At 43.4% G+C, this 72,089-nt stretch overlaps 2 protein-coding genes across 3 annotated transcripts in view; both read right to left on the reverse strand.

Annotated features, from left to right (window-relative positions):
- Nucleotides 1-34,217: 34,217 nt before the first annotated feature.
- WNT5A (Wnt family member 5A) lies at nt 34,218-49,357 on the reverse strand. 2 transcript variants are annotated; one of them, XM_049826889.1, is made up of 5 exons: nt 49,044-49,357; nt 45,290-45,423; nt 43,858-44,123; nt 38,715-39,007; nt 34,218-37,119 (listed from the first exon to the last, which is right to left on the reverse strand). In XM_049826889.1, exons 1-5 carry the CDS (start codon nt 49,047-49,049, stop codon nt 36,661-36,663), a joined length of 1,158 nt encoding a protein of 385 aa, XP_049682846.1. In that variant the 5' UTR covers nt 49,050-49,357; the 3' UTR covers nt 34,218-36,660. The 2 variants fall into 2 exon arrangements, with proteins under 2 accessions (XP_049682846.1, XP_049682847.1); XM_049826890.1 differs by lacking the exon at nt 49,044-49,357 and adding an exon at nt 45,851-45,965.
- Nucleotides 49,358-66,199: 16,842 nt separating this feature from the next.
- The window catches only part of ERC2 (ELKS/RAB6-interacting/CAST family member 2), a 527,385-nt gene continuing 521,495 nt past the window's right edge, over nt 66,200-72,089 (reverse strand). The window contains exon 18 of the mRNA XM_049826970.1: nt 66,200-67,342. The gene's annotated coding sequence lies outside the window, so the exon portion shown is untranslated. The remainder of the gene's footprint in view (nt 67,343-72,089) is intronic.

A 72,089-nucleotide genomic window follows, 5' to 3' on the forward strand; every position in this document is an offset into this window, starting at 1 on the left:
TAGAATTACACCTCATACACTGTAAAGTGGATATAAATATAGTAGGAGAAGAGCGATATTCTCTCATTTCTTTTATACTATTTCTACATATCATCAGTAGTTATTAATTCTAGCTAATTCTAAGATACATTTTTATTTCCTTTCAATTCTGCATTCTGTAGAGATAACATTATAGAATAAATCTTCAAATCCCAGGCCCCATGTTTACCAGCACTCAAAGTTAATATACATTATGCACAAAAAGGGACAAACAACACATGTTTAAAAGAATAAAGAAATCATTACTTTAAAGCCAATATCTCAATGCTTTGAGGGAGATGGAGGGAAGTGAGAACAGAGAAGAAAAAAAGGACTGAGTCACAGTTTTAATTTTTACAGATATGTTATATGGAGCAGCCTGAAATAAATAGGCTGAAACCAACGTGCTCTTTCAGCAAGAAAGATACCCACATCCAGAGTGGGGTTTTTTTATGTCTGTGCTTAGAGCCAAAGCCGACTATTTTTTTCTGAATCCTATATTTTTTCCAACTTCAAATCAGCAATCTGCAACTTGGTTACGAGCCTGTCAAATATAAACTATTGGACTAAGTAACAGAGCTCCCTCTAATGGTGCTTCTATAGTTATACTGATTTATAGTATGTTATGTCATGTTCTTCCTACTTGTTGCTAATAAAGTTACATCAAGCTCAGGACTGCCTTTGTTGTATGTATTTGTGTTTATTCATTCACATCTGGAACTACAGCTTTTCTTTCTGAGAAAAGAGTAGTTCATTGCAATGGAGTCTGAATATCAAAGGGAGCTCGTGCAACAGAGGATCATGATTATGTATTAAGCAACTCAAAAAGGGATCAAAAGCATTAGCATCTAGACAGTATTTTATAAGGCTTTTTTCCTTGTTTGTAAACAGCATGCATTAAGAAAGATAGTAATACTTTCTTTGCAAGTTTGGATTTTCTTTATTGCTTCCTCATCCTGGCATCCCATCATGGGAGAGGCTGCTGCTGTCTTTGGGATACTGCCAGGCATATAATTGTTGAGGTGGGTTGAAGACAATACAGGATTCAAAGAGAAAATTTGAGGAAAGAAGTGTAAGCACTTGACAAACCTAAAGTAAGATAATATGAAAACTTGCTGATGCAGAACATTAGTTCATTCACTTGCTTTTTGTCTAGAAATTGGCCAAAGCCAGGCTTATTTCATGTAATTCTCCCTGCTCCTCCTCACTTGTCGCAAGTTCAAATGAAACAAGACCCAAAGGCAAACCACTCCTAATTTTGATCCAGACAAAAAAAAAACCCTACAAGGAAGATTCTGTTTGTTTGTTTTACTCCCAAAGCACTCCAATTCTGCCCTGAAGAGCTCTGAATATTCCAGTCTGACCACAAGTAGAAATACTCTGTAGTGCCTCATCTTTCCCTTCATTTGTGCACACCACCAAACTTAGTAAATTAGCAAAATTACGTCTACTTGGTGAAGGAACAAACATAACATGGAAGGGATACTGCCGTTATGAAATAAGAGGTATTGACGTGGTCGTGTAAAGAAGTCAGCACCATTAATTGCCTCTTTGGTCTAAGTATGAAACTCATGCACACATCTTAAACAAATGATAGAATTGCACAGAAGCTTTACTATGTAGCTTTGCAAGAAGAATAAAGCAAGGACAATCTGTCCAACAAAAATTAAAAAATAAAAAATGACAGCAGGAGAGAAGGGAACAGAAGCTATTGGAAAGAAACCTGGCTTCTCAAAACTGTGACTATGCACAGCTATGTTTCTACGTATTTTGTACTTTATAAAAATCATGAGTATACACCACATTGGTTTAAGAAAAAAGAGCAGCAGAAGTACTGAGAGAAATAAAACACACCCTTGGCTAAGTATCTTGGTCTGTCTCCCCAGGGAGAGAAAGCATTTTTGGTGGTCAGGCAAAAAGGAAAGCAGGGATTCATTATTATTACTTTTGTAGAACTATATTCTACATGCAAAAGGCAAGAATATGCAGAGGGCACTTATTTTAACTTTCCCATGTACTTAATAGGTAGCTCAACTTTAAATAACTCATTCTCTTTCTGCATGGTACCTGCCTAGAAAAGGGTTGGCCGGTAATCAGATCCTTTTTTAAGATTGGGGTTTTTTTAAGTTGGTAGTGTTGAAAACCCATCTCCTCGGAAAATCATCTCACGGGTTCAAAAATCTGGAAATCAAGAGTTAACAGAGGCATCGTTCAGCAGCTGGGGCACTGCAGGTGTACTGGTTGCAAGTCCTTTTTAGGTCACAGTAGTGGGTGGTAGTGGGTGGCACTAGCAGTGGCTTTTTTGATCCTAAGCTACCATCTTATTTGAGTTTGAAAAAATGGCTATTTGTGGTTCTTAAATTGTGGAATGAACTTAATTAAGCTGTAAAACTTTAAACAACACTAGGAAAGATGATATTCTTGTGAGAAAAAAAGAATAAATCAAGTGTCTTAGTGACATGGAGAAAATAAATATAAACTGGTTGTAAAAATAAATCAACAGTTTCCAGTCCCACCCACCACCTTTTTAGTGGTGACAGCAAGGTGATTTTGCTTTTTTAGAAAAAAAGTTTCTTCAAGAAAAAGCTGATATATAGATGCAGGTCCTTGAGAAAGATATATCACCTCCTTTCGCTTTTTTTCTCTTCTCCTCCCCCTGCCCAGACATCACTCTGTCATGCTAAGAGCAGCACACTCCAAAGAGTTTAAATGTTTTTCTAAAGCTGAAGAAACATGGTAAAATGTGGAGCATTACAACATTACCACTCTAATTTATCAAAAGTTTGGAATGTTTCTCAATCTGTGTGAGTGGGAAGGCAGCAAGAGGCATTTTTGACATGTAAAATCATGACTGGAGATCTTTATAGAAAATGCAGGCAAAAAAAGGAGAGAAAAGGAAAAAAAAAAAACCAGAAACAAGAAAAGGAGAAAAAATCATGGTGGGGAAAAAAATTCACAAGCATTTCTGACATTAATTTAAAAAAAAAAAACTGTCATGAATTGTAAAGATTTCCTGCATTGTACTTGAAAGAAAAAAAAAATTAAAAATCAGATGAAGTCTTTTCCTTGAGACAAAAAAAAATGTGTTTCTACCAGCTGTCATGAAAATATTGCACAATGACTGGCATAGAAAGCTAAACCTCAGCGGTTTTGGGGTTTTTTCTGGTGGTTTTTGTTTTTTTTTAAATGTACAATCAATGCATCAGAAAAGCTAAACTGGAAAAAGAAGTTACCACATTGTATTTAACTTTCAAACAAGCAAAAGCCTGATTCTTCTCTTACTCTGTGCATTGCAAAACTACTGAAGACAACGTGATACTGAGAGATTACTTCAACAAGGTACTTAACAGTGTGCCCAACTTCAAATCAAAGTGACTGCTCAGTTGGGTCAGTGAAATTCTCCGAGTCAGGGCTGCAGCAAAAATCGGGGACAATTTTAATATCTGCTGTATAAGAAACTGTCAGTAAGAAATTAAAGTCCTTGGTCTTTAGAGGACTCTTGGAACTGAGTAAATCACAGAGATTGACCAGGAATGTGAGGACAAAGACTGTCAAAGAGATAGGCTGGGACTGTGTAACACCTTACAAACAAGGAGAGCAATTTCAAAACCAGTATGGTATTTGACTGGCAGCCAATACATTTTCAAAATAAATCAAATGTGCTCCTGTCGTCTCCTTTTCATAAGAAACCTGGCAGCCACATTCTGTGCTAGTTGGAGTTTATGTAAAGTCCCCGGTTCCCTTAACATAGTGAAAACCCAGCCTACGCTACAAGTATTTTCACTGCTCATCTAAACCATACTTGCATCCTCAAACACCACTCTGTTTTCCTATGATTTTTCATCGTATTGCATTCATGAAGAGTCTTTAAAAGGTTAGACTGCACTGATGGAAAAAATAAAAAAACAATTTACTTGCAGTGCATGATCTCAGGAACATCATAAATAGAAGATTAATTCTGTACATATAACTGAATGCTAAACTAGATCTGATCATTTTCAGAAACAAAATTAACTGATCTCATTAAAATTCAGAATTAATTATTCCTTTCTGAGATTCATTTTGTATTAGTACATGAGTAGGTTTTTTTAGCATGGTAATATTCTTTTCCAAGCACAGTGTATTAATATTGAGAATTAATATTTACTATAACAGCAAAAAATGTTCAGTATCAGTTGAATTTTGAGCAATAACTGAGCATTTTCCAAAGATTAAGCAGAGCAGGAATTGGCAACAAGTGGGCAGGGAGGGCAGGAAAGCTAAGGTATTGCTCATCATTGAAAGGGAGGGAAAAGATGCATGCAAGTATGGTGCAATAAATCTACCTTTAGAAAGCAATGAAACAAACAGCCAAAACAGAAAATTAAGAGCCTTGCCATGATGACACACAATAATCAGCACCAACCAAATCTGTAAGTGGGGACAATCGTTACACTGCTTTGTACAAGCTAACAAAACCAAGTTACATTAGTTCAATTAGATTTTTAAAATCCAATTATATACAAAAGTCCAGATTCTTAATATCATACTCTAAATTGTAATTTGGGGAAGATTCCATTAGAAACTCCCAAGACTGATACAGCAGCAGAATTTTAGGTGAGAAAAAAATGCAATGGATATAGTGGATTGTCATAAATGTCTTTATAAGGGCAATAGCAAGCAATTGATGGATAAATGCTAAAATCAATTTTATTTGACATCTTTATTAATAATCTCTAAGATGCAGCACACAGCACATAAACTAAAAATGTGCAGCACATTAATTAGGAGGTGCTACAAATATCAGAAAGGACCTAGAGATTTTTAAAACCCCAGAGAGGAAAAATCAAATGAAGTACCACCCAGACAAATATATGCTAATATCCTGGAGAAAGAGGCAGTTAAATTCTGCATTGAACTTGGAGATCTAGTGGCTCTTGCAACATATGCTGAAAGCAAATTAACTGTGCAATACTTGTTTCACATAATGCTACACAGGGCAAAACCATCTAGAATATTTTGTGTGCCTCCTTTTAGACAGGGAAAGATATTCTAGCTCTCGCTGTGGCAAGGCTAGCTCTTCACAGTGATGCGTCAAGGTAAGAATGCCACATTTGGCTAGGATTTATCTAGATAACCAGATGAATTATTATGCTTTTTTCTTCTCTAATTCCTATAGCTTCCAAGTTCCCTTCTTTTTTAACAAGAAGAATCCTCCCCCTGATCACAAATATGAATTCTAATTAAAAAAGAGAGTGCAATGCAGCCTGATTACTATGTTTTACAAGTTATTTGTCTAAATTATGTGGCTTCTGTATGAATAATTACTCTTTATCAGTCAGTTAGCTCTCTATAAAGATAGCTGAAAGCTAATTAGAAATTGTTCAGTGGTTAGCCAATGCTGTCTTTGATCATTCCTTGCTTTTAAAGTTTGTGCCTGTGCCTGTGTCCATACTGCATTCCCAGGATGTTTTCATTTACCATTAGGAAAGCAGGTAGAATTAGATCATGTCACGGAAGAGAAGTGCTAAGAGAATGAGTAAAATCAATGTCAAAAAAAAAGGCAGTTACAGTTTATCTCACAAGTTTTCAAAAAACCACCACAATTGGGGTATTTTAGGATTTTTTAGTACAGAAAGGAAATTGGTACAGTCCTTCCACCATGCTTATGATCAAAACCACAACGTGGCAGCCAAATATCCAGTGCTCATTGCTCATTGCTTCAATAGCTCCTTGTTAATTCACTTAACTCAAATATTGAAGTTATGTTTGGGAAGCCCCACTCAAAATTTACATGGCCAACTGACTCAGAAATGTCCCCCTGCTTCCATTAACTCTTTTTTATATCTTCCTTTCAAAGCCTCATCAGTCATGGAAAATAAGCCACTTGTGGCAGGGTCTGATTTTGATGGGAACGCCACGGGAAAGGCGATTCACACACAGGCAGGGTGAGCAAGGGACTGTTCATGTAGCACTTTCCAAAGCTCTTGTGGATACTCCTGTATTCAATACCACAGTAAACAAGAAGTTATCAGGACGGACTCCACACCACTGGCCATTTGATACCTGATTATGCAGCAGGCTTGCCAGCAAGCTTGCTGAATAGGCTTTAAAATATCTTATAAGGCTCAGTGGTCTCATAATCCCCATTATACGAGACCTGGAACATCTCTTTCGGAATCCACCTCTGCTTTGCTCGGTGTACGTCTAACTGTCTTCAGCCTAAGTAGAACATATTGATCCCATTTGATTCTACAATACATCTGCTTCAAAGAAGTTTTGCCATTGCAGCTTTTATTGGGAGGAAGCTTCACTATAAAGGGCAGCCTGCTGCCTGCCCAGCATTTATCAATACCTACCTTCAGGGAAAGCTCATTAGCAACGTGCTATGCGGAAGGTCTGGAAACAGGGAAACTGCATAACAAATTACAACTCATAAATTAGAAAGTAAACCATGCTATAGCAGTGATGGACAAATTTGACATCACAGCAATGTCCTTGCCCACGCCTAGTGAGTAAATGAGGTCTGCACTGCGTTTGAAGTTTATTCTAGACAGTAAACAGTAAGTGCTTCTCTTGCATTTGTCTTGCAGAATTAGCAGTGTGGCTAGAAATTGCTCTTCTGGGAAAAGCTTTACATTTTATGTTCCACATCTTCTTGGGAATTGTTGGCACCTCTGTCTAAATCTTATCAGTACGTTTTACCAGCTCTCTCCTTCCTCACTGCAATTAGCAGAGAGAGAAAAGAGCATTTATCTTTGTCTTCTTCAGGGGCTGAACAAGGTGATAGGAGTGGCAGATAATACTGGATGCATTACGGGAATTTTTAGACCCATAATTACATGCACTATGCCCTGCAGCACAGGATTTGAGTTCCTGGTGCTCTCCAGCCTCTGAGGTCTTCTACAACAGATAGCCAGGAGGATGGTAAACAGGGATGTGTATCTCAAACAGTGTGAGTCGCCTCTCTAATTTTTTTAACAGAAACTTGCTTACCTCCTTCAGAAGACAAGACCCAAGCTTTTCATATAAGAGTGTCAGTACTGGATCGGATCAAAGATTCATCCAGCTCTTTGACAGCAGCCCCTAGCAGACAAGGAGAGGACAGTAGGGATCATCTGAAGATACACTTATAGATGAGTGCGCAGTGGTACTCCCTCCGACAGCTGCCCTCCTAACTTCCAATCTTAAGGTAGCATAAGGACATCCAGAGCTGGGGGCTGCACCTGGACCATAGATTTTAACAGCCCCTGAAGGACTCAGCCTCCATTAATGTATCTAGTTCATTTTTTAACCTATTATACTTTCAAAACGACAGGCCCAAGGTTCACTTCTTCCTCCCAATCAGCTCTCAGGGAAGGGAGAGACAGTCAGAGCATGCAGTCACTGCTCTCTGGCTGCTTTGCTGTGAGTCTTTTGGAAATTTCTTATGATTGCTGAGGTGACACTTGAGAACAGGGTAAGCAGGACTTCTGTTTTCATCGTGTCTAAAAACAAACTTCCAACACCACCCAAGCAGTGTAGCAGCCTCCAGTAAAGGGAATTGTATCCACTCTTGCAAGTCCTGTGTGGGAGATGATTGGTATATTAGATGTGAAACAAGTAGTGCTGCAGAGCAGGATTTGATACATGAAAGACTAGACTCCTCACAGATTGTTTCTGCTATTGAAAATAAAGCGGAGTCTTTTTCTAAGAGATTAGAAGGTGCTGAAAACAAGTTTGCTGGTCTGCAAATTAGCTGTGCTGGATATGTTGGCATGCTTAATACGTTGCTCAAAGAAAATAAAGTGCTACAATACAAGATAGACAAAGTAGATAATGAGGCCAGAAACAGGAATTCTAAGAATAGTTCTACATGTCTGAGAAAACTGAAACAGGGGAAGGGGATGTTTTCTCTGCACAGTGGCCGGAGGATCTATAGTACTGGGGGAGGACTGGGTGCTGATTGCTTTGATCTCTGCCAGAGGAGTACCACGGAAAAAGCAATCTATTTTGCAGGAGTCTGTTACCCAGCACCAATAGGAAGCTCCTAGAGTTTGGACTATCTCAAAGGTGGCTCAAGGCTGGGGAATTAACTCCCCCATCAGCTCACCACTTCTGCTCCCAGGCTAAAATACAGCTTTTCAACCTTGTCTTCTCTAGCAATTGCACATAAATTGCCACAAAGCTGCCGTGGTGCAGCCTCTTACCTTTGGGATGGGACGAGACTCTCCAGTGGCTGCTGTGATTCATGCATGGGTGAAAAGCACCCACAAAGTGACAGGTGATCCCCATAGCCTCATTTACTTGCTCTGGTGTCTTATTAAAAACTGACTCGCCTTCCTGCTAAACACAGCACCTAGTTGTTCATTTCACACATGAATGTCTTACGCCAGTCACATCAAAAATTCACCTTAAACTAGCTCAGAGGTCCTGTTCTCAAAATGTTTCTCTCTCAGACAAACATTATATCAAACAGATGATAATAACCAACGTAAGCAGAAATTCTCAAAATCTGTTTTCTTTTACACTCAACTCAATAGCCTGTTACTCTAACATCAGCCTGCCCATTTTTGCCAAGTGCAATATCTATTGAGTACAGTAATTTCAAATTTGAGGTAATTATTCTGACATGAGGGGAACTCTCTTGGTTTGCATGTGAAAGTAAGTATGCACAAATTTCTATCCTGAAATCCTTTTTTTTTCCTTCCAGTTTTCTGCTTCTTCCTCTCTCTTCCCCCTGACAGTATGATCAGGACCTAGTTCAGAAAGCATCTTCAGCATCTCCTGCTCAAGAACACCAGTGAAGCAGCTATTTAAAATGCCCGCATGGTTTCTGACTAGAGGCCAGACAAAATGCATGTTTAAGTCTTTCTAAATCAGGGTGTTACACTTAACACAGGCCACTGTGCAAAGCCTTAGCTAGTCAGCTTGTTGGAATAGGAACCACTCACCTTTTGTCCAGTGCTAAAAACGTCGCGTTTCTAATCCTGATTTGTTCTAAAGTTGCATAAACAGAGACCTTTCGGTGCCTGCTGAACACGAACTGTTTTGGTGCATACAGCAACTGCTCTACATTTACAGCTCCAATTCAGCTTGTTTAGACACCCACAAGTTGCATGTGAATAGGTTTGTTCCTGTTACCCTGCCGCATTCTTGTCCTTTCCCTCACTGAATGCTGTTGCAGTGGATGACAAACAACTCCCCACATAAAAGGCAAGCTAAAGGTCATACTGCTTCTCCACTCCTAAAGCACAGCTACTCCATTTCATTTGCTACGAGAGAAAACAGAGTCCTCTTCACGAGAACTCTTTGCTAAATCTGCTAAATAATAATTTAGGCCACAGGTACATCATCTTGCAAACACCCCCCCGCACAGGTAACCGGACCCCGCAGGCTGGCTGGAGCTCGACTGGCCTGTTGCCGCGCAGAGTGGCTCACACGCGCCAGTGCCAGGCTTGGGGATCGCAGAGACGTTGTGTAAATGTTCGGAATTACTTCAGGAGAAGGGTACGGAGGGGGTATTCAAAATTCAGAAACGTCTACTTTGATGTTGCATGCTTTTCCCCTGTCATTCAAGCACATGTTTTTTTGTTTAAGGATGATTAATATATTTTTAATGTTTTTCCTAACTGAAGGGAAGCCTGTGCTATATATTAAAAGAGGCTAGAAAAACACCCCGAAAGCTGAGCTGGCATAAGTGGGTAGCCTGTATGTGATGTTTATTATGGTTTTTCCTTAAGATCCTCGTCTCCTCATTTTTCACTGTTTCTTTTTGCATTTGTCACTGCCTCGTTTGAGGCATCGTGTCTTCACTCCCGTATTAGTCCCAGTCCCAAAAAGAATTCAACCCAAAACACCCTTTGAGAAAGCTTGAACAAGTACAGACCCGAGCCAAGCTCCGCACGGAGCTTCGCAATACTTACAGAGAGCTAACTTCACTGCCACCGCAGTTCACCTTACCGAAAGTCTGGGTTCGATATAGTGCAGGTGTCAGGGTGTTTGTGAGGTGCCGGGCTTAGGGTACAACCTGGGCCATTCAAGCCCGGCCGTGGGAGACCCAGAGCTGCTGCTCTGGCAGGGCAAGAGGGAGATGAGCCAGCAGTCAGAGGCCAGGGCTCCACGCTTGCCCCGCGCGGCAAGTCCTACCGAAGGCAGGGGGGCTCTTCTCTCCCTCTCGATGGTATTTGTCAGCCTTAACGGGGGTGACGGCAGGTGATGGCTGCGCTTGACACAAGGGAAGAAGAAAAGTTTGTCGGCAAACATTCAAATGCGAACGGTTCCTGGAACTGGATTCACGGCGCTTGTTAAACACTGGAACTGGGGGAGGCACCAGGCTTAGCAGCAACGGCTACGCCTGAGCTCAGGCTCGCGGGTCAGACGAAACAGCTGCTTAAATGTCCATGAAAAATGACTGCTCCGCTGGCATGTGGCACAAACTGTAACATTTATCAAATAAATAAACAGTAGTCCATGAAGTCCTCAAATTCATTCATTTCTATCCCTATCATTTTCACCTTGCAAGTAAGATGAAAAACCTCATTATATTTTACTTTCCTAAGTTTTATGACTCTGACATATACTCAGAAAGATTGCCTTTGCCGCTGTTAACTACCTGCCGGCACTCTCATTAAGGTTCATTTAGGAATAATCTATTACCGAAAAGGAAAGGTCCAAGTTCCAAGGATGGATTATTTAAATCGCAGCATGCCATTCTGGAGCAACAGGAAAATGGCCAATTCCCCCCACCAGCACCTTTCAGAGCTGCACAGTGGGGAAGAGGCAGCCCATGGGAGGGTGTATTGAATTTCCAGATGGGAAAGTAATGGCAGAAAGCTCAGGGCACCACAACTCTGGACAAGTGCAAAAGAGCACATATTGCTGCATATAAAGAATATACATTCTGCATCTATCCAGATGGATGATAAGAATATTTAAGAAGGCATGTACCATGTAATATTATTTGCATATATAATATTCTCCTTACTTGCATTTATAAACGAGAGATACAGAAAAGATTAATATATTCTGGGAAAAGATAAAAACATAGGCAGAATACAAAGCATAAGGTTATTCTAAACTACAGGTAATAATGCATATACCCATTTTTCTTTTCTTTAATTTTAAAAACTTCTCTAGAAACTTAAATGCATGCTTGTATCAAAATTTAACAAATGTTATAGTTTATATTACTATCCAAGTACCTTTGGTGGTTCACTTTAAAACATATCATCTCATCTGGTTTACTTTTTAAAATGCATTCAAGTAAAAATATTTCAGGAAAAAGCGAAAAAACTGCTAATGGATTAAGAGGGAAAAAAAATCAAGTAATGTTGACTGAAACATAAAAAGTAGCCTTTGTTAATGTTATATTCATTACCTTAGAAAACATTTTACAGGAAGTGTAGTAAATCCACCACAGATGTGATAAAGATTAAAACCTCTTTTAAAGCAAATCTGTCGATTTAAAATAACCCAAAAGGTACGTGCAACATTTCTCAGCAATTCTCCAGATAAATAGCTGATGAAACAAACTCAATATTAAACTGAAGCATTTCATAAATTCTACGCAAATACAGTCACGTTTATCAAGATGAAAATCACAAAAATCCCCATCTTTCCCTTCATCTCCAAGAGATATTAAAAAGCACTTAGCAGCTAATTTGAAATGGCAGTCCATTGGCTCTAGCACTGTGCTACCTACCACAACGACACACAAAACCACTTGCAGTGCAACACGCAGGAGAAAATAAGCACTGCATTTCCCTTAGAGCACTACTTAATTTTTTTATAAAAGACCCAACATTTTGAAATACAAGTATCTAAATTAAGAGTACATTATCTGATACATTTAAGGGAGGAAATGTTACAATTTTATCCACCATGTTTCGTTTTGGTTTTAATTGACCATCTTTAGATGAACCAGGATTAAATATTTGCATTAAGCATACCTATAAATGCCATCGAACAGCTGGGTCCTATCAACCCAAACATCACAAATGGCTTGCAAGATTCTGGTTACTACATGCATATTAAATCAGCATTAACATTTTTTCCTAAAGAATATATGACAGTTAAATGAGAGATTAAAAATAAAGAATTAAACCAGCCACTTCATCACGATAACATGTTGTATTTCATTCTTCTCCAATGAGAAGAATGCCCTGTCCTGCAATTTTCATTTAGGATTTCTACCATTCTCCCATATAATTAATCAATGCTTTAAAGCAGTTGAATTGAAAGGAATATTTAAATCAACCATAGACACCCAGAAGAAAAATAATCACTTCTTCTATGTATGAAAATATTTTTCTATTGCTTTGTAAGACATGGTATAACCTGATCATTACATACTACTTCCACACATGAGGGCTATAAGAGAATACAAAAAAGTTGAAATGGTGCAGCTGAAGAGGAAAAACAGCCTTGGGACCCAAACCTGCAAACATTTTTTCCCATGATTAACTACTCTGCCACGAAGAATCTCATTTGAATCATTAAGAGTACTCAAAGTACAAAAGCTAAATACATACATAAGTATTTACAGGCTTGGACGTTGATATGACCCAAGGAAGTAGCAGACAAACTCTGTCCCTATTTTTCTCTGTCCTCAATTGAGCTAATTCCCATCATTATCAGGAAGGATTTCTTCAGGAAAAAGGCCAGTCATTGGATGGCAGCTTCCCCTCAGTACACAGAATTTTAATTCAGATTTTTAATTTGAAGAAAAAGTTATCTCTCTCCCAACAAAAGCAGTATAAAGAGAACATGTGTGCAGATAGCAGCCCATAAAACAACTATATATAACATTAAATATTTGCATATCTTCTTATGTTAGCTTGGCAAGAATTAAATTTGCTACTCATGAGTATTGCTGACATTCCAAGTTCATGCCAAGAAATGTATTTACTACCACACACTGCCATCTTTTATATAACATAACATATGTGTGTGTTTATATGCATATACACAGTCAAAAAGAGCTGTGCCATAAATAATAATAATAAATCAAGTGAATATAATATTTACCCCCCCACACCAAACTCACTAATAAACACAAGCAATGTATAGACAAAACCTATGCTTGACTTTCATCATGACGTAATTGCTATTTCAGATCAAACTGAGAAAATTAACATGCTAGCCAAACTAACATGAAGTAGGCTAATTTGGCCAAAACACTCAATTTCTCACTTTCTTTCTGCAATAAAAATATTACTGAAAAATTCCAATTATGTAAATAAGGTAGGAATAAATAAAGTGTTAAAAACATAATTCAGTTCCAATGGCAGAGGAACATACAAGGGTATGAACCCTGTTTCTTAATCAGGCTAATTCTCTGCTGAAAAAAAGAGTGCGCAGATAGGAATACGCCAAAAAGAACACAAGTAACCCAAATACAGCACCGTGTGTTACAAGGAAAATGTAAATCTTTTTCCTTAAGAGAAATGCAGTAAGTATGTAGACTTCAATGCTTAAGAAATTTTCCCCATGGATGGCATACATAATTTGATATATTATATGTATTTCCTTGTACATTTCCTCCAAATTCCTATACTCAAATTAAGTCAGTTGTAATACTCTATTTCTCAACAGGAGCTTTAACAGACATCAGATCTTTCACTCATCTGTGACTATGCTATTTTCTCACAGAAATAACCAAGAACAAACTTGTTTCAAATTAATTCCTTGATGTCCCATGTCTACAGAAGAACGAGGCACCAGCCTAAGTGGAGCCCACAGCGCAATAGCCATGGTACAGACTTGGACAAAGCACGATCCCTGTGCTCATGGGGTTTTTGCAATATATTTGCATTCTCTGCTGCTCAGAAAGCGGGATGTGTTCCATGCTGAGCAAAAGAGCCACGATTTAGCTTTTATGTCTTCATCAGGGCTTAAGAGGACTGTATGTCCAGATGCCGGGTGGTGGTCTCTGTTGGTACCAGATGTCCTGATACAACACAGCTGGGCCACTGCACTTGTTTGGTTCCAAGAAAAAAGGCATCTCCCTGCATAAAGGGGTTCCCACCTGCTGAAACACTCCCCGGAGTCCCTAGGGCCACTTGGCACAGTTTAGAGCAGGTAAAACAACCAGTCCAGACCCCCCAAGCAGTTATGAGCAGAGACACTCATGTCTACACCATTTGTGCACCCGTATTGACTTGGTTCTTCCAAGTCAAGCGCAGGTCGCCTGTAACTGAGCCTGCAGCCCTGCAAGAGCCACAGTGACTCATGTGGGTCACGTCATGGCAGCTAGCAGAAAGATGAGTGTGCTCCCCACTTCTCAAATTTCTCTGGACAGTCGAAGACCCCATCAATTATACAAATTAATATAAAGTTCACCAAAAAAAAAAGAAAATCAAAACATTTGGGTCAATACACAAAATTCTGCAGAGAGCACCCTCAAGATCACTACTAGTGAGATAGAGCAAAATGCCCATAAAATGTAGACAGCTGGTAATAACATCATGGCAAGGAAGCCTCTACATATTGCTTAGAAGCTCAAGTACGTTTCAATTTGAAAATGCTTAAGCAAACTACATAAACCCAGTGCAAATCATGTTTCAGAAATTTACCTTCTCAATAACAGAAACGACTTAAAGGGAGACTAAAATACAGAGGTTTAGAATTTGTTTGCATAAGAAAGACACATCCTAATTTTTGTAATGTAGACTGATAATAGCATATATTTAAATGAGGCTCTATAATTCATCCTCCTCCTACTTTAAGTGTTTCTCTAATCAGCAAAAACAGAGGCCTTGATGTCAGCAGTTCTGAGAGAACACAGCTCCCTTTACCTTCTGCGAGAGCTGTGCAAAGCTCAGCATTCTCCAGGAGAAGGTCTCCATGGGACAGGGCTGCCTCTCACCCTGCTGAGAGGTGGTGGCTCTTGCTCTGGCACAGCTGCCAGCACCGCACTCCGCACTCTCTTCCTCGTGTGAAGGCCTCAGAATTTGACCTAATTTTAGTTAAAGTTGGAAAATCACAACCACTATTTTAATAATATGCTAAAGCCAGTGCTAGGCCAGGGAACTATTGGTTCCTGTCTGCCTTTCCAGATACAAGCCAGCTACAGTCTCAGGAACAAAACGGACACTACCCAAAAAACTCTCGTGATGTTACTAAATGTAAGAGCAGTAAGTGGAGCAAGCAGTAACTCCTACAATAGGAATTCCAAAAATCAGCATTCCAGCAAAGAGTTCACCTATCTATCTAATCACAAAAATCCATTGTGGATTTTTTTAACTTCAAAGACATGTATCAGCTCCTGAGAGGTATTAGGATTGTGTTTTGTGATGCTCCTCTGGCATAAAGTTACCCAGGAGGTAGTTTAAGCAGTCGGTGGAGAAGCTTCATCCAATGCTCCGGGGTCCTTGGGATCCCTGGAGACACCAAAGCATCACTCGCTCAAGCCCCACTGATCTTTGCAGCAGGATAAATAGCAAAGGGAAAGGGATGTGTCCCCTCCCTGATGTCCCGAGCGTCCCCTGAGCACAGCCAGGGCTGGCCGCCAGCGTGGGCAGGGGGCCCGAAGAGCAGCGACCCTGCAGGGGGGCACAGCGGAGGCAGCAGGAGCCGGTCACCTCCTTCCCCTGCTCCAGGCGCACATCCTTCCGCGAGCTCTCCACCTTTCACAAGCCACAGGAATTCAAACCAAGACGTGTATTACAGTGGTTTGGGGAACAGAGGAATCCCTACCCATCCAGAGGTGACTTCTTCCCTGCACTGTGTCGGCCGGTAACAGGTACCGGTGCAGCAGGAGGAGATGCGTAAGAGCCGTAGCGAGCAGCTATGGAGCAATCTCCTTGTAAGAACAAATTCTTCCAAACCCTTAGTCTAGGATCTGAACATCTGTACTTACACGTGTTGCGAGTTTTTAAGCACATTTGGCTATATTTTAATACATGTAATAATTTAATTGTAATAGCTGTCTATGAGATGTGCTTTCTGTATAAATAAGTTTCAGACAAGGCCCAGTCATTTCAGGGATTTAATTAACAACTACCTGGAAATTCTTACTTGAAAACTGACGAAGATAATGAGCGTGCAGGTGACTGTCACCAGCGGGGTTGCTAGAGAGTCACCAAAATCATTTATGAAACTTGAAAAGAAGGAGAAGAAACTGCCCCCCCTCCCCCCCCCCCAATTTCAAGTTGATGAATGACACATGAGTGTGCCCTTAAACAAATAAACAAAACAAAAAACAACAACTACAAAAAAAGTTTTCCTGATTAAATAATGGGCTATTGCCTGGAACAGCAAAAACACATAAACAAATACAGTGACTGTGAGAGCTGAAATGAGGAGAGAAAAACAGTTTCAGTAAAGACCAAGAGCCTCTCCAGAGTGCGAGCTGTGAGCAGTAAGCCGAGCCCACGTCACCAGTAGGGTTGGCACCAGTTACCTGTTACTGAGGCCAATAGTTACCAAAATGTGCTCAATTGTTTTAGTGCTGATCCCAGCTGCTTCCATCTCCTAAAGTGCATTTATCTTGTTCTTGTTGTTGTTGTTGTTGTTGTGGGTTTGTTTTGGGTTTTTTGAAGCAGCAACGCAAAGTAACGAGGTGGAACACGTTGATATGGTGATGGCATTAGGTTGTGATCTCTTGCTTCAAACAAAAGATGTACACACAGCTATTAAAATAAAGTGAACATTGTTTAATGCTACTTGCCTGACTTTCCCTCGCCTTTTACCTTGTGTAGTCACACAGATCTGAGCCAACAGGATGTAAAATGTTACCCGACCAGAACTATCCACAATGCAGATATTTGATACCCATTCTGCCTCTTCTTGTTTCTGAACTCCTTTTATAAACGTTCTTTTTACCTTAGTCCGCTTCATAATATTTAAGTCATTTTCAAAAGAATAACAAACTCCCGTCTAACGCACAGTGTCAGAAAGCGAAAGTCATTTCTCCAGGGCAGCTTCCCTTTCTGTCAAAGAACCGAGGCTACAGTGGGTCCTAAAGCAGGTGACTGATTTGCAGAAGTGTTATGTACGACTAGGAAACCCTTCTCTATTGAGCAAGAGTAACTGCAGCTGCTACAAAGGTAGCAGCAGCAGCATTATACGCAGCATTCTTTTAAATGGCGTAGTTATAATACTGATGTACGATTAGGAGCTTCCACACAGTCTGTTAGTTTGATATTGTCCAACCAGAAATATGTCAATGTGTATGTTATTCATAAGGATTCCAAACTTTTAGATATCTCTAGCTAGGAAAACAAACAACACCCCCTGCCCCGCTCCCTCCAAGCCTCCCATTTCCTATTCCTGCAATGCAATAAAAATGCTTGCAAAAGTTTTTGGACAGTCTCCTATCTTTTCTCCTGTTTGAGGAGAAAAATAACTGTTCCTCAGATTCCTTATAACAGAGGGAGGTTTAAAATAGTTTCTAAAAGAGTTTATAGCATCTTAAAATTTTCTCTTTTATCTTTTATATTTTTCTTACTGTGTCTGTAGATTATGGGCTGAGTTTAAAAAACCCTTGGGTGCTACTTTTGGAGTTGAGAGTATGCATATGGTGCACACATTTCCAACTAAGTGATGACTTCCATGAGACGTAGTACTATATGTGGGTGGGATGCTGGCAAGTAACAGATTTTAATGTACAATTCAAATAAGGGCATGAAAATCCAAGTTTTGCAATAAAAGAAACATGTCGAAATTCAATGGGAGAAATTTAAAGTTATTTATTCTCTGCCTTCAAAAGAGCTGGGATTTTTGGTTGTGTCCTGAGGCTGTACAAAATGGCTACATGGAAAATCTGTCTCCAACCAAATCTGCCCGGGACTGCAGGCATTAGGCTGGGTTTGTGATGTCATCTAGAGTATTGTTTCACAGAAAATATGGAATTGATTGCATTTTGCTAAGTGGAGTGGAAACAAAAAGATTTCTCATGCTCCGTTGTAATCACTTCAAAATTAGGGCTAATACATCTTTCTGCCCTCAACAGAAACCTCTTTACCTCTAAGTGACTTCAGCAGCCTCGAACGAGATGAGCTGATACCTTGATGCCGCCTAAGAAGCAGGCTCTTGATGTTAGCTGGGCAATAGCCATGGCTGCATTAGGATGCGGATAGTGTGGTCTTTTAAGCTGGAGTAGCAACACTATAAAAATTCTCTGCCCAAGGCACTAGCATAATTGGGGATGGCTCTGATCATTAGTGCTGGAGAAGCAGTTATATTGTTTTGCAATTTATCCAGTACCAGCAACATTCTCAGCTCTGTATAGTACATAGTTCACATTTATTTCCTTCCCCAAGGAAAGTATAGATTGACCACACTACAAAATGCACTGTGACTGGGACATTGTGTCCCAAATATATCATAACATGCTCTGCTCTTTGTTGGGTAGACACTGTTACTGAATTGTGCTATAGCCCTGCATTAATAAAATATTTTTAGGTCTTTAAGTGTGCTGACAGCATAGTACATAACAGATAATCACCAGATTCTTGAAAGTCTAGGATCAGATATGTACAGATCCAAGGGATTTACCAACAGAAGTCTTGAAGGAAGGATTTATTATAAAGGCAGTTCCTGAAGAAAGAAAAAGTAAGTGTCTGTTTACTACAAAAATGGGAAGATGTTCTTACAAACAGAGGGGGTGGGTGGTGACAGCGCAAGGCATAGGGACGTAAGTGGGAGAAGGATGAAAAGTTTGGGGGATGCGGTATCAGGAAAGAGCAAGAGGTTATGTAAAACTAATGAGACATGCAGAGCCCTAAAACCACATGCTATTACCCAGGGATCAAATCCCACAAACATCCCATGCAATTTAAGAAAATCATTTTTTCTCATCAGATCTAAGACATAGAGTATAGTAGGAAAATAGCGTCTCCTTGTTTTTTTAGCTTGGCACATCATCAAAGTCTCCTGTGAAGTCAAAGAAAAGCACCTCCACCCTAAACTGAGGCTTCTACACGGGGAAAGAAAACACGTTCCCTTCACTGGCTATTTCTACCAATGAAAGCAGAAAGTAGGTGGGAGACACACAGAGCCGTCAGCTCTTCCCACTCCACCTTAATTAAGCTGGAATTCAGCCAGGACACTACTTTTACAGAAACGCCATCGAACCCCGTAGTGATCCAGTCCGCTCCTTCACGAAGACGGCGCCCTTGGAAGCCCACCACTACCTTAAGCCCCAACCTAGCCCTGACTCAGAAGGGCTTTGCCTCCCGGCAACCCACCCTCTCCCCGACGCGCCCGGGCTTTGGTGACTTTCCAGACAACTGCCGAGGGCTCGCCCTCGCCGGCGAGCTGACGGCTCCCACACCAATGGGGAATGGCTGCGGACTTGAAAGACACGCTGCTTAAAAGGCTCTCTCATGTTTCAGCTGACCATGTGTTTTCTCTTAGTACCCTGCAAGTTCAAATACCTCTGTATAACAGAAGTCAGACTGAAAAGGCATTGTGCATGAAATAATTCTTATCCGCATTGGTACGAGCCTTTGTGCTTTGTAAAAGCATAGACGAGTAGGCAGAGTACCGTTCACGCTACTTGGTGCATAGATTGCAGCTTGTTCAAATTCAGCGATGAAAAAACAAAAAGGTTTGAAAGGGTTTTCTTTTAAACCTGATCTGTAGCAGCACAGAAATATTTAACAACATCCACATCGTTCATAGGTAACTATCTTTTGAGAAAGACCAGATTTCTCTCTCTTCACATGTAACACTGCTAACTCGAGCGCATGTGCCAGCCGCAGGATCAAGGTCACGATGACGACACGGTTTACAACAGCATCCTACTAAAGCCTAAAGCCAATCCCAAATCACGCAGCTGTTTTCTAAAAACAAAATGAAAAAATAAAATTGTAGTAGTAGTTCTTTGTATTGAAGGACGCAAGTCCACCAGTGGTAAAAAATCAGAAATGCACTAACAAGGTGTTTGGTGAACACACCCCAGTTCAGAAAAATTGCTTGTTTTCTCTGATTTTTATGACTTATTTAAGAATACTGGGTTTATATTTTATTCGATGCACTTAGAGTGCCACTAAATGTATCATCACCAAAGTAAAACTTCCACATAGAATGAGTAGTCACTGTCGCAAAATAAGGTGGTATTGATTCAACTCAAAAACCAGGACTACTTGAGGACAACAGGTTAAGAAAGAATTTTGATTCAATTGAGAGGCTCATATTTTACTATACTTTGCTTTCTACCAATTTATTCATTGTCCGTGAGCAAACATTTCAGCAGCACTCCTCTAAGTCTTTGGATTTATACTGCAAACTCTGGCACTTGCTCATAAACATCATTTAAGACGATGCGATGGACTCTGCATATTTGATCTCACCATCTACTTACCAATCTAAGCCCATTGCTCACTCCTAGGCACGGGAGTTAGGAAGCAGCTGAGAGGTGTCTTGATTGATGATTTTAGGTACTAACACATGGAAAAGAATAATCTGTTGGTGATGACTTTCCAGCCTTGCAGATACATCGTCTAAAATGAAATGTAGACAGACAGACAGACAGACACACACACACACACACACAGACTCTAACTTTTCCACTCGGCACCCTCAGCCCGGGGCAGCGTTGCAGGTTTGCTTTCCAGACTCAGGAGAGCCCTTCGGTGCAGGGCCCCGCTGTACGGCACTGTCTTCACATCCTCCCCCCTGCAGCTCCAGCATGCCTTTACCGCTCCCGTTTACTCTCTTTTTTTCTAATAATAACATTACATAATAAGAACAGGATTGCCCGTACTGCCCACAGACTCCTCCAAACTCCTGCAGACCCACACTTGGATCACTGTCAGGCATTAGGGATTTAGCCAGACATCCACACAGGTCAGAAATAACTCTTCTCCTCTCCTGCTTCCCTACCCCTGCTTAACAGCCAAAACCCCAAAACCAGAGAGGTCAGGGATGCGTTTGAGGCAGTACAAAGAATCCTCTCTTAGGTGACCAGGAATCCTTTCCCCAAACCAGGTTAGTAGGGCTGGGGGAGCTTCATCTTCTTCTGCACCACGGGGCACTTTGCTGCTACATCCATCTGAGCAAACCCTATTGCAGCAGCTCACAGCTACCAACAAAGTCTTGCAAGGAGCAGCATTAGGGGTTTCCTATTCTTTACCTGCAGTTTAATTTCTTGATTTTTTCCCTAGTCAGCCTGTGTGGAGCACCTCAGCACTACAGCTATAATATTCTGAGTACTTAACTCATTCCCTGAGTTGTGCTGGGCAGACTACTCTTAACAGTCTGGGAAACACAGACTGCGTGATCTGATGCTCTCCTATGGATTTTAGGAAACTCAGAATGCTTGTAAAACCCATGTTAACAGACTGCATCCCATTGTCATGAAAATTTTTATCATTACAGAAAAATTCCAGTGTCAGGAGAGCATTTATGATAATCACTTCTATGTCAGAACAGTGTTTTACAAAAACCATCTTCATCTGATAAAAATCAACCTACTTTGTTAAGTAAAATGTTCCCAAGTAAAGGCAAGTCTAATTCAAGAACAACAAATAGGACTAGAGCTTGTATTGCTTGTATTTGAGCCAGAAATGATTAGTTATAAGATGCTTATTAATGTATACCTTTACTATTATGTTGACTCAGCCTTCCGTGCGTTTCTTTCCCTTAAACCCCACTTTATACCGTCCATCCTCTGCGTTCATGCAGAAACCTGAGACTGGCAGCCTTTAAGAAGCGTGTTATCTGGAAGAGCTAGAGGTATAGTCCAGATTTCATGTATTAAATTCCCTCAGCCTGCTGACCTCTCCTCTTCTCGGAGAAAACACAGGCTGCATCACTGGGCAGGACTTCAAAACGATTAGGGACAGGCATTAGACACTACTGGACTAGTCAGGGTGAAGAATTTCTTTCCTTAAGAAAATCTACAGGACTCCTGATTCAGTTTTCATTTGCAGTTTTTCTGGAGCACGCCATGTTCTGAGTTGCTATGGGTTATGAACATGTGTTAGGGAAATTAAATAAGTACCTAATCCAAGCACCACTCAGTTAATGAATACTGTGCTGTTAACGGGGTTATAACTGCATGCATTTCATGAGAATTAACAAGATTTTTTTTTGCATTAACATGGTCTTACATCTCCCAGGTGACAGCAGGGCCCATGCAATGGGGATTTAGGCTCTGCTCTGGCTGCTGTCACCAGTGCCCAGAGGGGCTGGGCAGGGACCCCGGCGCTGGTGCATGGGAGGCTCAGCGCCCGCTGAGCAGGGGCACAGCTCGCTCCGCGTTGTTGAAGCCGACTGTACTTTGCATGGGGAAATTACTGATGGCTTGGCGCCGGGAGAGGGGAGATGACCCTCTGGCCTACTGATTAAATGGACTAGAACTGAACTTGCAACAAAAATAAACACAGCAAGTACACAAATCAGCAACACTTGCGTGACTTTATGAAGACAAAAATCAAATTACTTCAAGATGATCTTTACAATTACATTAGCAAGTTCAATAGAGCATCAAAGTTGACAGCTGTAGCTTTCTGCAGCCAGGAGCCCGCAGAAGGCGAGGACAGAGCTTCTCTGGGCTTCGGCAGAGCAGGGCTGAGCCCCTCTTCCCTCTGGCTCCTCAGCCATTACTCGCACCAGTACCATGCCGATTTTCATTAAACAGCACTGGGAAGAAAGTTAGGATAGGAACGGTAGTCCTGCTTTGTGTTTGGCACTGGTTAGGTGAGACTTTTACGATTTTCAGGTCATGGTTTCCTCTATTTGCTACTCTTCAGTCGTCTGTCTCACCAACTTTGCAAGTTGCAAGAGGAGATGCACCTGCGCTGCTGCCCGCACTCTGCCGACAGCCATGCCCGGAGCCTTAGCGACGGGCCAGGGTGCTGACAGTAAAACTGGGGACATAAGCGTGCTAGAAGAGATGGGTTTTGCTGTCTGTCTGTCCATCTACACAGCTAGTCATTATTAAAGCAACTGATCTTGCTCGCTCTTATAAATTTAAACTGTAACAATATTCCGCATTAAATCATTTGCCTCCAAACACTGGATTTGCCTCCAATACAAAGAGTTAAATTTATCCATTTTCAGGAGCAAGTAGGGCAGTAAGACCCACAGCAATTTATAGATGAACACCACCCCAAATTTAAGGTCTATACCCTTGAAAGGTCAGTACTATGCATTTGATGTGGACTGCACAAAGTTTAGCCAAATGATACAGGCCACATTACGGGGCAAATTTCTGTAGATCTAAGATGAGGTCCACATATTCTGCTAGTTTGCTCATTTGCAAACATCTGTAGCAGTACATACTGATCTTCCACTAAAAAAACCACATAAATGGAGTCAGTTCCATTTGTTTTCCATATATGGGAAGAACTGTCTCTAAACAAATTTAATTCGTGACTCCAAGTGGGATTGAAGATGCTTTTCAGATAAGAAGTGGTAAAATAAAATCGCAGGAGATCACAGAAAATGATGTTGTTATTCCCTTCCTGCAGCATTCATCTAATTTTATGTTTCGCATTGGGGCAGTTTGGCCTTCTCATAAGACCAGAAAGACAGCAGACAAACAGCAGTTGAGCGGTGGTTAGACTGCACTCATGTAACCCAGCAATCATAATTCAAGGAGAAAATGATTTCCTGTCAGAAATATAGACTGAAACTGCCAAGAAAATCTCTCCAAAGCTGCAAACTTATCACCATTCACCCATTAGACTTGTGATGAGGAGAAAAATCAAAATTGCACCACTTAGTAAACCATGGATGCAATATCACGCCGAGAGGAAGAAAAGAAAACGTAGCCATGAAGTCAGCTTGAGTTCTACTAAAGGCTTTGTTTTGAAATCACTTTTCTAAAAAATCAGAGAAGTAGGTAAAAATACAGTTGCATTTACAGCCTACCCACTGTGACATTTTTTCCAGACAACTGGCAAGATTTTGTATTAGCTACAAAGTCATGTCTTAACAATCTTGCGGATTCACTCATCTCCCCATCCTTGGTGGCAGAACTATTGTGTGTGATGAACAGCGGGTTGGCTTTAGGACACCGTGCGTATGATGTGCAACTGAGGGGGACACCGACCTGGGAGAGAGTGCCTGGGTAACTATTCACACCTCCCTACCTGCAGTCCAGCTTTCATAAGGTTTATACCAGGATTACAGTCTTTTCAAGTTAAAATAACCAAGAAAGGAAAGTTCAAGAGGTGATGCTCCTTGAGCTTTTCAAAAGTATTTGCCCAATGATAGTGGAATTCTCTCCCCAATATAGGATGTTCCGCTCCTTTGGCACCAACAGGAGGAAAAGGGAAAAGAACCTGCACAGTGTGATTTCCCGATTACGCTAACTGTAACCTGTAACCTTCTTGGTCTATTTTAATCCGGTTTGTTCTGTTCCTTTTTTTTTTTTTTTTTTTTTTACAGTTTTAACTGCTGAGCCCAAAGGAGATCCATGTTAGAAACGGATGGCTGGTTCATAGCAACATTATCTCATGCAGCATCAGAGATTTAAAGATGTGAAACCCTTGTCCAGTTTTTTCACACCGGTGGCTATAGCAGATAAAGCATCATCACTAATGCATTATCCAATGTATTATTTCAGCCTCCCAAAGGAAAACAGACTATCTGTTATAATTATCTATTGCCACAAGTCACTTTTTGTTACACCGTGAAAACAAAACCCAAAGCAGCTTAAGTTTTTTTACATAAAGCTCCAGAACACAAAACTTACCAAGAAATGAGAAACACAGTAAGAGTTGAATCTAACTATAAGTTCTGACATATCTCCACTAATAATGATTAATGACTAAGAAAAAGAAAAGGGAAGCTGCATGCACAAATGCCAACCTGAACTGACATTAAGACATATAGCTATTTTAAATATTTTCCCTTCTAATTACATATTTCTTACTACTGTAAAATATTTAACATACAAAACCAGATTGGCTCTATTGCCCGTCTCAAAAGCAGCAGGCAGTCAAATAAGCTCTGAAAAGGTAATTCAAATGCCACAAGTAAAACAACACTGCTGTTTCTTCCATTGAAAATCCAAATAAAGCTCATTTACTTCTCTTGTGAGTATAAGGCAAAGGTATTAACACCACAGCAGACCTGTTCTACAATAATACACGAACAAGGAGACTGAATGCCCAAACCTGCAGTCCCTACTACAGCCTCCAATATTTTTACTTCCACTTCAGTGGGAGCACGACTCATTTGGCTCGTGGAGAGGGCTGTGGCTACCCTAACTCAGCTTCTTCATCATTACAAGAGTGATCTCCAAAAGAGAGAGCTCAAGAGTGCACTAGTAAATAGTATTGAGGTTATGCCACTTTGTTCACTACTTTCCAAGGACCGAAATTACTTTTCCTGGGCAGAATGGCTCTTTTTAAGGCAGCTTTACAACTAACGCATGGCCCTTTACATTCTGCGTGACCTGAGTTTTACCGTTCAAGCGCAAAAAAAGTAAGTTTTAGTATTTCCCAGTTTCATTGACAGGTGTAAATGAGAGTGTTTGCGTGCCAGAGAGCATATTTGGACAGAGCTATGCAGGCAGCAGCAAAGGCTGCTTGTTGGAACTCCGTGGGTCCACATAGCAGTGGATGTTATATCAGCGCCATGACATCAGCAGGAGGCTAAATGCTTGTGGTAGAAAACATACCAATGTTATTAGCATGACACCGGCATGATGCCCCACTCTGCACCCCACCGCTCGACCCTCCCTGATGGTGTGTTGCTTTACCTTCGCCCCCCCAGCCCGGCTCCCAGGGCAGGACGATGCTCTGCGGCAGCGCGGGAGGGCGGCGTGGCTGGCGGGGGGCTGTGGATCTCCCCCTCCTCTCCGGGAAAAGCGCCTGTGCAAACCAAAGCTGCCGAGCACACGAATTTGGGGGCTGGTTAGGGGGTTGGGAGGTGGCTGCGTGAGAGCTTGGGCCATGCCAGGGGTCCGGGCCAGGGCTGGTTTCAGCAAGGCCACGGCTGGCGAAAAGCGGTTGAGTAGCAACAGAAAACAAACCCCATCCCTTAATGCCGCCGCCGGCCTCTCATACAAAAAGCTTAATAGCATGTTGATGCTTGAGGATATCAAGGTGCCCTCCTTGCTGTCAGTTATCATGCAAGATGGAAATAGCATCATTTGTCACTGGTTCGATGCCATGTAACACATCTGGAAGCAGGGTGTTGGCGGTATTTGTGTTATGCTCTCAGCGGGAGACGATCTGCTGGTAGAGATCATGACAGCACTGCTGGAGATGAAAACACCCAAAAAAGTGTCCATGACTGGCAACTTTTATTTTGCAACATATGTCAAACTCTTGTCTGTGATGTGGCACAACTAGCTATCGTATGATGTAAGTGCAAGGGCGCATATTTTAACATACAATGCAATTGTCTGGGAGAAGTTAATGTGACTCCCCGCTGCGAGACGCACTACGTGACAACCAAGTCCTGAAAAGCGCTCTAGTCCACTTAAAACAGCGCTGTGAGCTGAAAGGGATTCTCACTAGGCAGGGTGCAGTGGCAGAAATTTCCAGAAGTGAACTGTGAATGGAAAAGCTTTAAACAAACACAAATATTAACCAAACTGGATGCAGAATTACTAGTTTGAGTCGGGCCTCCTCGAAGTAATGAAGCAATTCCCTTAGAAATGCCAATATATGTTCAGAGCCTGCACTTAAGGCGGATTAGCCATGTTGTCATCTTATGCGAATACCAGTCTTTGCTTGGGAAAATGAATTAAGACCACACCAAAATTACTCCAGCAAAGAGTTCTCAACAGCGCTCGTAACCTCAGGGATGCCGTTATAACAGCAAAAGGAACCAGCAAAATACAGACTGGTTTACCAATGCTGTTTTACTGCAGAGCAAAAACACGGTTTATGAAAGTGAAACACACCAAGGAAATACTTTGCTCAGACCCCAGCGTGGTGGTGCAGCTCCTCAAGAAAAGAAAGTCCTTCTTCATCCCTTCCAACACAGAGCTTAGGAAAAAATCACATCCGACATGAGTCATCTTCTCATTCAGACATGAATTCAGTTTATCCTTGCTGGAAGGATGATCTAACCCCTACCTTCTCCAGACTTTCTCAACAGGGGATCCAAGCACAGGGGTAGAGAGAAGCCCAGTGACAGAGGTGAAAAGAGGAAGGAAAAACATACACAAACACACAGAAAAGCGATAATTCTGGAGCCTTCCTCCAGGAAACCATGTGCCACTGCACGGCAACAAAAATAACCCAGGGGTTCCCTCTCTGCTCAGGCTCCCTGTGAGGAACCACTTTAAAGCTTTTAGAACATTTGCAGAGTTGGAGAGAAATGGTTTTTGTTTAACTTCAGCTACTTCAGAAATGCCTGGGGCCTGAAGAAACATATTTTTGGATTGCTCTTAAAGAACAGGCTGAACTTTGAAGTTTGGGGAATTTTTTTCGGATCAAATGTTAAATTAATAAACACCAACATGACAAATCGGTCTGAGTACTGGGGAAAAAATTAACAATCACTAAAAAATCTTCTTGGATTAATTAATTGCGGCATATTGTTACTTATTCTAATACGTTGATGGGTCTGCCACTTCAAGTCCTATAAGCCATGCTGCATAACGTGATTTTGTGTCCAGACTAAGCACGTTTGATATTATTGCCCATTTGCCCCTACGAAGTAAGGGGTGTATCATCACCATTGAATAAATTTCAGTTTGGGTGAAAATGAGATCATGAATAACTAGTTTACTTATGGATCATTTAAGTTTAAGAAATTCAAAGCACCTGGAATCTAAATTACTTCTTTGTACACTGCTTCTTTATAACAGAAGTTTCATCAATGCCACTGGATTTACCCTGCACTTTCTTGTTAATTGAGGTGCTCGACTAAAGTGTCCCACGTGACTCATTTATTCGTCACTCTATTGCAAGAAATGGCTGGAGAAGGAAACCTTGACTCCATGGGAAGTCATGGGTCAGTCGGCTGCACGCCACACACAGACTATTAATTACAGCTACGTGGTTGCAGAATCATCTGCTAACACTGTACAAACAGGAACAGTATCATGCCAGTATTGCCACATCCACATTTTTGTATTCTCGCCTCAATTTTCCTCACCCTATTTTCGGAAGAAAAAACATGATTCATTCTTAATAGGTGCCCTATTAAGCACTTAAAAAGCAATAATGTAAAACAACCTTCCTCCATAAATACTGGTAAACAACAGTTCACTCACCACTGTAGTTCCTCACCATCCCAGTGAAGTATAGAGGGGGAACTATTTAATATACCTTCCTATAGATTTCAGGGACATTTTGTCAGGAATCTAAGGATTGTAACGCTTTGGCAGCCCAGAATTGTACCTACCAAGGACCACTGGAACCAGTTTCCTTCTCACAAGTTAGCTGATTTGTAAAAAAAAAGAAGAAAAAAAAAATACACACACACCCCCCCCTCCCCCTCCAGATTCTAGTCTATTCTCATTAACGCAAGCCAAGTTAATTGTACTAGGACATTCCTACTGTTGGATGGAGCTGAGATGGGATAGTTCCTACTGATTTTACCCCAGGGGAATCCTACACCAGAATCACCTCCCTGAAAAATATGGTCCCTGCAGAGGGCCAGATCCTCAGTGGGCACTGACGGACAGGGTGCTTTGATTAACACCGCAAGCTCCTGACCCAGAACAGCAGCGCCCTGAGGAGGATTCCAGCAAACATCTGTTACCATTAAAGATTGCTGGTTGAGATCTACACCCAGAGAGGGCCAGGGCTCAGGGATTGCATAGTTCCTCTCTGAGGCTTAAACAGCACACAGATTTGAATGTTAGCGGAGCAACATTTAAGGAAATCAGCTTCAGAATCGGGAACGAGGAACGTGAAGCTACTCATTTAGTGGTTTCTCTAATGCTTCTCCATTTAATATTTGAAAATGTAATATTTACATATGCAAGCCTTACAAAAATTATGTTACGAGGAACAGCTTCCGTACTTCTCATAATAAACAAACAACCAAAAATACACGGTATGTATAGAAGGGATTTACAGCTGGGATCCTGTATTACTTCTCAGAGCCACTTATCTAAGATCTAGTATCTATAAAAAGCCCCTCTGTTTGCTATTTACACAGGTGTCCTGGAGCATTTTATAATCATGTAGCAGATCAACACAGCCTTAGGATCTCAAAGTATAATAAAAGTACATTAGGATCATGACATAGAGGGAAAGAGTTGGCTACTATTTGATACTGGTCTTTTATTCCTTCCAGAAGTTCACCTAGACATGGAGGATAGATGTCTTCAGTTGTTCGTGAGAATAAGGTGAAGAAAACACATCTTTTCATAATCTTGCACACCTAGAGTTTTGAAATGTAGAGTCAAGCTGGCTCCTCACATAAATGTTTAAATTTTGCCACTCTCGTTTATGCTAAGGAGTTCTACTAAACTTGGCAATAGATCCCCTACAGTAAGATCCACAAGCCAGGGTTCTTATAAGATCTCTACTTTCAAGAGTCAGGCTTTAAAATAGTAAAGCTATAGTAACTTAAAGTATTCAAAATACACACCACCAAGGAGGACAATAAGACATGAGAGATGACAGAGTCTACACAAGGCATAGATGTTTCCACATATTCTCTAACCACAGAGAGGATCAGAAACTACATTAAAAATTAAAGCAGATTCTATGATAAAAATGCCCTCCAGAAAAGGCATATATCATCCCTTTCTAAAAAAAAAAAAAAAAAAAAAAGTGATGTATTAACCATAAAATCCTCCACAATGACTAATCTATCATTTCAGTCAGCCAAATCCTGAAGACACATTTTGAATCTTAACAAGGTAACAACAAAATCCAGTAGAATGTAAGAACAAGGGACATATTCAGTTCCTATTACATCTGGCTTCATTAGAACTTATTCTGCTTTTAATCTGCTATAATAAAGACCTTACGTTTGAGTAAAGATCTTAGAATTTGACATGTTCATATGGAAATATATATTGCATGCAAATGACATGGCAAAGGCAACACTAGTACATCAGACCTTGTACTTACTATGAATGAATTATGTCCTCCGTTCATGAAGTCCGCCTGTCATTCTTTTCCAAAGCATCTGTTACGCAGGATCTATACATACTGCCTTCTTCCAGGAGACATGGGGATGAAGAAACTTCCACCTCACATTCCCTAAGCTGTGTACCGCTGCTGCTTATGCCAAGGCGTTGCACCCTCTCCCATAATTTTTATCAGCTATTCAGACTCCCACATACATTAGAAGGCTGTAGCAAAAAAAATAAATTCTTACATATATACAATGCAATGCAAATCATAATACTTTTACAAATTTTAAAAGAAAGTCTTATCACCTATTTTCAGGTACAAGCATGTCATCATGCATGCTGGGGATTGCCAGAGGTCATAACAAGCATTCCATATAATGTATATAACCACCAAGGAACTGCTCCCAGACTACTGTCATTGGCATTTGCATAGTTGTACGTATATAAATCAAATGGCACTGTGGCTTACAATGGACATACTGTCTTTGATAGAAGTAACCATTTGCCTGCTTGAGAACTATAGCAACACTCACTCTTAAAAAAACCTATGTTTGTCACATCTTGCACTGTTTTCTTTATAGTGGGGGGTTTTTTGAGCTGTTTCTCTGGTTATGGTTTTACTTCTAGTTCATTGAGTCCTCAAACTTGATTTACTTACACAAATGTACTGTATGTAAGACGAAAGTATCATCAAGGGAATGCTTTTGTCCAGAAAGCATAAACGCAGAAAAACACAGATCTTTGATTTTATATGAATGTCAGTCAACACCAATGAAGACGGCTAACACAGTCAATGCACTTGCCCACCATAACTTGGTCTTTTCCTCATTTTCTTCAGATATTTAGTAGTTCGCGTCTTGCTGAGTAACAACTTTCTTTTTCATGCTGTGAATCCTATCACCCAAAGGAAAGCCCAAAACTACAGCTGAACAGTATTTTACAGCATTAATGACCTCAGTCTCCCTGCCCCAAGTAACGGCCAGGTCACTTTTGCTCAGGGATTACCCTTTACTCCTCCAAGGCTGCCGATTTACAAAGCAGAGCTACTTGAGAAGGTCTAAAACTATTTGCCTACCAAGCATTAGCTCTTCTGAAATCGGTAGTCGTGGAAAGCAAAGCCCAACCCACGCTTGAGAAAAGCTGTGTAAAGACGCAGTTCTCTTTATGAAAAACAGGAGGACAGCCTGGGCGGTGGGGGGTCGGAAAGCGGTCCTCCCCATGAAACCTGGCACTGGGGACCTGGGAGTCACCGGAGGAACTGCCCAGAGATTATCACCTCGTATCGCGGGGACCGTTTCCTTTGCTCAGGGTGTGCCTCCCAGAGAAGGACTTTCCCCCAAAAAATTGCTTTTAAAAAATGGCATTTTGGAATGGGCTGCTTTATAAAAACAAAACCAAACCAAAAAGAACTGTGAGCCACGCTATGAACTCTACGCTACAGTTTGCATTTTTTAAATTCCTCGCAATGGATCTGGAATAAATCAGCAATGGGGCAAACCGGTTCAGAAAGTGTTTGAATAACTGCCCATGGAGTGTCCAGGGGTTCTCCGTCAGCTAAGTATTTCGACTGCTGCTGTTCAATTACCATTTGAGAAAGCAGGACTGCTGGGAAAGACAACACAACATAAACCAACATTGGCTCTAAAAGCATACAGTGTGCCGATATTCACACCGCACAGCCCAGGTTTCAGAGATGATACCAGAAGCGACTTCACGTAACACCGCTCAATGACGCTCCTAGCCAGCAATGTTCACCGCAGCCAAAGGAAAGAGGTCTTCAAGAAATCATGAGAGTCCCAAATACCTAATTTTATCTCTATAATAGAAACAGTAATTGACAAATCATTATTTTACATTTATAAAATATATGATGAGGAACATACCACATGCATTCTAGACTTTCTGTCTGCACTGGAAATCAACTGGGAAATTAGAAGGTATGGCGTAGAAACATCACTACGAATATACTGTATTACTGCTTTTGCAGCTGCAGTCCCAGAATTTGTTTCACAATAATCCAGTTACCCATGTTTAAATAACCAGCCAGCAGAAGAAAGGCTGATATATTTCATATGCATTCTCTTTGAGCAGGGGGGCCTTCACGTCTGGTCGAAAAATGTCAGGCTCATATGACACCACCAAAGTCAGGAGAGATGCCTAACCATAACTAAAAGCAGAATTTGGCCAACACAATTGGAAAATACCAGCAGAGTATATACAAATGCACACACGCAACCTCATATAAGAGCAGAGCATGAGACAGATTGGATTTTTTTAATCACACCTTTTAAAAAAACAAAAATGCGTGTACAAACCCCTCAACCGTGCTTCTGCGTGGTTCATTTACCCCACTGCAACATAAACAGACATACCAGAGCCTGTAGTGGGGGAGAGAGGTCTTTTTTTTTTCTTTTTTTCCCATTGAGGATTTTAAACAGTTTGAAGAACGAAAGAACAGATCTGACCTGCCTTCCAAACTGACTTCAATAATAGATAAGCAATTTTAAGACTACCACAGCCAGCAAGTACGTATGTAAACTATACATGAATATATTTACCTGTTTTTTTTAAGAGCTTTATTTTTCCCCTTTGTTTTCATAGTTTCCTCTAGCATATAGTCCAGAAGAAAACACTAGATGTCTTTACTGATTCAGCAAAACCACCCTTTTACAATTAATATCCTAACAGTTTAGATATCATTTCTCAAGATTCCTTACCCAAAGGAAAGCAGTCTTTCTGTCAGCTTCCGTAGCAATTTCTAAAGCTTTGTATCATCATCTTCGTAGGATGCTTCTATCAAACACATCCTTCAGAAAGGACAGATTTTAGCTCGCTTTCTGCATGCAGTGCCTGACTCCAAGCTGCCATTCACTTCTTCAAGTTTCTTGCCTGTTCCTCGTACACTTCCTGCTAACACCTGGGGCTTCAATGTTTTGCAAAAACAGGGTGAACATTGCTATTGGCAAAGCCATAACCAAACACAAAGATTTGAAGAGATTACTAAAAATACAAGATTCTGAACCAAGGGATAACAGCATTTTTAAGAAAATTGAACAGATAAACTTTGCTGCAAATTAAAAACAATTCTCTTGTATCTGAGCCCATAATGACTATTTTGAATACAGATATTTACTGCTGCCAATAAAGAAATTTTTTGGTAACTTTTCTGTTATTGGGAAGAGCTTGAATACAATCCAGTCCAAAAAAATGCTGACTTTCCTAAATAGGGGCTGTGTTTTTGCAATAAAGAATACTGGTCAATATACAAGTGAAGGAAAACTGAACCAGATGTCAGTAATAGGACCACAGAACGTTGCATTTGCCCAGAATCGCTATTTTAAACACACGATGTTGGTCTACTGGTTTGTGGGATAATACATTCTTGGCAGCCAGAAGGAGTTTCGATATGTTAGAAGGTTATCCTTGAGAAAAAAAAAAAAAAAAAAAAAAAAGGGAAGAAAAGCAGCAGAAGAGAGGTAGAGAAAGGCCACTAATTCATCAAGCTCCCTATAGCAGAAAAAAATTAGTACTTACTCAGGAAATCAGTTCAAAGAAAAGCCAGTCTCAAAACAGAAGGCTTGGTTTTTACATTAATTTTCATTTTCTGCTTCACTTCCTTACTACTAATACTTCATTGTGCGTTGCTTTTTTTTTTTTTTTTTTTTTTTTTTTTAAGGATTTTTAAAGGATTCTACCCTCCATACATGCTCAATTTCTGGGCAAGAAGTCTAAGGAAAAACTGGTGAGCTTTCACCTTGCAGCTCAAGTGCAGTCAGACTGATGGGGGGCAGAACCACCCCCCGGCGACCGCACACACAACCCCAACCGCACAAAACCAGTCCCGAAAACTTTTCGCATTGGAAACCTTTGCTCACACGAGGATCCTGCTGCCATCACTGGGATTACCGGAGGAAGCTGTTCACAGGATTGGGCCCCACTGTCCCAGAATCACTACAAGCAGCCCTGGAAGCCACACGCACACAAATAACATTAACCCAGGTCCCTATCCGTTGCCAATTAAATACTCACCCATCTCTAAAATGCTTTCCAGTTCAGAGTCATAGGGATTTGGGACTGGGTTTAGGGTGGGTTTTTTCCCCCTTCTATTTAAGAAGTAGTTACATCTGTATGCCTTCTTAATATAGAAATAAAACTTCAAGACGTACTTTGTACGTTTGGCGAACAATCGCTTCCCTGTTTTACCACGTAGTAAATTTAAAGATCAACTCTGTTCATTGTTTTAACAAACCCTCCCCTGAAAGATAATTAAAACCACTTCCCAATATACAACCAAAGTTTTATTTTTATAGTCTATCTTCCATTATGGCATAATCCTTTCTTTTTTTTTTTTAAACCAGAGAAATATACAAATCACGCAAGACAGAAATATGTACATTAAATGTACAGAACAGAGGAAAGGACATAGGAGATTTACATATCTGAATGACAAGTAAAATATTTTACATTAAATAGTGTTTTAATAGCTAGGATCATGAGATTCAGTTCTGCTCAGACAAAAGTCACTAAAAAGGAGCATGAGGTGATTCAGCAAATGAAAAAAAAAATGATCATGGTTTTTGTACAATAAAAACCAAAGTGACATATTCAATGAATTAGTGCTTTATTTATTTATCTTAAAGATATTCTTTGCAAACATCTGAAGATGAGGGGTAAATATGTCCTTGTACAATAAATTAAGAGCAATAAAGCGCCATTTAAGAAGCTGATAAATGATCAAGATGAACTTAGTGATACAGCTTAAAGGCTCGTGAAAAGTTAAGGCTTTAGTACAACTAGGCTAAAGTGAAAGATTTTCCTCACTTGGTATTTGCAAAACCATTTTCTTTAACTTGTTGGATGGGACTGAGTTGGAAAGAGGCATCTGAACCAATGATGAAGTCCTGTGCAACTACACAGCACTGGGGGGGAACGCATGTTGTTCAACAAATAACAATTTCCATTTCAAAAACTGAAAAGCAAGGGCCAAATGCAGCACATTTTAGAGTTGGAAGGTGTCTCCTTTAGCAATAATCAATAATGCCCTTAACATGAGAGTGGAATAGAAGTGATCTCCAGACCGGTATCAATTCAAATGCAGGGTGCTGCCTCTACCAACTGCCCAATAAAGTCCTAAAGCTGGGAAGAGGCTTACTTCTTTGTGATTATCCTTAAAACTTTTGAATGATAAAAGCTTTTAAAAAATAACAAAAAAAACCCAAACAAAAAAAAAAAAACAAAAAAAACAAAAAAAAACCCACCAAAATGTTAGAATCCATCTAAAAACCTGAAGAAATCTGAAAAAGAAAAAGGGGGATGAACTGCCCCTGTAATTTAGATGTTTTATTATTTCTTAAATCATTAAAATATATATGTACAAAAAGCTTTGAAATACCAGACACCAGCAGACCACAGTTCTCCCATATATATGTAACTGCTCAAGTATAGTCTGAACAGTTGTAGTGTATATCTGCAATATATTATCTAAAGCATGTGTATTAAAGACATAGGATGATAAATTTGGTATTGCTGCAACATTTCATTGAACTATAATAGTCAGTTAATGTTATTAAAATATGAAACCATTGTCTCCTTGAGTGAAAGCATTCCCAAAATCTGCGAAAAAAATAAAAATCAATCATTCCAAGAGTGGATATCTAATGATTTATTTTCTCACATAAAATTAGAGGAGTTATTTGTCAAGCTGTGTTTTGAAAGACAGCCAGCTATTACACCATTTTTAAGGCATTTTCAAATTTGGGGAATTCTATTTTCTACGGGCTTTCCAGGCTGGGAGACCAAAACTGTTTGCAAGCATTGCAGCTCCCCTCCGCCCGGCTACAGTGCTCCACGCAGTCTGCACCTCGGCTGCTCTCCACGCTCGGTAGTAGTGGAGTCCTGCTCTGTTAGATGAGACACTCGACCATCACAATTAGCTAATCAGGCCAAATTCTGCCTTGGAGAGTATCTTTGTTATTCGTCAAGGCAGATTTTTTTCTTTTGGGTTTTTTTGGTCTTGTGAGGTTCTGGAACCAGACACGGTGACTCAGGACTAGCGCAGTTGAAGCCTTCATGATCCTTTGCTCTTTACCCTCCGGTGACATGGTGTACTGAAGCGGGCACATTCAGATACGCAACCGACACCACACTTTGCGATGAATATACCCCGTATTTACAGAGCCCGAAATGTACCGAACAGCTCTACATAACCTATTCTGATTAACTTCTAGTGTCTGAAACTAAAAGTCGTGGACAGGTCTGTGTGTTCCTCACACCCATAAAGATTGTTCTAACATCCCAAGCACATTACATGGTTGCTCCGCCTACTGCACATGTATTACGTCCCATGGGACTAAATTAGGATATGTTGGATTTTTTCCCCTCAAACTACTCTATTGTTTTTAAGAAAAGTCAATTTTTTCTTTTTACTTTGTAAAATAAATATTCTCAGGTTCTTCCCCATTATTGCCAAAAATATAAGCCACACACAGTTCTGGGATGGACGCAGAGAGGGTTTCCAGGCACTTCTCTTTGCAACCTTTATATTTTTCTTTCTTTTTTTTTTTTTTTTTCCTCCTTCCCCCCGCCATTTTTTTTTTTTTTTTTTTTTTTAAAGAAGACGACAACTCATTGGACTCTATAAATAAAGTGGAGATAGTCCTGTGGAAAGGGAGAGGGGCCTGCACCCCTTGCTGGCAGGCGGCTGCAGTTCCTCCCACCTTGTCCGTCCCCTATTTGCACACAAATTGGTCCACGATCTCTGTGCACAACTTGCATTTCACGTAGCAGCACCAGTGGAACTTGCAGTGGCAGCGCTCTCGCTGCACCGTCTTGAACTGGTCGTACCCCCGGCCGCAGCACATGAGTTCGCAGCCGTCCATGCCCTCCGAGGTCTTATTGCAAAGGCGGCCCTGGGTGCCCAGGGACCCGGTGCTCTCGTTGCGCACGCAGTAGTCGGGGCTGGGATCGATGTAGACCAGGTCGTGGATGGTGGGCGCGTTGAAGCGGCTGTTGACTTGCACCAGCTTGCCCCGGCTGTTGAGTTTCATGGCGGCAGCGCTATCGTATTTCTCCTTCAGGGCATCGCCTACCTTGCGGAAATCGGCAAGCTGCAGCCAACAGGTCTTCAGGCTACAGGAACCAGAGACGCCGTGGCACTTGCAGGCCACGTCGGCCAGGTTGTACACAGTCTGGAGGAGCCGGGGAGAGAAAGCAAAAAGGATGATGAAAGATTAGCAGGGCCGTGGAAGCCTTTCCTCCCCTCGTTTCCTGCCCTCTGGCACATCCCCACTCGCCCGTCCGCAAGATTGGCCGTAGCGTCCCCTTCCCTCCCGCAACGCGCCGGGAAGGAAGAGCGAGCGAGCCCAGCGTGCACCCCCAGCACCCCGTTAGCCGGGAGGAGGAGGAGGGGAGCGCTCTCGCCAGCACCTCCCCACCGCAGAGCCAGCCGCGACAGCACACACACAGCCCAGACGGCAGCATCAGTCAGGCTGCAGTCAAATTTGAGGAATTTGCTCTCCCGCCAGCAAAGGATTTTGCTGTTTCATTGAGAAATGTAAAACATCCCTTTATTTTCTATCTGAGTTACTCTCTCTATTGATCTCTGCTTGAAGCTGCAATTAGGGAAAGAGTTAAGACTCCTCTTGCTCCTGGCTCAGCTGCAGCTGATTGTCTACTCTTGGCTCGGCTTCCTCCTCCTATCCCAAATACTGCTCTGAAGAGAGACTTCATCCAAGAAGAAACCCCCAAACACCTATGGGTGGGAGACAGAGCTACATAGCAATATCCTCTTTACAAAGCTTTGGCAGGGAAATATCAGTCACTTGCCCTGTACAAATAGAAATAAGAGTCAGTGTTGACACTGCCCCAAAAATCCTGGGGTCTGACACATTAGATGATACTGTAGACAACTTCCACCCAGCAGTTACAGAGAGTCTCAACGCTGCCAAATGGCACTGCAAAGATGAGGCTGAGGAAGGAAAAAACTGCTCGAGTCTCCATAAGCAACTGTGAAAGTGTCATTTTTCTTCTTGCTAATAGTAAATTGGCCTGTCCATTGCTTTCAGACACCCTCCTCTCACATTTAAATACTATTAATTTTCAATTATCTTTCATCCTTCTTCACCTTAGAACACAAGTGTAAAGTCTCCAGCCGACTATTCCTGGCACTTCAAGCTCTAGGAAAATAATGATTTTGGCTCTTCATATTCAGACTATTAAAAAAAAGAAAAGTTTACACCCATTCATTTAAGGCATTTTCAAGATTAAAGAAACCATAAAGACATGTTTAACCACAGAAGACCATGTTTTCTAATAATATGGAGGAGCTTTTCACATCCTCTTAAAGCAGGGAAAGAAAAAAGTCAGAACGATCCTGCGGCACGATTCCAGCCTGGGAAGCCCAGCGCGTCCCTCTTCCCTCCAACGCACACTGTCCTGGTTGGAAATACAAACTAGTAAAACTCTGCTCTACAGAGAATCCACAGCGAGCAGGGCACTTTGAATCAAACAATACGGATGGAAACACAACACACTTCGGTCCCAATCTTCCCCCGCGCCGAAGGCAATAGGGCTGTCGGACAACCAGGAGCAACACAAATTCATGTACTCCCCACCCAGCTACACCCTCTATTTGCTGTTTCCGTGTTTCGTGCATCGAAACGGAGCCAAGCCTTGGGGGCTGGTCACCGCCCAGCGCGGCTCCGTGCCCCGCCGAGGCACGTCTTTCCCCAAAAGGAGGGGCGCAGACGGCGGCAGAGGGACGTGCTCTTTCACAGCCACTTACTCTTCTCCCGGCCTCGTTGTTGTGCAGGTTCATCATGATGCGGGCGCTTTCGTAGGAGCCTCTCTGGTAAACTCTCTCGCGCTCCCGGGCGTCGACGAACTCCTTGGCGAAGCGGTAGCCGTATTCGATGTTATCCCCGCAGCCGCCCCAAAGCCAGTCCCGGGGCAAGTCCTTGGGCCGTGCCGCTCGGCTGCAGCCGCACGAGGAGAGCTCACCCTCCCGGCAGGCACGGCTCATGGCGTTGACCACCCCGGCCGCGCTCACGGCGTAGGTGAACGCCGTCTCCCGGCTGCCTGCGCGGAAAGAGAAGCGGTGTTAGGGGAGAGCCCGCCGCCGGCACCGCTCCCTGCCCGCCCGTGAGCCGGGAGGGCGAAGGCTCTCCAGGAGCCACCAAAAGTCATCGCCTACTCAAAGGTCGCGCAACCCTGAACCACGCTCCTCAAAATGTCTGCGTTCTGAAAAAACCCAAGCGAAACCAATCCATTAGAGCGCACGAGGTGTTTGTGAAGAGCGGGAGTCGCCTCTCGTTCGTATTGGTGAAAGTTGGACGAGGGAGCGGGCAGGAGGTGAACTGGGGCCGGAGCCGTGATGCCAGCGGGGCCGAAGCAAGCGTGCCTGCGTGTGAGGGGCGGAAAGGGAAAGAGAATCCCCGTCTTTCAGAAAAAGGAGACGTTAAATACAACTTTTAAAAGTCTGGCTCTTAAATTACTACTTCTCAAACATGATTTACGCACTTCACCCACTTGTTCCAATTTATTTAAAGTTATAGTGTTTTACAAAGCCTCCTGGTATCAAAAGAAATGCGCAGCAGAATAACACACAACTTTTCACTCGACACATAAGCCGGGCACTTCTGTAGGAGGCTATTTAAAACTAACAACAACCTGTGCTGTTTAGTATCCACCACTCCAGCTCATGTGAGTAAGGCAAGTGAGTCCATGGACAATCTTCTTTACAAATTACAGGGAAGAAGAAACCCTTGGCACAAGGCGGCCTTGAAGGTTTTCTACCGCATCTAGTGCCCTTAAAGGGAAACTGAAAACCTCGAGTTTCAAACTTTCGGAAGAGCAACTTACCCACAATGCAAGATATGGCCACGTACCATGCTCTTGACAGTATCTAATCCCACCTCTATTTAGAGCCTGACTTCCCATACTGCTTTTCTAAGGGTGCCACAAGTTCTGACTACAACTAGAAAAGTTGTAGTTTCAAACAAACAAACAAACAAAGAAAAACATAAACCTTGCACCAGAGAGCCCACTTGAAGTTTGTTTTTCATCTTAAGAGACAGCATCCCACTGGGTCTTTTCCCAGAAAGATTCCCAGAATGACTGAGAATAGACTAAATATTTTTTCTTTTTTCTATTTATATGAGTGAAGTTTCATTCCTAATCTTTAGTCCAATCAATAGATCAAGCTACTTTTTAATCTTGGTTTTACAAGATTTTTCTTAGGGAACAGCATGGGCCTTTGCAAACTTAGGGCTTTTAAGAGGTTGCGTTTTGGACATGTCGTAGGTATTTAGGCAGCAGCATTTTGAGGCAGAAACTCTTTGTACAAGACCTACCAGAACAGGTCAAACCTAATAGGCGCTTTCAAGCACTTCTGGAACATAAATAATTTGCAGTCTGGTCCATATTTAACATCAAGATGACACCGTGCTCAGAGCAGCTTTGTTAATATAACAGCTGTCATCCACTGGATTAATTTTAGTAATAGATGCTGGTTTTAAATGGGAAAAAGCAGAAGTCTTAGGTTGGGAAAGGTCAGATTTAAGGAAGATGAGAAGCACTTTTCTCCCTTACTTACAACGGTCTATTCCCACAGACACCTGCTTATGGAAGAATTTACATGAATTATGGGTATAAAGGGTTACAGGAGTAGCCTTCTCAGTTAAAAAAGATTTGGCTTTATGCGGCAACTTATGCCTTGCATTTACTGCAAACTATAGCAGGGGGAACCTCATACGGATTTTAATGTTCCCGTTTGTTCTGTAACACACATTTTTGGATTAATTCCTTAAGCAAAATTTCCACTAGATTGAGAGGAAAGAAACGTGGTCTGCTTCGGACCACAGGACTCGCCTCTTCCGTTCCATTTTATTCTTTTTCATGTTTAGTTAGCTCACGCTTTCACATGGTTAACTATGCCGTTTACTGCAGGATTTAAACTCATAAAGCTGACTTTTTTTGACTAGTTCTCATTATTAGCCTGGAGAATATTTTTAAGGAACTTGCTCTTAGTGGGAAGGAGAAGGAAAGGCTGAGGTACAGAAAGGCAAGCTGCCCCCCAAGTTCCCTGCTTGAACATTTAGGCAAATTATAAAACAGCATCAGCTCCTGAAGTAGATTTCAAGCCCCCGCAGGTTGCAAGCCAACACTGCCTCAAGTCATCGACCCCAGGAACACATTAAGAGTGATGGTTCCACATGGATGAGTTACTCTGCTTTTTTTTTTTTTTTTGCTTTTTTTTTTTTTAAGTCTTCAGGCGCAACTGTGCTTTCCCTCACTGTCAAACGTATCTGTCTTTTCCCACAGTCCAGCATTTCTCTCTATTGTAGCCATGGCAAGGAAACACACATTCCAAACACATTCGAGTCCCCTCTCTCCCATATATAAAAAACATAGAAATGGAACTGTTCAATATACACACACTGTAGGAAGCCACCCACAGAGCAAGGAGCTGAGCTTTACACTTGATACGAATAAGTCTGCAAAAGCAGAACAACTTTTTTATACCTGAACGTAAGATACAAAATGTTCTTTGTCTTGTATTTTAAAAGCACTCAACGTCAGGCAGCAGGCATGAATAAACCGGACCCCAACTACACCGAGCTGTTGGGGGAGGATCCAGTTATTTTATTTCACGTTAGCGCTTCGTGGCGGTTTGCAAAGCCCAAGCAGGCGCAGCCCGCCCGGGGCCGGCCGCGAAGCCAGGAGATGGCGCAAGGCGGCGAAGGCGGCGCGGCCCACGGCCTGACCTGGGAACCAGCAGCGAAGGAGAGCGGAGGGAACAAAAGCCCTCAAATTTTGCAGTTCAATAAGCCACAGAGCAAGTTTCCAAACCCAGTGCTGGGTTTATTTGTACAGCTTTAGCTAACTTTGCAGGATAAATCCTGGAAGAAAGACTGTCCATTTATACAGTGGGGTAATTACCGGGCTGTCAGTCAGTGCTGTGCCTCGGCGCTCTCCTGTGCGCAGCCAGCCCAGCGCGTCATTAGCTCAGATGACAAAATCCTCCCAAACTATGTGCACTCAGCTCCTGGCTACCATCTTCTCCCGTCGGTGCGAGTGGGGCGTACCTGACAGTCCCCAACAGGCCAGGGTACGGCGGGCTGCGGGAAAATTGAACCAGGCTCTAAAAGTACCCGGTTTGCCTTCCACCCAGAGGAACAGCAACTGGCTATTACCGAAGGTCAGCGGGAAATAACGCAACTGTTACCCACAGCACCTCTCTCGGTCTCGGGGAATAGACTCTTTAGGTTCTTTAACTCTTGAATATGGCTATTAACCTTGCTTCCATCTGCAATTAGAATAAGTGGCTTAATTACATGATGAATTGCTGTGTAGACATCAGCTAATACAGTCATATTCAGCAGAAGGGTGCGGCAAAGTTATTTAACTTGAAAGAAACCACCTTTAAATAGATCTGTCATACTTGGGGAGGGCAGAAACGTCTGTTCTGGAGACAGACACCACAAATCATGGGTCCAATCCTGTACGTTTCTTCACACCAATAGTCCCCTTGAGCTAATTTTCACTTGCTTGGATAATAAATAAGGGCTGAAGGATGAAGGCCTAAATTTTAAACAGATTATTTTTCTGACATTCGTTAGATTATTAGAACAGAAAGGTGTACAGAAAAAGTTTTCTTTCATGTGCTTTTAGACTTTTGCTCGGGTAGGGTAAAAAAACAAGCTCTATGGGGGTGTTAATACTGTGCTTGCGAAAAGCCCAGGCAAGGTTGTTTACCTAAAATCAGCTGTTCCAATTAGGTACTTTCAAGCAATAGATTTTTTTTTTTTTTTTTCTATTTGTCTGACAATCTCCAAATGAAAACTTCTTTTAACAAAAATTGAGACCAAATGTGAATTGATGTATTCCTTCAGCCTTAACTGGAGTTAGCCCGTTTACAGAAAAACCTAGCTTGAGTCTGATTTTAAAACATGTTTTTAAAGCAGGACAGGAAAACACTGACATAAAAGCTTTACTTTCTATCTCCAGCTAAAAAGCACTGCTGAGTTTGTCAGGGTACTGCTCACTACATAAAAGATAACAACTGTCACCCAGAAAAGCAGGCATTTTTCAGTTGCTTACACAGAACCAACAACCGGGCTTGGGAAAGTCAGAGGAAGGTTTCACCATGAACCCAGTTCCACAGCACTGGTTAAAATTTTGCCAAGGACTTTAAAATACGATGAGGTCCTTAAACGACAGGAAAGGCAGGCAGCACGTGAGCACTGGAGAAGCACATTTCAAGGAGGATCTGATAGGGAAAGGGTTGAGCACCCAGCAAATTGTGAAAAGATGTGAAACAGGAATTTGTCTCTCTTACCAGTGATGTGATTACATTAAATGCGAGTTACAAAGGACAATCACACATTTTGTCCTGACCGAACTGATTTCATAAAAATTACCCTGGTACGTTATTTTTAACATAAATCTACCTATCTCAAAACAAGTTACCGTATCTGGAAATAAGCAAGAAGGAATTGCCTATAAACACTAATAGAGCAGCAATTCTCCGTTAACCTCCAGACCAAGAGCAATTTATTATGCAGCCGCTAACTTTGGAACTAGATATGGACATCTTTAATTTTACAAGACACTGCTGTTTTTAATTCTCTTAGGTTGCCTTCATTTTGTCTCAGGTTTTCTAAAAGGAGATTCCAGGGCCGCATTTTCCTTTCTCCTCTATTCCCATATGCAAATATATATTCCTCCTTCGTTTTCCAAGACACATGGCTGGATAGCGGTGGGAAATCACCTCCAGCTAAAAATAATTCAACTCCTTTCCCAACTTTTAAAAACACCTGATTGTATACAGTACTCAGTAAGAACCTGGCAAGAGTTTCAAGTGCAGAACAGTCCGTGCCATACATATCCTTGGAGAAGAGTTTAATCGTAAAGATGTTGCTTCCTACCTATCTGCATGACTCTGCCAAAAACAGAGTTGTTGTCCACAGTGCTGCAATTCCATCTTCTATGTCTGAACTGATACTGGCACTCCTTAATGCCCGTCTTCGCACCCTCTCCAATGAACTGCATATGGTCCTGATACAATTGGCAGAGTTTCTTCTGTCCTTGGGAAAGCCCTGCTAGCTGGCTACATAGTGGCTGGGCTCCTATTATATATACCTCTGACATCTGAACAGGGTTCATGGGGTTCATAGGGTTCATCCCTAAAGACCTGCATAAAGAAAGATTTGGAGAAAGATTTGGATTAATAAAGAGAAGACTCAAAAAAAAAAAAAAAAAAAAAAAGTCTATAAATCCCAAACAGAACTGTACCTTATACATGACTATACAGCTCCTGGTTTTGCTAACAGGTGAGAAAAAAACCCCACTTAAATATGAAACTTTTGTTTTAAAGACAGCACAGAAGTTACTAGTTTCCATCTCCATGGGGTTATCACCATACATTAGGGACTGAAGTAAGACGCAGGCTTGGAAGACTTGCATCTAGGCAGTCCTTTACCAGCTTAAATGGACGTAGTAAAAATAACAGAAGCTCCAAACAACTGCAAGGCCAGAAAAATAAATAAAGCAAAAACAAAAAGAGCTCCCCCAAATCCCGATTTATTTTAACACACATTTTAGATTTCAGTCTGGATTTTTCAAACTGTTTTACCATAAACGAACAGGAAAACCTTTAACAAGCCAGAAGTTAGAAACTTGCTACAGACTACTAGCTGCTTCTGAACGACACACAAAAACACAGAGGCAAGTATATTCATCGTAAACAAAATCAACTTTGTTTTCTTAATTCTTAAAGTGCTCTTCACATGATACATTTCAATCAAAAGCGGCTGCTAATCCGAAAAGGATCACTTAAAGCAGCAGAGAAACACCTATTTCAAGAAGTCCCAACATCGTACGCTATACAGAAGCAGATAATTTGCTAAAGCAGAAATTTAAATGTACTTCTTTGTAACAAAATACATTTATAAGCATTGAAGTTACAGAAAAGTTCAAACTGAAACTTTAATAAAAGTGTTTACTGGTAAATCAGCATTCTTTCTTATATATGCAAAAATCCTAATCTAAGGGGGTTGAAACGACTCTTTTAAAAGAGAGGCAATTCTAGTAATTTAAGGGTGATCAAATCCATAGAGAATCTACTGTACAGCATTCTAAAACCTGAATTTTACCCCACGAGATGTTGCACATTTACACTTACTCGAGAGACCCGTTCGTTTTACTACACAACGTATTACAACTACAACATTACGCCCCTGCTCTCTCGTTCATGCGGTACTACTCCCTCAGAAACAAAGCACACAAGAAGCAAACAGACATTTAACCAAGCAAATCTTGACACCCCCTCTTAAAATCAAGTCGATACAAGATGCTTACCACCAAGAGCTGGCTTCTATTACAACCTGGGTAAAAGAGGAGAAAACGGCCAGAGCCACTACGAGGTACTGAGAAGCCATTGCACTGCCAACTGTCCCCAAAGCACCTCCTTGGATTAAAACTGCGGTGGATTTCTAGAGGGGGGAGAAAAAGGATCAGATTGTTTATTGCTGCTCAGACCATTTTCGAGCATTCCAGTTGAAACAACGGAAGCATCCGGGCCCCCTTCCACTTGACTCTGACTCGCCTGCCCTTCTCCCCGCCGAGGCTTTTTTGGTGCCAGACGCAGGCACGTCGCGGCTCCCGCTCCACCGGGCAAAACCCACCCACGCACCCCCACACCCCCCCCCGCGGACACCGCCTTCCCGGGGCGGCCGCACCACCGACCCGGGCCCGCCTGTCCCTCTGCCCCGGCCCCGCCGCTCCCCGCACCCCGCCCGCGGAGGGACGGGACCGGGACCGGGACCGGGACCGCACCGCTGCTCCGGACGCGGGGGACCGACCCCATCCCCGCACACCCACCCCCGTGTCCCCCCCCCCCCCCCCCGGGCCGGGCATTACCCCATCGCTCCGCGCTCCGGAGCCAGCATCGCGGACACGGAGCGCTCCCGGCTGGCTAAAGGCGGCTTCAGGTTTGCAAAGCGAGCCCGAGCGGGAAGAGGGGGGGAGGCCGGTGCCACGAGAGGGTCGGGGGGGTGGGGGGCGGGACACGGGGCCCGGCGGCTCCCACTCGGGGACGATGCGGCCGGTCCTCGCCCTTCCCCGCCGCCCCCTAAACCATCCCGCCGCAGCCCCCGGTGCTGCGCGGCCGCCCGCTCTCCGCGATCGCCGAGGCGAGCCCCGAGCTCCGCGCTGACTGCCCCGACGGCAGCCCCCGGGCCCCGACGGGCTCGGCACCGGCCCGGGGAGGTACCAGGAGCGACACGGAGCGGCTCCGCGTCCCGACCCGGCCCCCGCAACAACCGGGCCGCCGTCTTGGAAGTCAAACGCTTCCCCCCCGACAGGTCCCGCGATCGCCGTCTGCGTCCTCACACGGGACTCTTTAACTCGCTAACCAGTGCCATTCACGGTTTTTTATTTCCCCTCCCCTCGGAAGGGGAGAGAGAAAAAAAAAAAAAAAAAAAAAAAAAAAAAAAAGACATTTCGACACTTGGGGGCTCCCTATTCATTCTCGAAAAGCTCTTAATGCTGAATTGAAGGTGCTCTTAATTCTAATTGATTTCTGTTTGCGAAGGGTCGGGAGGAGAGGACCGATCGCAGCGCCGCGGCGGGAAGCCGGGCGGACCCCACACCCGCCCGGACAGACGCGGGGAAGCTGCGGGGGGGGACCCCGCACCCCTCTGCCCGCGGAGCGCAGCACCGCGCCGCTCAGCGCCACCGCGCCGGGGCTGCAGCCCCCGGGGAGAAGCCTCTCGGCCCTGGCCCCCTCCTGCGGGTTAAATAAATACCCCCTGCCCGAGGGAAGCTCCCCCCCCCCCTCCCCCCCCCCCCAGTTGCTCCCTGCTGGGGGTGGGTGAATGGGGGCCGGTCTCCCGCAGCAGAAAGAAAGAGCCCGTCCGCTTTGGATGGGACCAGTCCCGGGAAAGATGCGAAAGCCCGGGACACGGTAAGCAAGGGCCGAGGCGGAGCAAGGCGAGCTCGCTGCGATACTCAAAAGCCAACGTGTTGGGTTTTGGTTTGGTTTGGGGTTTTTTTTTTTTTTTCCTTTCATCTGCTAGTGCTTAAAATAACAACAACAATAATAATAATAAAGTGGTGTCATGGAACTGCCCGAGCCCTGAGGAAGCTGGAGACGCCGGTGCCCGAGCGGGACCCCAACAGCCGTGCAGCTGCCCGGCCCAGCAGCCGGCCCGCTTCACGCCGACCTACCCCGGCGGGGCGGGCGACCGGGGCCCGCCGGGCGCGGAGGGAGCCGGTGGCCGCGGCTGCCCGGCTGCGAGACCCGGACGGCGGGGCCGAAGCCCCTCTACCCCGTTCAAAGGGCCCGGGTGCCCCACCACCACCACCACCACCACCACCACCCCCCCGTCCCCGCGCCTGGCCGTCGCCAGCCCTTCACCGGGACGGAGCCCCCGGAGCCCCCGAGCGGGCGGCCCCCGGGGAGCTGTGCCGTCCCGCTCCCAACAGGGGGCGGCCTCGGCCGCCGCAGCGCCGGGAGGCGCCGGGGACGGGCGGCCGCTGCCCCTCCGACGGCACCTCCCGCTCCTCCTCCTCCTCCTCCTCCTCATCCTCGCTGTTATCGCCCTCCTCGTCTGCCTGACACGGCGCTGCGTGGCGAGGCGGGAGGAGGCACCTGCGCCCGGGGGCGCGGGCGGGGGCCCAGCCCCTCCAGCCCGGCCCTTCTGCACGCAGCAGCTGACAAGCTGCCATCAAAAACAAAACACACACACACACAGACAAAAAAAAAGCCAACCAAACAAAAAAAAAAAAAAAAAAAAGAAAAAAAAAAAAAAAAGAAAGACTCGCCGGCAGCATGGCAGCATTGGCCATCAGGAGCGTGAGGCACCATTTTCAACTTTGTAGGGCCGCGGAGATTGGTTTTTGGTTTTTAATGCACCCCATGCGGAGCCCGCGCTCTTTGCCGAGATGAAAAGGGAGGCTTTTACAGATCCTGCAGCCGCGGGATCGCCTGTGATCCTGTTTTACACGGGGTGTCTGGAAAGCCTGCGAAGGCATCTGGTTTTCTGGGAGCACTACCTGCGGGAAGGCGGCAGCCAGAGCCCCGGCTCCGGGGGGCTGTAAACCGCGGCGGCCTCCGCGGGAGGCGCAGCGGCTCCGCGGGGAACCCCCCCCCCCCCCCCCCCCGGCCGCCCCCAGCTCCCCGCTGCGGCTTTCGGTCCGTTTGGGAGGGGCGAGACCGGGTCGCGGGTTTGCGGAGCAAGGCACTCGCTGCGTCCCCAGCCCAGCTCTCTCCCACCGCGGGGGCGGAGGTGGGGGGGGGGGGGCCCGGGGGGGGTTTATAGGCGCACCTCCGTCCTTCCCTCCGCGCCGGCTCCGGCCGGGGAAAAGCCGCGTTTCTCGGCCCAACTGAACTCTCCGTGACCCTCCGAGCGCAACCGATTTAGCATACAATTGACAATTAAAAACAAACAAACAAGCAAAAGCCAGCAGCCTAGCCAACATGGAGTCCTCGCAGCGCCGAGGGGACCCCGAGGAGCCGCGCTCCTCCGCTCTGACCCGGGCGGGACCCTCTGCAGATGCAGAGTGATAATCTCCAGAAACTTAGAATAAAATTAAAAAGGAGGGGAAGGGGGGGCTGACTCCGGGTCCTCCGCTGGCCCCCAGCCAGCTCTCCTTAAAGGTACAGGCCACCATTAGCGCCGACGTTGAGCTCCTCCATAGCGATCCTCCTCGGCAAAGTTTGGGAAGTTTGGAAAGATGTCTTTAAACTCGCGGTAGGAGCCTCTGCCAGAACGATGCACCGGGACGCGGCGGGCAGAGCGAGCCCAGCAAGTGTCCCTGCGGCGGGCAGCCTCTCTTCGCGCCGGGGTGGGTGGGGGGGGGGGGGGGGGGGGGGGGGCAATTTAAAAAGAGAAGGGGAAAAAAAGAAGAAAATAAAGGAGCTCCTTCCAAGCGGTGGGTGCGAGCGGAGAGGTGCGAGCGCCCGGCGGCAGCCCGCGGAGGAGAGGGCCGCCCCGCGGCCGGGGACCCGCGCCCGCGCAGGGCCGCGCCCCGCCGAGGCGCTGCCCACGCCGCGCGCCCGCGGCGGCAGCCCCCCGCGGCGCGGAGGGACCCGCGCCCCGCGCGGACTCACCTCCATTGCCGCGGGATCACCGAGCGAGAGCAGCCGAGTAATCCAAGCAGAGCAGGAGGGGGAAAGGGCGAGGCGAAAGTAAAATCCTGGATCGCGGGAGCCGGGCGGTATCCTCCTCCCAAGCAGCGGACGACGGCGGCGGCGGCTGCCGGGGGAGCGCGGGGGCCCGCGGAGCTGGCGGGGGGCGGCGGGCGAGCGCTCGCTCTGTCCGGCGCAGGCTGAGCGTGTCCGACTGCGGAGCGGGGCACCAGTGCAGCCTTCTTTCCAAGGTCCATCAGCAATCGCAGTAATTAGGGCTTTCCACCACCAGAAGAAGAAGGAGGCAAAAAAAAAAAAAAAAAAAAAAAAAGCCAGGGGAAAAAAAAAAAAGCCAAAAAAAAAAAAAAAAAAGCCAACCCAACACACGCACACAGCGCCCGTGGGCGTGATTGTGCGGAAGCAAATAAAAATCTTCACAAGCGGCAGCGAAAGCGCCGCGGGCGACGATCCGTCCCACCAGCCCAGGTGGTGCCGCCGCGGGGCTCCCCGCGCTCCCACCCGGCCCCCGGCAGCGCTCGGGCCGCCGGCGCGCCCCCTCCGCGGCTCGGCTCGGCGCGGAGCGGCCAAGGGGGGGGACGAGTGGAGCCGAGCGGGTCGCAGGGCTGCCCCCCCCGCCCGCCCCCCTTCACTTGCTTAAAGGCTGGGCGGTGCGGAGCCGGGCGTCCGCGGCTGCAGAGCCATCCTGGGGCCGGCTCCCTCCATTTTAACACAGAGACGAAAAAGCCCAACAGAAAAAGAAGTTTCTGCACAACCGCGGAAGGGGGAGGAGGGGAGGGGGGGGGGGGCTTGTGCACGCGTGTGTCTGTCTTACGGGGCGACTGATCCTGCAAGGCGAGTAAGGGCAGGGGGAGGGGAGAAGTCCGGGGCTTCAGGAGCTGCGGTTCCCCCAATCCATCGCTGGCAACGGCACCCAGCGCCGGGGAGCAAGTTACGCGCGGGAGAGCGACCCGGAGCAGGCGGCGTCGCGCCGCAGCCGACCCTTCCTCCGCGGGGCTCTGCCCCCCGCCCGCTGTAGCCGGCCCGGCTCCCCCCGCGTCTCTCCCTCGCTCCTCTTCACCCCGCTGCTTAAAACAGGTTTTTTTTTTTTTTTTAAAAAAAAAAAAAAAAAAAAAAAAAAGGAAGAAAGGAAAAAAAAAATAAGTTGGAGAGCCAACGGCAGCTGAAAAACTTTCTCGGCAGCGCATGCGCCCGGCGCCGACCTATTGCAGACGGGGCTGGATTTTAAAGCTGTACGGCAGCGAGCGGAGCCGCGGGGCGGGCGGGGGGCGCCCGGGCTCCGCGGACGCTGCGTGTCCCTAGGAGTCCCGCATCCCGCCCCGCTCCTTCCCGACGGCCGCAGCCCGGCGGGAGACCCCGGTGAACACAAACTCTTCCCACAAAGCGGTGCCCCCCACCACGTCCGAAGGCTGTGCGTGCGGGGGAGGGGGGGGGGGGGAAGCACCAGCACCGCCGGCTCGTTCTCCTGGGCCGGGGGGACACACGGACACACGGACACGCACAAAGCTGCCGGGCCGGCCCCGCGGAGGCTCCCCCTCGCCTACATGTGCGTGCAATGTGCAGCGCACATGGCCGAGCCGGGGGGGGGGGGGGGGGCTGCCCCAGCATTCCTGACGGGTGGCTCATTTGACAAGTCTCGTTTCTCGCATGCTCCGGGACACGGGAGGCGGCCGCGTGTGCCGCTTGCCAAGCGCTGGGGGCCGAAGCGGGCTCGACGGTTTGGGTTCCTCCTTCTTCAGGGTCTTTTTTTTTTTTTTTTTTTTTTTTTCCCCGCTGTAAATTTGGCAAAGCTGTTGACAAAACCGTTTGGGTTAAATCGTGTAGGACCCAACGAGAGCTCCAGGCGAGGAGGGCTTCGCCGACCCTTTGTACTTCAGAGCGCTTTCGCCGCTCGGCAGCCCTCGGCCAAAGGGGGGGGGGGGGGGGGGGGGGGGGGTTATTGCACCTCTCGCGTCTCGCAGGCACCCAAGTGCAGGAACCGGGAGCGTTCCCCCGGCCGTGCCGTAACTCCGCAGCATTTCCCTCGTCTTCGCCTGCGACTGCGGGTCCGCGGGGGGGGGGGGGGGGGACGACGCGGGGAGGGGAGGGGGCGCCGGGAAAGCCAAACCGGCTGCGAGAGCAGCTCCGCGCTCACCAAACGCCTTCGCTCCTTCCAAGCCGTCCCAGCGCAAATACAAATCCCTTCAGGAGCCCAACGCGGGGGGGGGGAAAGCCACATCCCGGCCCGCCTGAGCCCCGCTGCGGACGCGCCCCCCCCCCCCGGGGCCGGGGGCTGGCCCGCCCCGCCGGGGCGCTGCCCGCCAGGTAAGCGCAGCCTTCCTCCGGCATCACCCGCGGCTCCACGCTCTCGCCCCGAGCGCCCACCAGGCGAGCTCCCCTCCTCCAGGCCCCTAACCCTACGAGCCAGCCCCCCCCCCCCCCCCCCCCGCCCTTTCCACGCTCCGGGGCGCCGCTCCCCGCCGAGCCCGGCGGCGCCCGCCGCCTCCCGGGGAAGGGGGACGCGCTGGAGGGGCCGCCGAGGAGGGGGCGGCCCCGGGAGGGGAGCGGGACGGCGTGGGAAGGGGAGCGCTGCCTAACGGAGCGGGGCAAGGCGGCAAGGCAGCGCGGAGCTCGCCCCCGGGGCCGGGCGGGTCAGCCCCGGGACCCTGCGTGTGCGACCCCCCGGGCACCTGCCTGCCCGGAGCGGGCCCGAGGCCGCGGCATCGGTGCCGGCGGATTTCTTTGCTCCCTGGTATCCGAGGAGGCTTCCCATTAGGCATCCTCCCAGCCCGGGCTGCGGTTCATTCCTCGGGCCGGCTGGTGAGGAATTTATAAATTAGGTGCAGCACCAGGGCTGGGGACGGGGGACGGGGGACGGGGGACGGGGGGGGGGCAGGAATAAAGGGGTTGTTCGTTCCTTTTAGGAAGACCAACCTTAGTTTTATGCCTAGTAAATAATATTTTATTGCCTTTGGTTTACTGTGGCATTTCAATTATCCCCTTTAGGAGTCTGCAAACTGCGTGGGTTAAAGGTCATTTCTCAAATCACTAGAATTAGTAAAGAATAGCAGAAAACTGTAAAAAGGGGAGGAGCCGTGCAGTAAAACAAGAAAGATCGCCTGAAATAAACTAATAAAGAGCCCCGAGCTGTTTACCTCTCGCATTTGTATTCCCGAATGATGTTTAGCATCATGTAATTGCATAATGTCATCGGGCGCAGGAGAACGCCTAGCCCGGGACAATCCATACAGGCAGGCAAGCAGGCAGGGCTGTTAGCAGCAGCTTGGCAATAGGCAAAGCCAACACCAGATCATTTTTGTTGCCGGGATTCCTAGTCATTGCTTTTAAAAAGAAAACTGAACAGGGAATTTATAAATCACGGGCAAATTTTCAAGCTATGGCGCATAGAAGTGGAAATAAAGGGCAGAAATCCAAACATCCTGCAAGGCTTTAAGAATTTTAATTTCTCCTCGCTATTTAAAACAGCTGGGTGAAGCTAGAGAGGGCAGGAGGGAGAAGCATTGACGCTGTTACAGGCATTCGTGCCGCCCAAGCTTTTGTTTTCCGGGTTTGTTGGCGATGGAGCTCTTAAGTTAACCGGACAGTTGATCCGGTGTGCTTTACTGCCTACGTCGAAGTGTTTTCTGGAGGAAAAAAAAAAAAAAAAAGCTCAGAGTAATGTAATAGGAAGGGCAAAGATATTGTTGAATGTCCAAACAGCCAAACCCCAAACAGCAACACTGCGAGATTTTAGAGATGAAGGTCTGCTATAGCTCTGCAATGCTCTGGAAGACAGATTATTCTGGTCTTTTAGTTGTGTTTCTGCCATTTTCCTGCAGGGTAATGCATTTTAACAAAGGAGTGGCCACATCGAAATACTGCACGCATGTGTTCACTTTAATGTGTAGCGCCGTGTGATTTATATCTTTACACCTTGGCGAATGGCAGTCAGAGGCCGATAGGCACGGTTGTCCACCATGAAGAACCCATTTGGGAAGCAGAACTTTCAAGGGAAGAAGGTATTTTCCTCTCTTTTTTGTTCATCGTGGCATTTGAATATACATAATATAGGGACTGTTAGACATATTGCCCTGAACCTTTATGAAGGCATAGCCCATCTGCAGCTGCTTTGGTATTTCTATGCCTCGTGTACCTGCATATATGCTTTTTTAGATGAGGGCCATACAAAGTACCATAATGACCAACAGACAGAGCAAATATGGCATGTTATTTTGAACATGTAACCTGCCCTCTGCCCACCAAGACATCTATACTAGGGATGACTTTTTATTTCAAGCTCCCGGGGGCTTGGATGTAACTGCCTTGAAATCATACAAGCACTTTCCCTAAGGCCGTTTGCTTTCCTAAAATGTGCTGTTGCTTTCTTCTACAGACCACCCTGGCATCCAAAAGATGGCTAAACTACAAAAGAAATGCCAAAGATGGTGATTTTATGCCAAATCTTGCAATAATTGTTACTTTCCTATATCCTTAGCCACTAGAGGCAAGAAAGGCTGGGAAACTCTGTTTAAATAATCATTTTATATTTCTATCTTGCCTAACTGCTGAAGAAACTTTGACAAGTTAAGAGACTAGAAGACAAAGAGTATGGATGTCCGTCATGCCCCCCTGCCCTGTCCCCTTCTCCTCCCTCAAATCCCAAATTCATGATGTTGAAAGAAGCCAGGATATTTGGGAGCAGCAGTAAGCGCTAGAGAGGAAGAAATAGAGTCTAGATTAGCATTCATCTTTACCAGATGAAGGCATACTTTAGATGCAGTGAGATGCAAGTAAGAGGCAGCAGGCAACAGAGGAAAGTTTACAGGGTAACGAAGCATCACAGATTCTGGTAAATACAGCAGTCTACAAACCTGCAAAGTCTGTAGAAAAAACCACAATGTTTTATATTTGAATTGATAACTATACCAATTTGTTATTACCAGTAATGAACTGCATAACAAATAGGCCCCTCAAAACACTCAGCAGTTGCATTATTAGCTGGAGAAAGACAGTTGTGGACTCACTTTTCAGTTTTAATGTGCAAAACCTTGCTGCCACTGCAGAAATCTGCTGGGTCATAAAGATATGAGAAAATTCTTTACAAAAATGAGAAGTAACTCTAAAAGCTGTTCAACCAGGATGCCAACCGGGGTGCCACGTATGCTGGAGCATGGGGCTCGACTGCTTTGAGCTCAGCCAGGTGGCAGGTGGTCAAAAAGTGCCTTCTCGCAAGAGCAGGGAAGGCTGCATTTTGGTGCCCCACAGTGATGATTATTTTATTGTTCTGGGAGACTGGGGCCACAGGCAGCTGCTCTGGCACCCTGAGCTCAGTGAGTTGAAGGTGCGGGTGCTGACGCTAACGCAGGTGCCTGAAGGAGGTGGTCAAGGAGGACATGACCCCCCCCCCCCCCCCCCCCCCCCAGCCAACAGGACACGGAAAGCTGCCTAGAGCTCTGCTTTCCGTAGTAATAGAGACCGTGAAAGGGGAGCTTCTGACATATTTTAGTTTTATCTCTGGAATAGCGAGTTGTTGAAGGTAGTTGTCAAAGGGGTAACTTTATGCCCCCAGAAGCGTTTGCCGTTTTTTCCTCTGTCCTGCCTCCCTCCGGGCCGGGTGTCCCTCTCCTCACACCTCGTGCCTTTGCCTACAAGCTGTGGGTCTTTATCTCGGTCATACCTCTCCCGTCCACATCGCGGCCATTGCCCTGCTGCCACCATATGTCATTGGAATGTCTCAAGTAGTGAGTCTGGTTTACTTAAAGAATAGTGCTTTTAGAGGAATAATACTTTGCTTTGTTTCCATTAGGACCTTAAAAAAAACGTTTATGGGAGGAAAAATAAACAATCCCACCACCACTCCTTAACAACAGAGTACTTTCCCTCTCCTAATGCTACCAGTTCCTTTCACTGAGGCCAAAGGCACCTCCCATAAACTCTGGAGAGCTCTTATATGTTTCTTCTGAGTGGTCTGAACATAACTCTCCCCAATACACACACACAGAGGCACACAGAGAGTTCATTTTCCAGAGATGACCAGGCAGGGAGCTTTGTCACACCGACTGCAGCCCAGCACAGTCTCCTGGTTCTTCCTAAGAGAGCCGCGGAACAGTTGAGGCACGGAAGGCCATAGCTGCAGAGAAGCTCTGCACAGGAGACGACGGGGAAAGGGCAGGACGAGGCTCTTTTCCACAGCCCACCTGTACCACGCACGTGTAACAGCCCTTTAGAAGCCCCTAAAGTTCTCACACGCAGGTCTCTGCCTTGTGGCTGTGCTTCAGGTTCCCAAGCACAGCAGCAAAGAGAGGGCAGAAGCAGCCCAGCATCAGCTACAGAGGTGAGGGATGCTGCCGGGATAATCTCTGCTCTTTAAACAGACACCCCTATCAGCAGACTGCCATTGCGCTCCGTTTACTCTAACGTACCCCAGGCAGCCCGAGATGTGGTTTGGGGCTGTGCAGATGGTGCCGGGTGGTACATCACCACACTCGTTTCACCCTCCTCCTCGGACCGTGGAAGATGGTACGCCTACGTTAGGAAATTTTTTCATCCCATTTTCTGCCTGGCATATTTTTGTGGTGTTGGTGTGATTGCTGTGCCATACTTGTGACCCACGGGTAAGCAGGACTCTCGGGAGATCTTACTGACGGCACACCAGCAGACCACGAGTGGGCAGGAAGGGCAAGAGAGGAAGGGGCACCACAGACTTCCCATGAGCACGCACCAGTCTGACCCACTCCTGACATGGTCACGGTCACAACCACGTGTGGTTGCCTGGGTCCACTCCTGAATAGCACTGCTTACCTCCGCGAAGGTTAGAAGATTAGGCTCAAGTTTATAATTGTAGCAATATTAGATTCTCAAAGTCTGCATAGCTCAAGGAGGAATGTAGGTGGATGCTGTCTGAAGCTCTCACCTGAAGTATCACCAAGCATTTCTTTAAAATATACACACACACACATCCCCCCGTCATCAGTAAGGTGTGTTTCAGAGTGAGAGGAGGGAGTTTGGTTAGCCCTTATATGACACTTATCTTAAAGACTACTTAGCTAATTCATCATTTCCTTAGGACTAAAGATATGTCATAACAGCTAAGCCAATGTATATTTGTCCATGACTTCTTAAAGCCAATACAATTCTGAACATAGCTATCAATCTATGCACCGTGAGCAACACATCTGATAAATTTAACCCTATCTTTCAAGCGCCATAATAGTCTGTGAATTGACCTTGATTCTTACCGGTTTATTTAGAATACGGCTTTGTTTGACAACTCATTTTACAAAGTTATTTAAGGTTTAGATTAATTCTGAACTCTTCATTTCTCAAGTATTTGATTAGGCAAACCTTGTGACTCGTTAACCCGGTGATACTATTGTCTTTTTTTTTTTCATGGAATGATTAAGGTACCATTTTAGCTCTGCATTATTTTCCTCAATTTAAATGAAAATTGTGAAGCGTTTTGAAAATGGCACTGACAGTGCCAATGTTTGCCCGCAGTGAATAACACAAGGATACACTGATAGCACAGCCATTTAATACATAAATAGTATGTATTAAGATTCTATACAGAATGGGTGTGGTGGCCACATGTGTAGACCTGGCACATACAGCAAGTGCTTCCCCTGCTAAAATCACTAACCCAGCCTTGAAAAGTTGGAAATTGATTTATCGTGGACCACCTTTCATTCTCTTCTGCTGTCTAGAGCTTGTAGACTGTCACTTTTTGCAGAGCGACCTGACAAAAAATGTTCATAGTATAATCTTGGAAGAAACGAGGACCGTTGTGGTGGGAAGTGTACTGTGCTTCCAGGCAGGACCTGGCAAGGAAGTGGATGAGGGCTTCTGCAGTGAGGCCTCTGCTGCGCTCCAACCTACCTGAATTCAGGTATCGGAGTCCGTCAGGTGACTCCTCTTGGTCTGCTTCTTCATTCGAAGGCAGGGAAAAACCGTCCGAGCAGCTTACTGTGCTATTGGAGTTGACAATCCCACGGAGATGGGAGATGATCTTCTGTTCTTTATAATAGTACAGAGCACTGTAAGCTTTTTTGTTGAGTAGCTGTATTTTTGCTTCTGGGAGAGCATGACAGGTACTCATTACTGCCTACTGTGCTGCTTTGAACAGCCATGGTAATTGCCCAGCCCTGCCTCATTGGCATCTGTCCTGGTCACAGCATTTCTTCCACCCAAACAGTCAGTAATAACCTATAATTCAAAGCATAGTGGTGACTCCATGATATCACTTTTAACAAAGCAGCCAAGCAAAGGAACAGCTACAGAAGTAGCCACTTAATTGCTTGATAATAGTCATTGCACTCTAGTTTAGCTAATTGTCTTTATTGCGGGTTGTTGACTTAGCAACTTTTCTTTATTTAATCATCTGTTTTGCTAATATTTTCATAAAACACTTCCTTCCAGAACGTCTGAGGCTTACAGGGTAACATCTATTGTGTTTTCATGGTCAGTTACATGTATTTCTACGGAATGATGGAAATGTCAAAGGCTAATACCCTACCTGCTTTTCAAGCAGAAGTGCATTTCCACGCAGTTCCATCATCCTGTGACTTTTTTTGTCTTTTTTTTTGACAATAATGAAGTTATTGTGAAGGGCTGCATTATCATGAGTAGGATATCATGAGGATATTCTTTATTTCCATAGAAGCTGATAGTATTTCTCCACTATCCCACAGCACCAGCTTGTGTTCCTTAGGAAAATATTGCCAAGTTTTTCAGTATTTTCTTTGTACCTCTCCTCTTTATCAAAAAGGTACCTTAGTCAAAAGTCCCAGCTTGACTCTGAAAAAAGGAGTATAGAATATACATTGTAAAAGTGACTTAAACAGTTAAATGTGTGTCACAGCAGGGTTTTTTGCCACTAAGTAGGCAGGGTGCTCCCCTTCAAAATGCTGGACTTTATACTTGCCAATTGCACCGGAATGAATATTGACAGTCCTATCCCTGACTAGAACAGTTTTGGGGAAAGCATTCCTTGTCTGAAATACAATTTGAGCAGTATTTTATTATACTGTGACCCTGTGAGTATACAAGCAGGAGGGACTCCTGGGGTTTATTTCAGCTGATTATGGAACACACAGCAGAATACAGCCAGTGACCTCTGTAAATGATCACATATTTGACTTTTGGATAAGAAGTCATCTAGTCATAAATGATTTATCTAAAAGATTCTATCTGATCTGAGACTAAGCTTCACTCAGCTGCATTAGCAAAGTATGTAATGATTTATAAATTTCACATACTGTAGTACTTTAGAAAATATATTTGCATTTTATATTCTTTACATATATCTGGACTGGATTTTGAAAGCTAATTCAAAGTTAAATCAGATTTTTTAAAATATTTGTTAAAAATATTCCTTCCTAAAAATCTGGTATTCATTTTAAGATGATATCCTGTATTTAATAAGAATTGTTAATATTGTCTGCGTAGCATAATTACAAAACTGCACTAAGATGTGGCACTCAAAGGAAGTGTCCTTTTCATCTTCATTCCTGCGGTGCAAGTAGGATGTGCGTAACATCAAAACTATCTTTTCAATTGCCATTTTGTTTGTAACATGGCTTAAGGCAGCAACTTTGAAATATTTTGAATATGCAAATAGGAAGAAATTTAGCAAAATAAAAACATATGATTTTTTTAAATTTGTCCCGTCCCCCTGGTGTTTGACCCTCCTGAGAGTACTAGGCTATCACACATCAAGGCACCATTCCTTTCATATGAATTACTCAATTCAAGTATCTCATTTTCTTTATTTTCAGACAGCAGTTTAATGTCTGTGTTGCTAAGTAATCTAAATTCTTCTCAGAACTCCCTATGGTGTCAAGGTCCAACAACTCAGTTGCAGAAAATGCCCCTTCAGTGCAATTGCTCACTAATCACTCAGACTTTAACAAACGTGCCTGCATCACAATTTGTATTTGGAATGTCAAAAGTGAGAAGGAAAAACACTCGTTGAGCCAATCTGATTAGGCAAGTGAACTCTGAATAAACAGCACTTCTAAACAACCTATTTTAACATTTCCTGATTTGCCTGATTCTTTGAGACACTAATGGTGGCAACCTAATGTATATTAGGAAAATTTTATAAGGTTTTCTATATTTCAGTCTCTGTCATGCAAGATGCTGATTATCTTCAAATCCCACAGCAAGCAAAAGAAGGAGAGCGTTTTCCTATTGCACAGAACAGGGCCCACAGGTAATCCAAGTCTGAAGCATGTGTTTAATTTCAGACTGTCTTACCTTCGGTGCTTCTTGCCTCGTGCAAAGTCCTCCGTGCACCCCCAGAGAAGATGGCAAAGCGGATGAAGAATCATAGGATTCCTTCAAAAAGAAGTTTTCAAAGACTGCATCTGGCACTTCTGCGTGAGGGAATCTAGAGCTAAAAAATGTGCAGAGGACTGCAGAAGTAGAAAAATCAGTCCTGTACACCCCTATGGCTGCAATGGAGAAGAGCAAACAGAATAGCAGCAAAGCATAAACATTTTAAGCGAAATTACTCCCTGCGATGTATTAGAGAACAGATGTGGATGAGGATTGCTATGAAAAGCTATCAGTATCACCATGAGCGTTCATATTACCCCAAAAGTATTTATAATTGATTTCAGGATCTAAGTCCTGTAAAAATTTGCTCACGTGAGTAGTTGTATTCTTCTATAAGTTATCTTCTGGCCAATTATAGTCAAAAATGCCAAGCACTGATATCCCTTACTCACTTGAAAAGAACTAAGAGTAATTCCTTCTGACTTCAGTAGCATTACTTATGGAAGCAGGGTACTACTCCTGTTCGCTGATTTTAAATTCTTAACCTGTTTCAAAGACACTAATGAATATAATAACATTTATAGTCAGATTAGTAAACAGTGCTCTGTATTTAGCAGACTGACTATATCCAGTGCACTATGCTTCACGTAGAAGGACGATTGTGAGATATTTCAATAAATCTACCTATGAATTGCAATAACTGATGGCAATCTTGAAGAAAAATTAAGAATACTTGCACGATACTCAGGTCTGAAGAAGAGACGTCCGCTGAAATATTCATGTTCTTGTAACCAAGAAAAAAATCCTTATCATACGAGCCGGACAGGTCTTTTCCTGTAGTTTTCAGACCTTGATGTTTTATTGACCAAACTCCTTGCTTTAGACTTGAGCTCATGTTCTCCGAGGAAGTACAAGTGGTAATTATGCAAGTCTTTCCTTCCCTGTCATAGGCAACATTCACAAGGGAGATTTACAACCTTCAGCTTTCAGATACGGAGACTGGTTGTTTAACTTCAGTGAGAATAACTCTGACATGGTGAATGGCATCAGAATTGGAACAAATCCTCTAGCAACTGGCTACCTGGACAGCCGTGGGAGTTAGTTTTTAATGGGGAGGTTTTTGCCTCTTCTTTTTCCTGTAGTAACCCCAACTGAAAGATTGGTCAGAATTTATTTTGTTTTAGGAAACGGACTCTTTAAATATAATGCATTTTACTCCCTGAGGCAACAGGAAATCTATCTATAGCAATAGCAAACTAACCTATGGACTGAACGATACTTATTCAATCATAACAAATACTGTGAGATAAGTGACTGTAATGTACAGATGCTATAATAAGAGGCTGCATTAAGAGTTGGTAGGAGTAGAGTGCTGACCTAGAAACACAGTCAGGACTACTATACACAAAATACATTGTAAATGAACTTCAGTAATGAAACCTAAGATGTATTTTCTTATCACAAAGCACTCAAAAAGGCAGCCAGTTGGTTCACCTGAATTACATTTAGCTCAAATTCTGATATATAGAGGAAATGGCTTGGCCCCATGCTCCTGTAAATGTATGCATTTGCTCCAGAAAGAAGCAAGTGGAGTGCAATCAGAAACTTACTTTTAATCAATAGCCTTTCAGTTCACTTCAGTAAAGTTTGGATTAGTCCCTTAACGCACACCCTTATCATGACTGACAACAATCCCGCCTTCACACTTGTGATTGATCCAAGACTGGAGAAAGTACAGGGGGCAGGAGAGTTATGCACGAGGAATACAGCTAGTCCATAGCGACTGCATTTCTGTGACCCTAAGTGGATTGTAATAAGGATCTTTTTATTAAAACAAAACAAACCAAACCAAAACTGTAAGAGCTCCAGGGCAGATCTGTGTTCTTTTTTGGCCTATGTTAACCTCTAACCAAAGTCTGGCCATTTAAGAAAAAAAATGTACTTCAGCTGTTTTCCTTTATTTGTGGAAGTTTAAAATGAAATATAAAGCCCATAATAAAATGCGTATGAGGACACAAATCAATAGACTTGAGAACTATGTTAAGAGCTACCCAACCGTATAGGTCTTCATTAACAAGGGTGTTCTCGTGAAATGCAGAAAATGCTCTTATTTGCTTGTATGCATGTTGTTGTTCGCGATATTATTTATTTCTATGGTAACCAAAGCAGTAAATACAGCTATATTAGACAACAATAATCAAGGAAAAAAACCTTATTGCAAAAGAAGACGACTAAGAGCCAAAACAGAGGTGTTTAGATGATGGTGTAATTTTCTATAATAACTGTTTAGCCGCATATTTGGCAAGCCCTGGATAACTCACTTATGAGTAATGCATTTGTCCAAATTACATTCAAATAAAAAATAGTTACCGTGCTGCATTGTCATGCATTCTGCACAGATATTTCCTCTCTATCGATTTTCCCACGACAAGAAGTCTTCTTACTGAACTCAGGTTAACTGCGGTTTGATGCTCATTTCTCTCGTGCAGCCTCTCGCAAGTTGGTTCGGTGATGTGGAGCCACACATCATCAGTCCTTCACTATCTGGAGCTATCTGACTTCCTTGTGCAGCCTCCCACTCGCCTCTGCACTGTCTGCTCCATCTGGAGGGAGCTGGCTGCTCTCCTCCAGCCCCGGCTCCCCGAGCGCAAGGCAGCCGGCAGCTGCCAGAACATCTGCTGTCTCCGGGCCTCGCTGGGGTGAGTACCAAAAGCACAGCCTTCTTCAAGTTGGACAGCCGCCTCCATTAGAAACTGCAGGGGTTCAACGTTCCTGGATTTGTCCTGAGACTTGTAGCTACATGGGAATATATGGTATAACGATCTGTAACGCAAATTGGAGCGCACCTTTCAAAGGGATACGTGCGTTGTCTTGAGGATGCGCTGGCATTTTGCCTGCTCTTCCCCTGCATCTGTGGTGCTCTGGTTTTAGAATAGCCTCATTCGGAAGAAAGTCATTTTGAAGAGCAAGGAGTGGAAGGAATGCAAACCCAAACAAAATCAGTTCTTGATTCTGCAATTGCATCCGTCAAGGGTGGGCTTCTCACCAGGGCTCCTGCTGCATCAGTGCCTCCAGGCCATACCAAATCTGTTAGCGGCGTGTCGTGGGCTATTCCTGGTGAAGGCAGAGGTTGCCTCTTGTTCGAGAAGGTGCATTTGAAAAAGAGGTGTCTTGTTTGAAAAGTTAGGAGCATGAAATGACGTCATTCTAACGTCACAGGAGGAAAATCTGTACAGCAGCCCCCCCTCAGCTGTCCTTTTCATACGTGGGTCAAATCATGCCCTGGTGACACGCAGGGCTCCCGCTGACTTCATAATGGGAAATGTATCGCTTATTTAGAGCTGACCTGGCTTTATTTAGAATGATTTAATACAGTAGTTATTAAAAATTTTGTGTTTGGGAGAAGCAATATCAACAGGTGAAATACAGTCACGCTGTTCTTTGACGCTCTGTTTTGTCCTTTCTGACAGGTTTCTGCACAGGGCAGGACGCAGCGTGCATAATTAGTGCAGCTCTTCCAGGATCAAACCCCGGACCTGGAGCACAGTGTGAACAACTGGGAGATGCAGAAGGTGTTCTGCAATTGGCTTTATTCAACCTGTGCCGGCACGGAGCTTTTTGGGGCTCTCAAGAGTGTGTCTGAACTGACATGTTGGCTTGAAATGCAAGCCAACACATGGCTTCATCCCCTGAATGTCCCCCTTGCTTGCTCAAACCTCGAGCTACTTTGGCTTAAGTCTGGAGCGAACAAACGGGCTCCCTTCGGAAGAAACCGCAAGCGCGGAAGAGGTTGACCCTTATTCAGGCTCTCTCCTGTGGGGCTGGAGGAGCTCTTGACTGTATGAACCCAAACTTCAACTTGAGGTGAGACGTTCCTGCAGGCAGAGCTGCTCCCCGGAGGCGCCCAGCAGACACAAACACCCTGGTCCTGCCCCTTCCCCCGGGGCCCTCCCAGCCCCTTTGTACAGAGGAAAGCGGGGACTCCTGGCTGAAAACAATCTTGCAGAAAATGGGGCGCTGGAGCCTTCTACAGTTTCCCCAAGTCCACTGCCGTCCTCCTCCATGTCCTTACCTACGACACGTTGGCACGTACTGTCCCCTTCACCACGCGCGGAGGCAGGACCTGGCTTTAAAGGAGGAAGTGATTAATGCTGAAAATAGAATAAAAAATGTGTGTTTCCAATGGAGTGGGATGGAGAGTCCCCTAATAGGGGCACTGCCGGAATACAGAACAAGACCATTCTGAAAAATTGCGCAGGTCTAGAAAGAAGATAGAAGCAACTGCTACTCAATTTATAGTATTGCGACTCAAAGCTAAGTAGTCGTAAGTAGAATACACAGTAAATGTATATGTAGCTGTAGTTAAAAGTGAAACTTAATATCCTATGTTAGTACATAGTACTCGCTTACCAAGAAAACTAATTTATAGGTAAAGAAACAGAGCTTAAAACTAAGAGACTGTGTGTTTTTAAATAACCGAAGTAAAATGCATACTTACTTACCTTTTATTCTCCTGCTGTGTGCGCCGTGAGCTGGTCCAGGGAGTTCTATGAGGTAAGAAATTCCTGTTCAACAAAAGTTCCTTTTCTAAAAAAAGTGAACATAATGGAAACGGGGAACCACTTACCAGGCAGCTGAAAAAGGAGCTGACTGTGCAGAGAATTTCACACCTTATGGCTTTTGGTCAGTAAAGTACATAAACAAAATGTAATTTTCTATGCAATTACACAGGGTCACACAAGAATATTATGTTTTAGAAACGCACTCAAAAGCATATTGCTCTCTAAGAGCCCAATCCGGAAAATGGTTCCTCACTTCAGTAAAGTTGCTCATAAGCATTTCTGGGAGTGAGGCCTAGGAGACATTTTCCTTTTTATGCTTTCTTAAACAGTTTATGTAACAACAGGAAGATAAATTACTTTGAATGGTAGCAATTAGAGAAATAAGGAGCGTGATAGATTTACCATGTGGAAAACATCTCTCACACATTTTCTTACAGTCATTAAACCTTCTTTTAATGACACAACACTGATTTCAGAAAGAAACAAAGTTTATTTGATGAATATAAACAAGCTGATCAACACTAAATACTTCCCATACACATGATAACAATGTTATGAACTCTAAATACCTTGGTACTTTACACTTCTACTAGACATTAAATTACAATGACTGTCTAATACATGCCCACTGGTAATTTCTAGGAATTCCTTAGTTTCATATCAATGTCCTTAACCATATATCAATATCACAATCCAGAACATGCCACTCACTTGAAAAAATTATTACAAGAAGCACTATCAAATGAGGATCTAAGGTAAATAGGGAATACTGACCCATTGCTGCAGAACATCACATTCAAACATCACCCTACACACACAAAAAAACATTGCAGATATAGTTTGTGTCAACACATCTGAGGTCTTTTCATAAACACTGTTTAAAAAGTAAATTGAAACCCACTTTCAAATGAAAGTCAATGTGCAGGTACGTGCATACTGGATACACAAAATTCATTAAATACAAAATTCATACTGTACATTTAAATGAAAGAAAGAATGTGCAGTACAAGACTGATCTCACATTAAAATAATAATCATTATCTTAAATGTTAACCAAAAGTTGGTTTGCTTCTTTACACTTAGAGGGGGGAAAAAGTTCTACCAAACATTGCTCAAATAAAATATTTCCCAACATCACAGTGTTTATTGTAAACCCCGAGATTCTATTTTAGTATATGAAAAGATTTTCTCCAAACATCATAGAGTATCACATGAAATGAAAAGAAGGAAAAAAAAAAAACAACCAGAAAGAAAAAAGCAATGTTAGACAAAATTTTCCTCTTTAGGGGCTAACTTGTAGGCCCTGATAAAAGTTTAGATCATTACTCTTACCAACATGAGCGGAGCAAAAATGCCCCTAAAATAATATTTGTGACAAAATTGGCACATACATATAAATATCTAACTATACAGCTTTGTATCTGTGACCCTATTTCCCCCCTAGTTTATTTCCTACTTCAAGTATTCAGTTGCAGAGTTAAGGTAAAGACCTGATTGTAAGAGACACAGACGATTGTCCCCTACTGCGACAACAAATTTGTCATGAGAAACTAGTTTTGTTGTCTGAGTTTCCAAGTGCAACATTTGTCATATGTGCTAAATATACTCCCAAAAGCTTTGCTGTTTCAAAAACAAAGATCTAAAATGCCATTGAAAGTTAAAGGACAAACTTTTTAAACATGAATGAAATTGGGATTATCTATGCTATACTAAGTCTATACACTTTACTCTATTTATTGAAGACAGTAGCATCCAGCAGGACTCCTGCTCAAATAAATTGCTCTTTGATTGCACCCAGAATTGTGGTACAAATAAATAAAATATCATCTCTAGACAATAATTTTAAAGGGGTTACTATGTATGGCTCATGTAGGATGTTTAGGGTTAATTGCACCACAGGTTCAAAAAATAATTTTTCTAAATTCAGTGCAAGACTTTAGGAGTATCCATTTAGATTTCTCTTTTTTTTACAGCAGCAAAGAAAAACTACTAAGGATTAAGGCCACCCATGCTTAAATTTATTGTTTGTCCTTTAAAAATGCAGATATTCTATTCCCACTCCCATCAGCATGGAAGCATTTCTTCCATGGGCAAAAAGACGCCTCAATTAAACAGCCAAACATTTGCACATGTTTGCCAGACTGACTGAAAATGTTCATGGAGTCATAAGGATCCTCTCCTTGAGAAGTGGTAGAGATTTGACTATCAGTTATATTCTCTTGCTGAATGTAATGACTTCAGATTTTTATTTTTCCTTGCATGTGCTTTAAATGTATTTTACTAGATACATTTTGTTGATACAAACAGCCTTTAAATGCTATTTGTTCATTGGTATTATCTTTAACATCTACGATTTGTTGGGATTCATGTTGGAGACTGTTTTTCAACGTAGAAAACAATAACAAACAGTTCCTCATTTACAGGAGACCTAATGCATATACTGTATTCACAGCAATCTTATCTTTATTTTTGGTGTTTTTTTTTTTTTTAAAGAGTCCCAGCTTTTATTGTTGAAAACCTGTATGCATTTGGATGGTAAAAGGTTGACACATCCTTGTGTATACGTCCATATATATACATACATATGTATTTATATATGCCTCAAGCTTTTACCATCCAGGAACAGATGGTATATAATCTTATATTTATGCTCAAATTAGATGTCCTATGCATTGTCAGAGACACACACCATATTTTCATAAAGCTAATCTTTGTCATCAGTTATTAGTACCAAAAATTGATTTCATTTCCAACCTGGCCCAGAGCTTAATACCGGTTATACTATCAATATTTTTTTGGTTTTGGTTTGGTTTGGGTTTTTTAATTATTATTATTATTTTATCAGTAGATATAAGAAAACAGAGGAGGGTAAAGGCTTGGTTTTTATTTTTTGGAAAAGCCCACACCTAACTGGGGGTAAGATTAATGCCAACACCCTTAGATAGCATTTTACTAATACCTTTTTGATAATCTAGTGCAATAGAAGCGATACTTTAGAATAGACTAGCTAAATCAGCAAATGCAGATACCACATCTAAGAGAATCTGAATTACTTATTAAAATCAATATCAATTTACTAAAAATTAGTGAAATAATCTGTTTAACTGAACTTCATTAAACAATAATATTCTGAACAGATGGTTTCTTTGTGAAAACAGAATAACTTGCAAGACCCATTGAAGACAGAAATGAAGCTCTTATAATTTCTGCTTGAGTCTCCTTCATTATTTTCCAAAGTATCAAATTTCATAGTAGACTACAAGAAATAATGGAGAAAATGCCAATTAATGCAGCATTTCATTAGATATCAACCTTAGCATTCATTTTCTGCATCTGTGATCTTCTCCAGGATATCATGGTCATGTTTGGAGATCCAATGCAATAGATTATCATCGTTACCTTCCAGCGCTACGTTTTTTCTTCCTCTTTCACTAGTTCCTCTGACAACTGTAACAAGGGAACAAAATATTCCAATTAATAACATGATTGAAGCATACAAAACATCCTAGTTTTCATCTAATCAAGCTTCTCATAGACATCAGTGGATATATTGCTTTTCTAGGGACTAAGGATTAAGTAAGGATTTAAATTCAGTTTGAACCCACTTATCATGTTCATAGGATGGCAATTACTTTTACAGCTGATTGTACGACAAGATTCCCCCTAAATGGGAAAGAATTGAAATTCCAAAGACGTGAAATACTATTGTGCTTGTGATTCTGTAAACGGTGAGTTTCTTATCTACAAGCACAGTGGCTTTGAAGTGGAAATGCTATTAATAAAACTAAATATTTTTATTTGGCAACCAAAGGAATCATCCATTTATTTCCACTGAGCTCCACAGCAGGTGGGAATACATAGTACCTCCAGCAACTCTCCACAATTGAAAGTACTGAAAGCAACACTTTATTGTTGTATTTTAAGCGCTTTAAGTCCACTTTAATTTACAAACCAGCGGAGAAAGGTTTTATGGATACAAGAACCTCAGATTTAGAAGAGTTAAAATGTTCAAAAACCCGTTGTGAGTTTTTCAGCCATGCAGTCACTACTCAATGACTGTTGCTCTTCATGGCTTGGCTGGCGTTGCTGAAATCTAGGGGACCACGAGAGGCAGCTGGTGTAAGCCCGAGTCAGTTAATGGAAAGAGTCTTCCTGCTTTCCACCGGCTTTGGATGAGGCTCCGTGTCTGATTGGAAGCGACTACAGAGGGAGGCCTGAATGACTTTTATTGTTACGCTAGTTCTGCTGCAAGCGAACGGCATAGTGTTGTTGAACAGAGGGCGGTGAACTAGTCTTATTCACATTATCTGTATATCAGATGAGCGGGAGGACTTAAATGATTCCTTTACAGGGCAGTTGTTCGTTTATCCACTGACTTTGTTTCCAGAAAAGTGGAAATGCATTATGTATGGGATTCGCCGTTATTGCCCTTGCATTTATGTAACCTTAGAAGTTTCCAAAATATTCAATTTTATAACAAAGAAATTGCCATAGAATGCTTACGCTTTTGTATACAGCTGAAAAATTGTTATTTTTTGTAATAGAGCTAGTTGACTACAACGCCCCTTTAAATTCTAGAATCTAGTATTTATCAGAGTAATTATTCTGTGAGTAAAGTGAAACACTGCTCACAGAATAAACTCGCAAACGCTTTTAAATCCCTATTTTCAAGTTCATGTCCTTGTGGCAAGTACATATAACGGTTTATATAATACAAACTTAGATGAATAGTTCTACTTTTCCACGGGGAGGTTGGTACAATTCTTCTGGTTGAAACACTTAGGGACTAATCCAAAGCCCACTGAAATGTGGAAAGGTTCCCACTGATTTTAACAGGTTTTGGATCTGGCCCGTGAATGGAGAAAAAATGACTTCTGCAGAGCTGGAAAGCCAGGGAGTTCCTAAAGTAGATCATGTTACTAGTTCTGGCACATAAAATCTTTGCAAACTTTTTATGAAAACTGTAAGTCAGAGCACGCGTTACGTTACGTTTCGTGAACTGTGCATAGCTCCCATTCTTTTGTGTGCTGAGTATTTCTTAATCATCATTCAAAGAGATACACAGGCACAGGGAGCACCCATAGAAATTAATGAGGAGAGTACATTCCAGAAACCGTAGCACAAAAATGTCTATAATTTTTTAACAGGTTCGCTAAAACATAATCACAGCAAATCTTCAATGTACTTGATATTTTACAAGCTGAAGTTCCTTTGCAATTAACACTCATTTATGCTCTTAAAAATAAGAACCCAGAAGAAGGCATCCAATCTGAGGAATAGCAACAAATCACAAAATACAATATCTCTCTCTCTGGCTTGCTCCCCAAATTTTCGCTGGGGTTCTGCGAGAGAATGAAACCCCCGAAGAAACCCCACCCGCTTAATCAACCCACCCATTCATCAGGAAACCATGTATGTATTGGAAGTGTAACAAAAACTTGTTCACCACAGGTAGGAAATGCAAAATATTTCTCAAGTAAGTCAAATAAATATATAAAAGGATATTGCTGTCAAATACCAACTGAGGTTGAGTAAATTAAATTTATATTTGTTTCTTCAATGCTGTAGTTGGTATAGGTCACTGAACCTCTAAAACAGAAATAAAATTTGGTAACATACATTGGGCCTGAGATTCAGCAGTGCTCCAGCTGAAATTAATCTCTTATGAGTTTGGCACCTCTGACAGTCCATTAGATAGCAGTCAATGAAAACAGCAGAAGGATGTGAAGATATAAAAAAGTGTAGTAGCCCACAAATATTTGTTCAGATTGTTTTTCCTTTGGATAAAGACACCTGCCTGATTACTACTTTTTACCTCCAATCCTTTCCTCTCAGCAGTGATTTGCAGAAACAAGCTGGAGAGGGTGGGTAAACACAAAGGGGTTAAAGGGGAAACTGTTTAATAACAGTAGTAAAATGCAGGCTATTTTTGACATCTGGGTTAATGTCCATTATGCTCCATATGCTTTCCAAATGTTTGCACCAAGCACCCAGATACAAAAACAGATACCCATTCACATAGGCTTAAATTGCCCTCTCCTAACCTGTTACACATGGTACCTACATAAAAGGCCAACAACTGATATGGTAATTAGCGAGTCAGAAAGAGAGGGAATAGCCACTTTGTTGCAGGGAATTGGTATCTGACCAAATGTTGGTAGAGAAGGAGATCATTAATGAAAGCCCATTAGGGCTATTTCTGCTCCTTAATCTATGACAAGGTATTTGCCTTATAACGTGGCAACTTTTAAAAAGCCGTCAGGATGAATTCCTCACTTTCCTTCTCTAGACTCATTCGTCATGACTGTGATCAGAGCACCAGCAAATGATGGGAAGTTATTTCATTTTCTGGAAACAAGTAACGAGACTGAAAAGCAGCATTTAAAAAACAAGACTATAACTCATAAAATCTTTCTCAAGTGACCTCCCGGAATTCACCTGTGCCTCTTGCAACAAGAAAATCTAAATGACATGAAGAAAAAAAAAGCATTCTCAATTTTTACTTTTGTCTGTGCAAAACCATGAAAAGAATGACACGATTAACTAAGACAAAGCCCTGGCACAGTACTGTTCTGAGTTCTGTCCCTGCCACTACCTTACTGTGTGACTAAGGAAAAAGTCGTATCATTTTTCTGTGCCTAACTTGCTCTTTGCTATATAGCAGGGATAACATCAGGCTCCTCACAGGAATTTGCAAGGCTTAATGTTTGTAATGTGCCTTAATAGTCCTGGATGAGTGCTAAGTATTATTATTTTTCAGTTCCTGCATTTGATTAAAACTGAAATAACATAGTAAAAATTAAATTAATATATTAAGTTACAAGTAAAGAGCAAGCATGTGGTTTGTGCAGCTACTTGTAACACTTTTAATACGAACATGTATTACAGACTAGGTGATTCCCAAGGTCTGTAATGACATGTACCATGTGGGCATAACTTAACAACTGCAGAATCCCCCCCAGATGTTTGATTCAGCCAAAAATCTGTTCGTGGCTTCTGTGCGAGCCCCGAGCTCAGACCAGTGGGAGCACTGCGGGCTGCTTTTCCCCTGCCCCTGAAGTGCAGTTGCAAACATGATCACAGCCCAGATATTTGCAACTCAGCACAAGAAATGATATTAGGTAGCACAGATCCGCTGGAGCGCTCGCCACTATATAGTTCCCTTAACACAGGATACGACATGGCATGAGATGTACTATTTGAACTTCTCTGTCTTTACAGCCCCAACAATAAATACTGTTCTTGCTACTTCCTCCTGGCTTAACTCTCGTGGAAAGAATGAAAACCCACCTCTCGCTTTCTAAAGAACACAGTAACCTGTTAAAGCCTGTTATATCGATGTGAAAATCTCTAGCGAGGAGGGCCAACAAGAGAAATAATTAAGACACAGAGTTGTATCCAACCTACATAGAAAACTTCCAATGCCGAGATGCCAAAGACACCTAAGACACTTGTTGAGCTGAGTGAAAAGGTAAAATCTAGTTTAAATTTATAGCATTCCTTCAGTGTCCCTCTAGGAGTTTGGCTTTTTGCCAGTGTTCCTTGTTAAAAATTTGTTAAACGTGTTTGGCATTAATGCAAACACAAAGTGCTCATTTGTTACAAATTCTATTGGAATGCATTCATTTAAGGCAATGAAGTAGTTACCAGAAAAGAAAAAATGTTCATTAAGTACATTTTAAAAATACAATGATGTATGCGGTGCATAACTATGGCGCCCCAGTGGCTATATAAATATCTGACAGAATAACCACAAGTTGTGTTTGGTTTGAAATTGGAATCTTTTAAACATAACCGATAGAACAAAAACTGGTTTTGTTTGTTGTCAAAACTGATGTTAGTCTTTCTTGTTTAGAACTAGTTAAAATAACCAAAGTTTTGGCATACAATTTCTTACATCTCAAATCAATAAAGCCCACAGGTTAAAGTAACGCTAAAGGAAGTTTCTTCATTTGAACGGTAAGTGCAGCACTGCACTTTATCTGGAGAACACTGAACACAAAGTAAACACCCTGCTTGGAGGAGAACAAATTTTAGTCATTCTTAAAAACTCCACTTCAGGAAATGTTACCTGGGAGATCTGCAACTGCCTGACAACATTCAGGTAGACCTAGGCAAAGGTGTCATGCTCCGCTCTAAATGCACTAATCCTTTCAGAGAATAAATTGCTCAAACCTAGTTAACAAGATCCTAA

Source organism: Accipiter gentilis, chromosome 23 (genome assembly GCF_929443795.1).
Source record: "Accipiter gentilis chromosome 23, bAccGen1.1, whole genome shotgun sequence".
Classification (NCBI taxonomy): domain Eukaryota; kingdom Metazoa; phylum Chordata; class Aves; order Accipitriformes; family Accipitridae; genus Astur; species Astur gentilis.

What these genes read in the sequence shown, in the direction of transcription:
- WNT5A (XM_049826889.1), bottom strand. An exon ending in ATAGAAGCCAGCTCTTGGTG is followed by an intron (nt 44,124 to 45,289) that starts GTAAGCATCTTG and finishes TTCTTTATGCAG; the next exon opens with GTCTTTAGGGATGAACCCTA. An exon ending in TGGCAGAGTCATGCAGATAG is followed by an intron (nt 39,008 to 43,857) that starts GTAGGAAGCAAC and finishes CTTTCCGCGCAG; the next exon opens with GCAGCCGGGAGACGGCGTTC.